The sequence below is a fragment of the Pinus tabuliformis genome, chromosome 7 (assembly GCF_031772625.1).
Source record: "Pinus tabuliformis cultivar Carrire ecotype Pingquan chromosome 7, CPIR1, whole genome shotgun sequence".
In the NCBI taxonomy this organism is placed as follows: domain Eukaryota; kingdom Viridiplantae; phylum Streptophyta; class Pinopsida; order Pinales; family Pinaceae; genus Pinus; species Pinus tabuliformis.
Window position 1 is genome coordinate 1460639778 of NC_142293.1, and position 72089 is coordinate 1460711866.

The window sequence follows — 72089 nt, forward strand, 5'->3', positions numbered from 1 at the left end:
AAACCATAACATGCTAGAGGAAAGAGAAGAAAGACATAGATGAGAGAGAACCTAGTAACCCAGCAGTAAGGAGAATTTAAGTCGAGCCAATGAAGAGGTTAATAGAATAGCTTAAATGAGAAAGAAGGGTGGCCAACCTAAGAGGAAGAATAAGTGAAACTTGACCACTAACATTGAATACAACCCTATGTTATGGACATAAAACTCAGAAGTGATGTAGTAGGCCTCGTTGGTGAACTGGCTTTCCCAATTGAAATGATCACAAATATGGTCAAGAAAAGATGAAAAAGTGCATGATACACATCTCAAAGTATTCAAAATATAATAGAACAAGAACATAGCAAAGCAGACACATATCCAGAAAAATGTCAATATCCCTAAATTAACAAAATTTTAAATGGTAAATATTATTATTAACAGGGGTTCAACCAACCAGTGAAATTAATACCTCCAAAAAATATCAAAAGGTTCAACCACAAGAAGCACATGATGGTGAGAAACAAGACACATAATGCCTTGGGCATTCATAATTTTATTTTTATTTTTTCTTGACATACAAACATGTTCAATGAGGCCAACAACTAACTCTAACTGGTCAATAAAGTTACATAACCTTCAATAAATGTTTTGATGCAAATATAATAAACTGGAGGGTATGAGCACAACTCATGGACCCATTGTAAATACTAGGTATATTCAAGTTCCTATAAAACATCATAAGGAAAAAGCTTGTCTTTTGTGGACCATAATAGCACTTGAACTTAAGCCCCGTATCCAAATAAATATCAAGATAATGGAAAACAAGATATAACAATGAAACTTAAGGAATTCATAAGGTAATGAAGCTTTTCAATTCTTGAAATAATACTTACTTGAAACTTGCTTTGTAAAGGACCACTTTATAGTAAAGGGGAAAATACTAAAAAGGTATCAAGCAAATAGTTGCAGACTTGACAATCAAAACTCAATAAGGTGTAGAAATAAGCATGTAATCAATAACTAAAATTGTCCAAAATTTCAAATTTTTGGTTGCTTGAAGTGAGTTAAATTCTTGTTAGTCCCAAGTTGATGGCAAGAAAAAATTGGGCTAGTTACTATTAAAATCTCAAATCCCAGGTGTTATATTTTTACCTTGTTTTCTCAATAGTTGATTCTCCTTCCTCATAGCACAACTGTAACAACATATCCATGCCTCGATATATGTTTGCGGAATTGATAACAAATGAAGTTAGGCATAGCAATAGTTTGCTTTAGGAGGAGTGTTATTGTTATGTAGATAAGTTTGTAGGGGGCATAAGCATGCATGCATGCATGCACCATCATTAGTTAATTTCCTGTTTTAGATTTAGAGAAGGACAAACTATCTATGAGAAAAGTGCATGTTTCAAGGCATATATCCGAAGGTATTGCATTATTTTGTCTTTAGTTCAGAGGCTCAGTGTATGCATGCAATGACCTAGTCTTCTCTAGTTGAGCACACTATTTCTGGAAGCATTATCCATGCATGTGGGTGCACTCAACACCATCACCTAGGGTTAGGGTTAGGTTTTAACACCATCACCTAGGGTGCATCACTAGATGTCTGTAACAACCCCTAGCCACCCAACTTAGGGACATTACCCTTGAACTCTGCCTCTGATGCCATAAATTTAACATTTCTTTAGCCTCTAAGGAAAAATAGTTCAATGTCTTCTCTAAAGCCATTTTCAACAATATTTTCCTAGGCAATACTTTGCTAGCTTTGGCACAGGAGAACCAATCACCAATATGGAGAATTACCTCTCTTGAAGCATTACCTCATGGTAAAAGGATTGTTGGCTATAATGAGTCCTTCAAAGTTTATAAGATATACATTTTGTTAGAACAACAAGACAATAGTGAGTCGAAACATGAAATTTGATGAGAAGGCTTTGTCCTCTAAGTCTAAGGGCATCTTGGGAAGGTTGAGGAGAGACAATTGTTGTTCCAAATTATTCTCCACAGATTTGAGGGAAATCATATTTAGATAAGAAAAGTTCCAATGCAAACAAAGAGCATGAATAGTGTTATGTTCCTATACCAATAGGTGTCGTTATTTTTGAATGGATGAGGTCAAAACTGTAATATGTACATACCTTTGCTTTCTGAAAATGTTTTCCATATTTGTAAAAAATAAAAAAAAATAAGAAAATGTAAGGAGGGTATGTCCTAAAAGAAAAATCAAAGGACAAAAAGAATGGAAAAAAGGTAAAAAAAGATGAAAAAATGAACCCCAAAGAAAAGGAAAAAGACCATGAAAGTGTGCAAGTCCAAATGCCACTACTATTTTATTTTTTGTACAATAATGATTGTGCGAAACTTGTTATTTATGCTACAATCCATGGTAACCAAACAATTTAACCTTGTTTATTCCATGTTTTCAATTTCATGCTTAGAGATAGAGAATAAAATCTGACCAAACTGTTTAATCTTGGCAGATAAGTAGATAGGTAGAGTAAATAAAAAAAGGAGCTCAATAGTTTAATCTGAGCCCTTGGATGTAATAAGGATAGATTTAGATAGATTTCTATTGTAAAAGAAAAAGAAAAGTTTGATGAGGGTTTGCGAGTTTAAGTCCCCCTAATAAAGAGTATAAAAAATGGTAGGATGTGTAGATGGGTAAGTAGTTGAATGGTTGTGGAATTATGATGAATGGTTAGTTAAAAATCATGTCATTTGATTACATCATCAAACTGATTAAAGCATGGATGATAATGGGACAGTTACAAAGTCAATTGATTAATTTCCCCATTCATTTTACCTTTTCACTAATTTCCCACAAGAAAAAAATCAAAATACCTAGAAATTTAATTTAAAGGGGCTCAGAGCATTTCTCTGACTTCTGGAGGGACCAAACCCTTGACCCAATAACTTATAAGATTTAAGTACTACAACCTCCTTACAAATATTTACTCCCTCCATAAACATTCATCTCTTCTAAAAATCCCTTTTCTTAAGGTGAAATTACCATTTACCTAGGGAAAGTAATAAACCTTACCTAAAACCCCCTTTGTTTACATAAAAACCCACAAAAAGCATTAAGCCTAAGTTATAATGTGTAAATTTAAATGCATGAACAAATGTGTCAAGACATTATACTTAGCGCAATTTGTTCCCATTTCCATTTCATATTAACTTTAACTCTTATTATATTTAACTCCCGAAAAATAAACCCCTTTCCCATATATAATTATAAATAAAACCCCTATATAAATATCCCACCCCAATGGTTGGAATATAAACCATATTAAGTAAATAAATTAGATGGATTAATTAGTCGATTTGTGACTAAGTAAGAGCCATAACCCTCTGCCATTACAAAAAGGGATTAATTGATCAAACTGTGATTAATTAATAACCTTCCACCAATCAGCTCACCCTTGACATCATTAAGCTTCCCTAACCCACAATTAAAATCCCGTCCGGCCCCTTCATTAACTCCCCGACCAAATCACATCATTACCACCATACGATCTGACCCCTTCAGATCTAACGGCTGCCAATCATATTTGGTGGCCTCCGATGATGAACTTTACCTACCCGATATGAGAAGTTTTACTATTCACCCCGCCACTACATGTCTTCCGATGAATTGCACCAGGCGGACCTCTCACAATACCACCAAGTCCCCAAAAGTGATGTGATATGTTCCGCTTACTGCCTCTGCTTACCACCTTCAGTACAAGACAAAGCGTCACCTTCGTTAGTTGGCGCCAACTGTCACTTTTCCATTATACCTGCCAAAAATCATTGACTTTGTAGATAAACAAAAAATACTCATTATTTTTGTTTTTCACCAAAAGAAGAAACCTTCTGTTCTCCATGCAAACATAGAGTACATTCGAATTGTCAACCTATTACAAACTGTCAACCTCCTGAAGCCACTGAACTCTAGATTACCATTGTAGACTCCTGCGCTCCCTACGAACAGTGCACTAGTACCATTAATCCATTCAGACAACTGAAACCAGGTATTTACCCCATTTTTGACTGAGAAACCCTGTTTTGTGCCAAACCTGAGCTAAATTGCTTTAAAAATTAAGTAATTTGGTAAGTTAAGTTGTCTGATAGTCCTGAGATACTCTGTGACAAGCCAATTTCTCCATATTTCCCTAAAATCCTTTGCCCCTACCCTTGAATCCACAAGAACCAAGTATGGACGCCCCAATTGCTTTCAACGTCATGCCAGTTACTACTCCCCACATAGATTTAGACCATCTTCCCCTGGCTGACAAAGATTTTCAAATTAAAGACCTCATCTTTGAAGAATACCCTTTGAAATTTCATTGTAGACACCGTGATAACTACTTAAACCATGTAGATAAGGTAAGCCTTTGCGAATCAAACCTGCCCAAATATCAATTCCCTAGTGTTCATGTCTTCCCAGAGATTATTCACTACTTTCATGCAAACTATGACCTTATCATGAGAGCTGTAATGACCCTATATCAGAACATCCTATTCACTATCACTAAAGAATCCATAAATGAGATGTTACAGTTGCATCCTGGTGAAAACCTACCGCCCCCCCTTACCATTGCTGATTTGCTTGATAGATTCTCCAAGATATCTAGTTCCAGAAGTACTCAAATCCTCCAGACTTTCATTGCTGAAGAAAAATACATGCCAAAAGACCCCCCTCCTTACATGTCGTCCTTCTTTTCTGGTCTAGGAAAAGATATCACATCAATGATATCATGCATTTTAGGTTTTACCACTAGTGAATATGTAGATGACATTATTTTTTCCTACATGTCTATTTTTACCCCTGGCCAACCTCCTGCAGTCAAATTTGATTATGAAAAATTCAGCTCAGATAAGATGCATGATCAATTTTTGAGATTGGAAAATGAGAGAGTATTCAAATATTCATTAGTCCTGTATCATTTATTTCTTTACTATTATATTGATAAGTTTCCCTTCTCTGTCCAAAAGCTTGATACCAAAGGGAATCCTAGATCTGTCATCTTCCAGACCCCTTTGTTCCACAGGTCTAATTTTCCCTACCCATATACAGATTTCATTGATTTATTTGTACATCCAGTAGCTACCATGTTGCTAGGAAGCCCTCCTCCTAGAATCAATGCAAACATCAGGAGGATCCTGCGATTTTCAAAGCAATACAAAGTAGGGGATTGGTACTTGTACCAAAACCATACATAACTTAGAATCTATGGATGTGAGCTACCACGTTACAAAATGCCAAAGTACCTCCCCATGAGATTATTTGCTCTGGAGTACTACAAATAGATAATAAATTCAGATGAGGTGCATTTTGTTAGAACCAAGAAAAAGGCCCAACTAAGAATAAGAGATCATCTTGGCCCTTTTATTTGTAATAGCAGAGAAGCAGGAGAAGAGGCAGATGAAATCCTCCAAAGTCTGAAATTAAAATAGAGTTTCATGTGGATCTATGATCTCCACAACTTTATTTATAATAGGATACAGAAAAATAAGCTATGTCCTTGCACCCACCATAGGATCTTAGAAATTGAAAAGTATGGCAATAAATATGAATGGGTGGAAAACACATTAGTAGATCAAGATAGTACAGAGGTTGTTGTTGACAATGTATTGATGGATTTAGATAGGAGGATTGATGAATATTTATTTGTACAGGTGCCTGGAGAAACTTCATCTCAAAGGCAGTCACAGGCAGAAGAGTTAGAACTACCTGAGATTTTAGAGGAGCTCAATCAAACAGAACAAAATATGACCAATTCCCCCATTTTGCAGACTCCTGTAAATGAGTAGAAAAATCCAAAAAGAAACAGAGAGGAGGCCACTCCTTCCACCATACCTGCTAATCAAACCTATGCTAAGAGGCAAAGGTTAAATCCATTTTCTGAACAGGAATACACAGAGGAAAAACCAGGAAACACAGTGGCAGAAAGAACTGATAGTGTGCATACTATCCCTTCAGGAGGTACGCCATCTACCTCACAGTTCCAGGTATTACAAAGGCAACATAGCACATAGGTATCTTCCTTCAAGACTCCTTATGGTCAGAGCTAGGATATCAAAGAAAAATACAAAGAAATCAAGGAAAGGAACAAAAAAATAAAGGCTCAAACCTATGCTCATTATCTTAGGATGGCTCCAACGAACCAAACAAGGCTGATGTCAGACTTTGACATAAAGGAGGGTAAAATGCAGATGAGATTCCTTAAGCCAATTATGCAACAACCAAAGTCTATGGATGACTATTTGAAAACTAATTTTGAAGTTTTAGCAAAAGATATTCAACCAATTGATCACATAGAGCTACATAAACAAATAGGTGAAATGGTCTACTCTACATCGACCAACAAAGCAATCACACCTCATCAACTACAGAACTCACTAAATAACACATATGCACAGCTTCAATTTAAAAAGGCCTCTTCTCAGGCCAAAGACACCAAAATAAAGACTTTAGAAGACTTGGTCATAGAGCTGGGACATGATCCCAAGGATGTCAAAGCAGCGGAGCAATTAATAACGAAGAAAAATGATGACATAGCTGCACTAAAGAAGCATCTCAAGATTCCTCCTGTTCACCATCCTCAAACTGCTGAAGTTTTAGAAAAACAGAAGGAGGAAGAACTTATGGATCTAGTCCTTAAGTTGAATGATCAATTAAAGGAAACTGACAAAGAATTGGAGAACTTAATACAGTCCAAGCAGAGTGATCTGGCCACCGTTCCTCAGACTGTAATACCTATAGTTTCCAATGCAGTACCCTCCACCCTAATATCTTCCTTGGCACCAACGATTTCAACAGTTACAGCATTGCCAGTAGCAAGTACTACTTCAGCGACAGGTACATCAACCAATATAGGGATAACAACAGAAAAGGTAGATGAATTGGTTAAGGCTATGTAACAAATGAGCATCCAGGCCACAGAACTCAAGAAACTCAGAGAGCAAGTCACAAGCCTAGAAACTAGTTGTTCACTTGCAGAAATACAACACAAATAAGAAACTCAGAAAAACCAAAGGATGGTAGAAAGAAAAAGGACCCTTGAAAATGATTTGACTCTAGAAAGGCCATTGAGAGACATCAAGGATATATTGTGGAACAATATCATTGATTCCATCAATGATATTTGGTCTTCCATTCAAGTTATTTTTGACCAAATTGAATTAGTCAAAATAGCCATGGAAGCCATACAAAAGAAAAAGGAAGAACTGGGAGACAAGCCCAAGGAAGCAAATCAGTTGATAGATTTTTTGAAAAGTAGAAAAAAGCACCAGCTCGATGAACTAGATAATCAGGACAGAACAACAACTGTTATTGAGATAAAGAAGGTTCTTACCAAAAGGAACTTGATGCTGAACTTGGAGAAAAGATGTTAAAGCATTCAAGCAGAAATTGACAGCTTCATGTTAAAATATGAAATTTTGAAAGAAGGACTTCCTAGTCCTCTGGTCATACATGACAAATTAATGACACAAGAAGACTACATTGAAAAATTGAGTAAACAATCCAAGAGCAAAGCTAGTTCTTCAAGAGTAAAAGCATTGCCTACAGGAAAAGTACTTTATGATGGCCTGTAGAATCTATTCTATATAGAACATGAAGTGAAGCATTTGTTTACCAACAAACCCAATTTTTCCAAATATACAGAAGCTGATGAAGTCTACACGAAAATGATCAGAATAAAATTACTAAATAATGATTGGTGGACTAGTTTGACAAATTTACTATAAAGTAACTATATTAAATCTGTGGGGTAAATTATGTCTGTCAGGTAAAAGCAAGTAACACATGATTAATCAGCATAGGTAAAGAGTATAAGTAGGTCAAAGATAAAAGTGAAATCCAGTACATAACTACCAAGGCAACTGCAAGAGCCAAATTCGAATTCCAGCAGCCATCACATTTCACAAATAAAGGGATAGCAAGCAATCAATTTTCCATATGTCTCTATCTTCGTGTGGAAGATAATTTTTGCTTCCTAGAATAAATCTCATATGGTTATGAGATATTTTGTATTAAATTTTGTATAAATACTTCACAAGTTGAAGTAATTAGGGTGGATTAAAAAGCATTTTTGGAGACATTTTGTTTTAAGCTAAGGAGCTATTGTACTCAAGACTGGACTGGTTTACTAGATTATGAAATAAAGCTGAGGACATTTCACTCGATTCTTGTGCACAACTAGAACAAATAAGTATCATTTTCTCATGTTTAAATATTGTTTTCTCTTTATGTCATGAATTATTCATACGTGTTTCCTATAAAATCTTAAAAGCAAACAAGGAATGATATCATCAAAATTAGCTTAAGTGCTCTCTATTTTAGCTATTTGCTTTATTTAAGTTTTATGCTAAATTGCCTTGGTTTGGGGATTCTTAATTGCCCCTTACTTCCGTAGTTCATTTCCCCTTTGGCCCATAGTACATGATTCTTCATTTCCCTTTGCTACTAGCCATCCTTCCTTTCTTCATCCCAATCTCGGTTAAGGATTCTTCATTGCCCTTGGTCCTGGTTAGTACATTCCATTCATTGAAACCTTCAGATTTGTTCTTGCTGTGTTAGCCTGCCCTGTGAACTCTTAACTTAATGATAAATCAAATCTAGTTAAGCCTTTCTTGATTGACTCCATAGCCCAAAATATTTGCTTTGCCCATCTGACTTCTTAATTCCACCACCTCAATTAAAACAAACAACTTTGAACATTAAGATCTAGCCTAAAATGTTATTTAAACAAAGTTAAATCTTAAAGAGAGAGCCCTCTCTGGACTTAGGTTGGCTAGAACCTAGGTCTAAAAGATTGGTTTGTGGTTACCTCAGGCTATTCCTTCTTTGATAACTTCTACGGAAAAAAGCCCGAGTGATAATATAGTGGCAACTATACTGTGGATTCAAAACCCTCAGTTTTAATAAACATTTGAGGAATTCAAATTTTTATTGATAAGTATCTGAAAGGGTTATTAGAAGTTATTTCCAAAAGTTCATAAAAATTTAAAACAATCACAAAAATCTTGAAATATAGCTTCAGGAAGAACTCATTATATCTAGGCCAACCCTAATCCAAATACTCCCCCTGTATTTGAAAATCCCAACCTTATTCTGAGAATAATTAGAAGACAAGAAAGTTTGGTAAGCCGTAGACCTGTGTTTAGATCCAATTCATGCCTTGTTGAGTGGTTATAACTTCAAGACATCCCTTTTGACGAGTATTTTGGTCTCTCTCTGTTTAGAACCACATTTGATAGTGAATTGCTAGACCTAGTCCCAGATCCAGAATTCATCGGAGAACTTGAAATCCAATGAGCCAACTTGTTAATTGATCGAAATCTACTTAACTCCCCTCAGTCATCCCTCACCACTGATAGACTCCCTGAACTTTTTGAAACAACTTCAACATCTTTTAGTTCACTATCATTTCCACGCAACTTTGAAGATCATCCCTCATCTCCATTCATACCTTCACTCCCTCATCAGCCTATCAAGCCCCTCAAACACCTATTACTCCTGTTACACCAACTCCCCTTGTTGTCCCAAATCCCCCAGTTACCCCAACACCTGTATTTAATCCTGTACAACTTAGAGCTATGGCACTTAGCTATGCCCCCTTTGTGATGCCTGCCCCTCAAGGTGCCTTACCAGTAGATTATCAGAGTAAACCTCATTTGATGGCACTAGAACATACACAAAACAACAACACACTAAGAAAATGACAGATTATTTTGAACTGCATGAGATCGACATAGGATATGTCTAAATGAGAATCTTTGTCCAAAGTTTAGCTGAAGAAGTGAGAGCATGGTTTAGATCTTTTCCCCCTCAGAGCATAGATAGTTTAAAAGTACTTTACCAAGAGTTCTTAAATAGGTGGAAGAAAAAGAAGAATCCCCTTCAAATTCTATCTGAATATGAAAACCTTAAAAGGGGACCAAATGAAACTGTTCAGGACTACTATACTAGGTTTAACAATGTGTATAATGCAATCCCACTTGACCTTAGACCTCCACCTAGTTTAGCCTTGATTAAATTTCCAGACGTATTTGACACAGATATGGCTTTTTAGCTTAGACAAAGGAATCCCGCCACACTTGAAGATATGAAAAGTGTAGCTGTTAGCGTAGAAGCTAATTTGCTATCCAAAAGGGCTAGAGTTATAAATGAGAAAAGAACACCTTTGAAAGATGAATCTTTGCCCTTTGATCAGAAAATGGATGCTTTAGCTAAAGGAATGGAAACACTGATGGATAGAATAGAAGTCATTGAAAGGAAACCTCACTGGGATAACCAACAGGCTAATCCACTAAGGAACCCAAACTTTCGGAAAAACCAGAACCAAAACACTGGTAAAAATGGACCTGATAAAAACATTAGGCCACCTTTCCAAGAAAATTATGCTGAGACTTCCCACCAAGAAGACCCTGAGATAGAAACTCAGATCAACCTTATGGGTTTAGATAATGAAGAATCTGTTTTCCTAACTCAGGATGATCAAGAATTATACATGCTTCATTAGTTACAAACTCAAACAAGAGAATCTTTCGACTATAAGCAAGGGTATGACTCTGCTATTTTCGAAGTTCATAAACAGTACAACTTAAGAAGCAAAAAGAACATTGATGTTCCTGATCAGAATAAAAAAGCAGTACCTAACCAGTGTAAGAAAGTAAAAGGTACAAATCAGAATCCTCAAGTTACAAAAACCTTACAAATCCTTTCTAGACCACATCAAAATCCTCCTAGTCCCAGAATTGAATATGTAACAGATAACCAACCTTCTAATGAGCAAATTTCCACTTCAGTCCCCCTCAAAGGAATAGTGGAACAACCCCCAGAAATCATATTAGGAAATATGGATAAGAACACTCCTAACAATGAAGAAGAAAAGACTACTCAGAATTTTGGCTCTAAAATTTCAAATGTTCAAATAGATAAATCCCCTCTGCCTTTCAATTTGGCAATAGAGGTAGCCAAACTCAAAATCTCAATCCCTCTGATAGAATTGGTTAAAAATGAAACTTACAGATCCTAAATTAGCAAATCTTTAAACTTCTATGAGAATGAAGACTCTGTGAATCTATTTGATGATCAACCTGAGTTGATTTTCGAACCAGATGTTAATGGAAAGCCAGTTGAAGGAGGGATACCACCCTTCTACATCAATCTTAACATCCACGTTTTTACATAATGCCATGCTTGACTCTGGGGCCTCACATAATCTCATGCACAAATTTGTAATGGAAAAGCTTAACTTGGATATCACTAGGCCTTATAAGGATCTCTTTTCCTTTGATTCAAGCCAAGTTAAATGCTTAGGTCTTATAAAAGATTTGTGTGTCTACCTAGTTCAATACCCTGCCAAGACCATATTTATGGACATTTTTGTTGCTGAGATACCATCTAAGTATGGCATGTTGTTGTCTTGATCTTGGGGCGGCAAACTCCAGGGATATCTTCAACTGGACATGTTCTATGCTACCATATCAGTCTTTGGACACCCCAAGAAACTATATAGAGAGACTCTGAAGAAGTATGTATTGAGTTCCCATGAGAGACCTCAGAATTTTCCCTTTTATTCAGTACATTCTGATATCGATTCCTTCATACTTTACAATGATGAAAATAATCAAGAAGACACTTCAAGTAGTATAACAGCAGAACCAAAAGAATGAAAAATCACAAGAAAATCAAAATATCCAAATTCATGGAACATCAGATAAAAAATATGATCTAGATACCTTAGTCAATAAATATTCCACTACCCCAGATGAAAATTATGAGCATGAAATTGTGTGGCATCTTGAATTTGATGGGTCAATCAACAAATTAGGTGCAGGAGTAGGTGTATGGATTTATAACTTAGAAAACAATCATGTAGAAGGTCATGCCTACAGATTTAACTTTAAATGTGAAAACAACATGGCCGAATATGAAGCACTTCTGTTAGGTCTCAAACTGGTTAACAGGTTAGGAGCCATTAGAGTCTCTATCATGGAAGATTCTGAGTTGGTAATCAAACAAATTAAAGCTGTTTATTTGACTAAGGATCATAGGCTAGTATTTTATAGAGGAACAATAATAGAAATACTAAATACCTTTTTAGAAAAAAAAACTTGCTATTTTTCCAAGAAAACACAACATGCAAGCTCACAGCTTAGCCATGTTTTCTAGTATTTGTAACTTACCCTTTCAGCCCAACCATGAGTACACTGCTAAGGTTAGGCATAGACCCGCGATTCCTGAAAATTTAAAGAACTGGAAAGTGTTTGATAATGATCATCAAATTAACCATTTTCTAACTTTAGATGAGGAATTTGTAAATAATAACATAGACATAGACATAACAATAGCTTTTGATTGCTATGATAAAGTAGAAATTGACAAACTAGAAGATGATCAGATAGATAGATTGCATCCCACAAAGTTTACAAAATCTGATATTCGAAACCTAAAACAAATGGAAATTGACAAAGTCATTGATGAAGAAATTGATGTCACAAACCTTAAAGATAATTTTCTACCCAAAGGATTAACTCCTTTGGAGGAATTATTTGATTCAAACGATATTCTCAAAAATCCTAAAATGGAACCCTTGAAATAAAACATTGAGAAATGAAATATAGGATCTGAAGAAAATCCCAAATTGATAAAACTGTCAAAATCATTACCTCCCAATGAAAAACTGAAATATATGAAACTGCTAAAAGAATTCCAGGATATTTTTTCCTGGAGTTATGAGGACCTGAAATCCTATGATACTAGGATAATATGACACGATATTCCATTAAAAGAATATCAAAAGCCCTTTAGACAGAAACTTAGAAGAATCAACCCTGTTCTATTGCCTTCTATTGAAAAGGAGATCAAAAGAATGTATGAAGCAGTAATTATTTCAGCTACCAGGTTCTTAGACTGGGTTTCCAATTTAGTACCCACTAGAAAGAAAACTGGCGAAACTAGGTTGTGTATTGACCTTAGGAATTTGAATAAAGTTTCACTTAATGATAACTATCCTCTTCCAAAAATGGATCACATATTATAGAGGGTAGTGGGTTCCTCCAGAATCTCGCTACTAGATGGGTTCTCTGGGTATAACCAAATCCTAGTCCACCCAGATGATTAGGCAAAGACTGCATTCACAACTCCATGGGGCACTTTCATGTATGTGAAAATTCCATTTGGATTAGAAATGCAGGGGCCACCTTTCAAAGAGCAATGGACATAGCCTTTGCCAAATAAATCCATGAATTCCTAATAATTTACCTTGATGACCTCACAATATTCTCCAAATCAGATAAAAAACACATGGATAATCTTAGGCGGGTCTTTATTAAATGCAGAAAATATGGAATTTCTCTGAATCCTAAAAAATATTTGTTCAGGTTGGAAGAATGGAAATTGTTAGGCCACATTATCTCCAAAGATGGTATCAGGATTGACCCAACATGAATTGAAGCTATTTTTCAGATACCACATCCCGGGAACATCAAAGAACTTCAAACATTTTTAGTTAAAATAAACTTTTCAAGGAGATTTATCTCTAATTTAGCTGAATTAATTAGATTACTAAATAACATGTTAAAGAAGGATTCGACTATTAAATGGACTATAGAGGCAAAAAAATCATTTGAAGATATAAAGAGAGCCTAAACACAAACTCCAATCCTCATCAGTCCAATGTTTGATAGGGAATTTATCATATTTTCTTTTGCTTCCGAGTTGAATTAATTAGATTACTGAATAACATGTTAAAGAAGGATTCGACTATTAAATGGACTATAGAGGAAAAAAAATCATTTGAAGATATAAAGAGAGCCTTAACACAAACTAAAGTCCTCATTAGTCCAATGTTTGATAGGGAATTTATCATATTTTCTTTTGCTTCTGAACACACCATTGTTGCAGTCCTTTTGTAGAAAAATAATCAGGGTTTTGAACAGCCAATAGCCTTCTTTAGTACAGCCCTGAGAGATGCACCTTTAAATTATAACATAATGGAGAAGCAGGTTTTTGCTTTAGTTAAAGTAATTAAAATTTTCAAAGTTTATATTTTCTACTCTCATATAGTAGCATATGTTCCCAATGTTGTGGTTAAAGACATTTTAACTCAGAATGGACGTGATGGAAAAAGGGGAAAATGGATAGCTATCATATTAGAGTATGATTTAGAAATAAAACCTACAAAACTGATCAAAGGCCAAGGTTTGGCTAAGCTCATGGCTGAAACAAACTGTTAGGCCCCAGACATAAACTTCATTGCAGAACTGGATAACGAAGAGGAGATGGCGACTCCACAGATCAACCAAGCCTTTACAGACTCATCATGGTATGCTGACATAATATATGTTCTACAAAACCTTCAAGCTCCTCCAGAGCTATCCAGGACTAAGAGTAGGTTCTTAAAAATGAAATCTTTAAAATTTTGCATAATTGATAATGTCAAAACTACCTGAGATTTCAAAGGAGCTCAATCAAACAGAACAAAATATGACAAATTCCCCCATTTCACAGTCTCATGTAAATGAGGAGAAAAATCCAAAAAGAAACAGAGAGGAGGCCACTACTTCCACCATACCTGTTAATCAAACCTATGCTAAGAGGCAAAGGTTAAATCCATTTTTTGAACAGGAATACATTGAGGAAAAACCAGGAAACACAGTGGCAAAAAGAGCTGATAGTGTGCATACTATCCCTTCAGGAGGTACACCATCTACCTCACAGTTCCAAGTATTAACAAGGCAACAGAGCACAGAGGTATCTCCTTTAGGGCTCCTTCTGGTCAGAGCCAGGATATCAAAGAAAAATACAAAGAAATCAAGTCAAGGAACGAAAAATTAAAGGCTCAAACCTATGCTCATTATCCTAGAAAGGCTCCAATGAACCAAACAAGGCTGATGTCAGACATTGACATAAAGGAGGGAAAAACGTAGATGAGATTCCTTTATCCAATTATGCAACAACCAAAGTCTATGGCTGACTATTTGAAAACTAATTTTGAAGTTTTAGCCAAAGATATTCAACCAATTGATCACATAGAGCTACATAAACAAATAGGTGAAATGGTCTACTCTACAATGACCAACAAAGCAATCACAGCTCATCAACTACAAAACTCAGTAAATAACACATTTGCATAGCTTCAATTGGAAAAGCCCTCTTCTCAGGCCAAAGACACCAAAGTAAAGACTTTAGAAGACTTGGTCATAGAGCTGGGACATGATCCCAAGGATTTCAAGCAGAAGAGAAATTAATAACGAAGGAAAATGATGACATAGCTGCACTAAAGAAGAAGCTCAAGATTCCTCCTCTTCACCATCCTCAAACTGCTGAAGTTTTAGAAAAACAAAAGGAGGAAGAACTTATGGACCTAGTCCTTAAGTTGAATGATCAATTAAAGGAAACTGAGAAAGAATTGGAGAATTTAATACAGTCCAAGCAGAGTGAGCTAGCCACCGCTCCTCAGACTGTAATACCTACAATTTCCAGTGCAGTACCCTACACCCTAATAGCTCCCTTGGCACCAATGATTCCAACAGTAACAACATTGCCAGTAGCAGGTACTACTTCAGCCACAGGTACATCAACCAGTACAGGGATAACAACAGAAAAGGTAGATGAATTGGTTAAGGCTATGGAACAAATGAGCATCCAGGCCATAGAACTCAAGAAACTCAGAGAGCAAGTCACAAACCTAGAAACTAGTTGTTCACCTGTAGAAATACAACACAAATAAGAAACTCGGAAAAACCAAAGGATGGTAGAAAGAAAAAGGACCCTTGAAAATGATTTGACTCTAGAAAGGCCATTGAGAGACATCAAGGATATATTATGGAACAATATCATTGATTCCATCAATGATATTTGGTCTTCCATTCAATTTATTTTTGAGAAAATTGAATTAGTCAAAATAGCCATGGAAGCCATGCAAAAGACAAAGGAAAAACTGGGAGACAAGCCTGAGGAAGCAAATCAGTTGATAGATTTTTTGAATAGTAGAAACAAGTACCAGCTAGATGAACTAGATATTTAGGATAGAACAACAACTGTTATTGAGATAAAGAAGGTTCTTACCAAAAGGAACTTGATGCTTAACTTGGAGAAAAGATGTTAAAGCATTCAAGCAGACATTGACAGCTTCATGTTAAAATATGACATTTTGAAAGAAGAAGGACTTCCTAGTCCTCTGGTCATACATGACAAATTAATGACACAAGAAGACTACATTGAAAAATTGAGTAAACAATCCAGGAGCCAAGCTAGTTCTTCAGGAGTAAAAGCATTGCCTACAGGAAAAGTACTTTATGATGGCCTGTAGAATCTATTCTATATAGAACATGAAGTGAAGCATTTGTTTACCAACAAACCCAATTTTTCCAAATATACAGAAGCTGATGAAGTATACACGAAAATGATCAGAATAAATTACTAGATAATGATTGGTGGACTAGTTTGACAGATTTACTATAAAGTTACTATAGTAAATCTGTGGGGTAAAATATGTATGTGAGGTAAAATCAGGTAACACATGATTAATTAGCACAGGTAAAGAGTATAATTAGGTCAAAGATAAAAGTGAAATCCAGTACATAACTACCAAGGCAACTGCAAGAGCCAAATTCGAATTCCAGCAGCCATCACATTTCACAAATAAAGGGACAACAAGCAATCAATTTTCCATCTGTCTCTATCTTCGTGTGGAAGATAATTTTTGTTTCCTAGAATAAATCTCATATGGTTATGAGATATTTTGTATTAAATTTTGTATAAATACTTCACAAGTTGAAGTAATTAGGGTGGATTAAAAATCATTTTTGGAGACATTTTGTTTTAAGCTAAGGAGCTATTGTACTCAAGACTGGACTGGTTTACTAGATTATGAAATAAAGCTGAGGACATTTCACTCGATTCTTGTGCACAACTGGAACAAATAAGTATCATTTTCTCATGTTTAAATATTGTTTTCTCTTTATGTCATGAATTATTCATATGTGTTTCTTATAAAATCTTAAAAGCAAACAAGGAATGATATCATCAGAATTAGCTTAAGTGCTCTCTGTTTTAGCTGTTTGCTTTATTTATGTTTTCTGCTAAATTGTCTTGCTTTGGCGATTCTTAATTGCCCCTTACTTCCGTAGTTCATTTCCCCTTTGGGCCATAGTACATGATTCTTCATTTCCCTTTGCTACTGGCCATCCTTCCTTTCTTCATCCCAATCTCAGTTAAGGATTCTTCACTGCCATTGGTCCTGGTTAGTACTTTCCATTCATTGAAACCTTCAGATTTGTTCTTGTTGTGTTAGCCTGCCCTGTGAACTCTTAACTCAGTGATAAATCAAATCCAGTTAAGCCTTTCTTGATTGACTCCATACCCCAATGGCCTAAATATTTGCTTTGCCCATCTGACTTCTTAATTCCACCACCTCAATTAAAACAAACAACTTTGAACATTAACATGTAGCCTAAAATGTTATTTAAACAAGGTTAAATCTTAAAGAGAGAGCCCTCTCTAGACTTAGGTTGGCTAGAACCTAGGTCTAAAAGATTGGTTTGTTGTTACCTCCGGCTATTCCTTCTTTGATAACTTCTAAGGAAAAAACCTGAGTGATAATCTAGTGGCGACTATACTGGGGATTCAAAACCCTCAACTTTAATAAACGTTTGAGGAATTCAAATTTTTATTTAGAAGCATCTGAAAGGGTTATTAGAATTTATTTCTAGAAGTTCATAAAAATTTAAAACAATCACAAAAAGCTCGAAATCTGGCTTCACGGAGAACTCATTATATCTGGGCCAACCCTGATCCAAATCCTCCCCCTATATTTGAAAATCCCAACCTTATTATGAGAATAATTAGAAGACAAGAAAGTTCGGTAAGTCGTAGACCTGTTTTTAGATCTAATTCATGCCTTGTTGAGTGGTTATTCCTTGAAGACATCCCTTTTGACGAGTATTTTGGTCTCTCTCTATTTAGAACCACATTTGATAGTGAATTGCTAGACCTAGTCCCAGATCCAGAATTCATCAGAGAACTTGAAATCCAACGAGCCAACTTGTTAATTGATTGAAATCTACTGAACTCCCCTCAGTCATCCCTCACCACTGATAGACTCCCTGAACTTTCTGAAATAGCTTCAACATCTTTTAGTTCACTATCATTTCCCCGCACCTCTGAAGATCATCCCTCATCTCCATTCATACCTTCACTCCCTCATCAGCCTATCACAGCCCCTCAAACACCTATTACTCCTATTACACCAAAACTCCTTTGTTGTCCCAAATCCCCCAGTTACCCCAACACCTGTTCTTAATCTTGTACAACTTAGAGCTATGGCACTTAGATATGTCCCCTTTGTGATGCCTACCCCTCAAGGTGCCTTACCAGCAGATTATCAGAGTAAAATCACCTCATTTGATGGCACTTGAACATACGCAGCACAACAACACACTAAGAAAATGACAGATTATTTTGAACTGCATGAGATCGACATAGGAGATGTCCAAATGAGAATCTTTGTCCAAAGTTTAGTTGGGAAGTGAGAACATGGTTGATATCTTTTCCCCCTCAGAGCATAGATAGTTTAAAATTCCTTTACCAAGAGTTCTTAAATAGGTGGAATAAAAAGAAGAATCCCCTTCAAATTCTATCTGAATATGAAAACCTTAAAAGGGGACCAAATGGAACTGTTCAGTACTATTGTACTAGGTTTAACAATGTGTATAAAGCAATCCCACTTGACCTTAGACCTCCACCTAGTTTAGCCTTGATTAAATTTCCAGATGGATTTGACACGGATATGGCTTTTTAGCTTAGACAAAGGAATCCCACCACACTTGAAGATATGCAAAGTGTAGCTGTTAGCATAGAAGCTAATCTGCTATCCAAAAGGGCTAGAGTTAGAAATGAGAAAAGAACACCTTTGAAAGATGAATCTTCGCCCTTTGATCAGAAAATGGATGATTTAGCTAAAGGAATGGAAACACTGATGGATAGAATAGAAGTCATTGAAAGGAAACCTCACTGGGATAACCGACAGGTTAATCCACTAAGGAACCCAAACTTTCGGAAAAACCAGAACCAAAACACTGGTAAAAATGGACCTGATAAAAACATTAGGCCACCTTTCCAAGAAAATTATGCTGAGACTTCCCACCAAGAAGACCCTGAGATAGAAACTCAGATCAACCTTATGGGTTTTGATAATGAAGAAACTGTTTTCCTAACTCAGGATGATCAAGAATTATACATGCTTCATTAGTTACAAACTCAAACAAGAGAATCTTTCGACTATAAGCAAGGGTATGACTCTGCTATTTTCGAAGTTCATAAACAGTACAACTTAAGAAGCAAAAAGAACATTGATGTTCCTGATCAGAATAAAAAAGCAGTACCTAACCAATGTAAGAAAGTAAAAGCTACAAATCAGAATCCTCAAGTTACAAAAACCTTACAAATCCTTTCTAGACCACATCAAAATCCTCCTAGTACCAGCATTGAAGATGTAACAGATAACCAACCTTGTAATGAGCATCTTTCCACTTTAGTCCCCCTCAAAGGAATAGTGGAACAACCCCCAGAAATCATATTAGGAAATCCGAATAAGAACACTCCTAACAATGAAGAAGAAAAGACTACTCAGAATTTTGGCTCTAAAATTTCAAATGTTCAAACAGATAAATTCCCTCTGCCTTTCAATTTGGCAATAGAGGTAGCCAAAGTCAAAATCTCAATCCCTCAAACAGAATTGGTTAAACATGAAACTTACAAATCCCAAATTCGCAAATCTTTAAACTTCTATGAGAATGAAGACGCTGTGAATCTATTTGATGACCAACCTGAGTTGATTTTCGGACCAGATGTTAATGGAAAGCCAGTTGAAGGAGGGATACCACCCTTCTACATCAATCTTAACATCCACATTTTTACATAATGCCATGCTTGACTCTGGGGCCTCACGTAATCTCATGCACAAATTTGTAATGAAAAAGCTTAACTTGGATATCACTAGGCCTTATAAGGATCTCTTTTCCTTTGATTCAAGCCAAGTTAAATTCTTAGGTCTTATAAAAGATTTGTGTGTCTCCCTAGTTCAATACCCTGCCAAGACCATACTTATGGACATTGTTGTTGCTGACATACCATCCAAGTATGGCATGCTGTTGTCTTGATCTTGGGGAGCCAAACTCCAGGGATCTCTTCATGCGAGATTTTGAGTTGAAAATCAACAAATTAAAGTTGTTTATATGACTAAGGATCATAGGCTAGGATTTTATAGAGGAACGATAATAGAAATACTAAATAACTTTTTAGAAACAAAACTTGTTGTTTTTCCAAGAAAACACAACATGCAAGCTCACAGCTTAGCCATGTTTTCTAGTACTTGTAACTTGTCCTTTGAGCCCAACCATGAGGACACTGCTGAGGTTAGGCATAGACCTGCAATTCCTGACAATTTAAAGAACTAGCAATTGTTTGATAATGATCATCAAATTAACCATTTTCTAACTTTAGAGGAGGAATTTGTAAATAGTAACATAGACATAGACATAGCAAAAGATTTTGATTTCTATGATAAAGTAGAAATTAACAAACTAGAAGATGATCAGATAGATAGATTGCATCCCACAAAGCTTACAAAATTTGATATTCGAAACCTAAAACAAATGGAAGTTGACGAAGTCATTGATGAAGAAACTGATGTCACAAACCTTAAAGATAATTTTCTACCCAAAGGATTAACTCCTTTGGAGGACTTATTTGATTCAAATGATATTCCCAAAAATCCTAAAATGGAACCCTTGAAATCAAACATTGAGAAATGAAATATAGGATCTGAAGAAAATCCCAAATTGATAAAACTGTCAAAATCATTACCTCCCAATGAAAAATTGAAATATATGAAACTGCTAAAAGAATTCCATGATAATTTTGCCTGGAGTTATGAGGACCTGAAATCCTATGATACTAGCATAATACGACACAATATTCCATTAAAAGAAGATCAAAATCCCTTTAGACAGAAACTTAGAAGAATCAACCTTGTTATTCTGCCTTCTATTGAAAAGGAGATCAAAAGAATGTATGAAGCTGGAATTATTTCAGCTATCAAGTTCTTAGACTGGGTTTCCAATTTAGTACCCACTAGAAAGAAAACTGGCGAAATTAGGTTGTGTATTGACCTTAGGAATTTGAATAAAGTTTCACTTAAGGATAACTATCCTCTTCCAAAAATGGATCACATATTACAGAGGGTAGTGGGTTCCTCCAAAATCTCACTACTAGATGGGTTCTCTGGGTATAACCAAATCCTAGTCAACCTAGATGATCAGGCAAAGACTGCATTCACAACTCCATGGGGCACTTTCATGTATGTGAAAATTCCATTTGGATTAGAAATGCAGGGGCCACCTTTCAAAGAGCAATGGACATAGCCTTTGCCAAATAAATCCATTTCCTGGTAATCTACCTTAATGACCTCACAGTATTCTCCAAATCTGATAAAAAACACATGGATAATCTTAGGCAGGTCTTTCTTAAATGCAGAAAATATGGAATTTCTCTGAATCCTAAAAAATATTTGTTCGGGTTGGAAGAAGGAAAATTTTTAGGCCACATTATCTCCAAAGATGGCATCAAGATTGTCCCAACAAGAATTGAAGCTATTTTTCAGATAACAGATCCCGGGAACATCAAAGAACTTCAAACATTTTTAGTTAAAATAAACTTTTTGAGGAGATTTATCTCTAATTTAGCTGAATTAATTAGATCATTGAATAACATGTTAAAGAAGGATTCGACTATTAAATGGACTATAGAGGCAAAAAAATCATTTGAAGATATAAAGAGAGCCTTAACACAAACTCCAGTTCTCATCAGTCCAATGTTTGATAGGGAATTTATCATATTTTCTTTTGCTTCTGAGCTAAATTAATTAGATTATTGAATAACATGTTAAAGAAGGATTCGACTATTAAATGGAATATAGAGGCAAAAAAATCATTTGAAGATATAAATAGAGCCTTAACACAAACTCAAGTCCTCATCAGTCCAATGTTTGATAGGCAATTTATCATATTTTCTTTTGCTTCCAACACACCATTGCTGCAGTCTTTTTGTAGAAAAATAATCAGGGTTTTGAACAACCAATAGCCTTCTTTAGTAAAGCCCTGAGAGATGCACCTTTAAATTATAACATAATGGAGAAGAAAGCTTTTGCTTTAGTTAAAGTAATTAAAAATTTCAAAGTTTATATTTTGTACTCTCATATAGTAGCATATGTTCCGAATGTTGTGGTTAAAGACATTTTAACTCAGAATGGACATGATGGAAAAAGGGGAAAATGGATAGCTACCATATTAGAGTATGATTTAAAAATAAAACCTACAAAACTGATCAAAGGCCAAGGTTTGGCTAAGCTCATGGCTGAAACAAACTGTTAGGCCCTAGACATAAACTTCATTGCAGAACTGGACAACGAAGAGGAGATGGCGACTTCATAGATCATCCAAGCCTTTACAGACTCATCATGGTATGCTGACATAATATATGTTCTACAAAACCTTCAAGCTCCTCCAGAGCTATCCAGGACTAAAAGTAGGTTCTTAAAAATGAAATCTTTAAAGTTTTGCATAATTGATAATGTCTTATTTTGGAAAAATCATGAAGGCATATTATTGAATTGTTTATTAAAGGAGGAATTTGATAAAATTTTGCAAGAATTTCATACATGTGATTGTGGGGGACATCTCTATTGGAAAAAAACAACTGACAAGATCTTGAGGGCTGGTCTTTACTGGCCCACTTTGTTCACTGATGTGAAAAAATTTGTAACCTCATGCCACAAATGCCAAATTTTTGAAGGGAAAAGAAAATTACTGCCATTACTTTTGAAACCTATATCAACTGAAACACATTTTCAACAATGAGGTCTTGATTTCATTGGTGAATTTCATCCTCCCTCCTCTGCCCAGCATAGATGGATCTTAACTGCCATAGATTATTTTACAAAGTGGATAGAAGCCCTACCCTCAAGACAAGCCACTGATACTGTCATAATAGGTTTTCTTGAGGCCAACATTTTGTCCAGTTTCGGTTGTCCCACCAAAATCATCACAGACAATGCTGAAGGTTTCAAATAAAAAAGGATGTTTGATTTTTGTAACAAGTATCACATAACCCTTGTCCATTCCACAACCTACTATCCCCAGGGAAATGGACTTGCAGAATCTTCCAATAAAAGCTTAGTAAACATCATCAAAAAACTATTGGAAGACAATAAGAAGACCTGTAATAAAAAACTAGTGAATGCGTTGTGGGCAGATAGATTGACCACAAAGAAATCTATTGGCACCAATCCCTATCAGCTAGTCTATGGAATGGAGGTTGTCTTCCCATCTTCTTTGGCAACTCCAGTGATGAAATTACTCCAAGAAGCACAAGTTGAGCCCAATGATATTTAGAGAAGGATCAACTAGACTATTCATTTGCAGCAAACCAGAGAACAAGTCTACATCAGATCCCAAGTGGTGCAGGAAAAAATTAAGAAAGCATTTGACAAAAGAACCAAGGCAGAATATTTCTATCTACGAGACAAAGTACTGAAATGGGACTAAAGAAGGGAAGATAGAGGGAAACATGGGAAGTTTGACTTCCTATGGAAAGGTCCTTACATTATTTATGCTTTTAGGGGTAATAATGTTTATTTTCTCAAAGAATTTGATGGTGCATAAGTAAAAGGAGGACCAGTTAATGGTCGAATGCTAAAGCACTACATAGATCCCAGTTATTGATTCCACTAATCACTTGTACATATTACATCCTTCATAAAGTTCAGTATGGATTGGAAGGTAAACTTTGGAGTTGAAGCCCAAAGAGAATGCCCTAAGCTTTAAAGTTTTACTTTCAATAAATATCAATAAATCAACAAAGTAAAAAAGGAAAGTTGCATAGTAAAACCTCAAAAATTCAAAAGGCCATTGATCTACTAGTTCTTGACATTTCACCAAGAAATGCCATCCCCAAGTGGAGCCACCATTATGTTCCTATACCAATAGGTGTCATAATTTTTGAATGGATGAGGTCAAAACTGTAATATGTACATACCTTTGCTTTCTGCAAATATTTTCCATATTTGTAAAAAATCAAAAAAATTAAAAAATGTAAAGAGGGTATGTCCTAAAAGAAAAATCAAAGGACAAAAAGAATGAAAAAAGGTCAAAAAGGATGGAAAAATGAACCCCAAAGAAAAGGAAAAAGACCATGAAAGTGTGCAAGTCCAAATGCCACTACTATTTTATTTTTTGTACAATAATTATTGTGAGCAACTTGTTATTTATGCTACAATCCATGGTAACCAAACAGTTTAACCTTGTTTATTCCATGTTTTCAATTTCATGCTTAGAGATAGAGAATAAAATCTCACCAAACTCTTTAATCTTGGTAGATAAGTAGATAGGTAGAGTAAATAAAAAAAGGAGCTCAACAGTTTAATCTGAGCCCTTGGATTTAATAAGGATATACTTAGACAGATTTCTATGGTAAAAAAAGAAAAGTTTGATGAGGGTTTGCCAGTTTAAGTGCACCCTAATAAAGAGTAGAAAAAATGGTAGGATGTGTAGATGGGTAAGTAGTTGAATGGTTGCAGAATTATGATGAATGGTTAGTTGAAAATCATGTCATTTGCTTACATCATCAAATTGCTTAAAGCATGGATGAAAATGGGACAATTACAAAGTCAATTGATTAATTTCCCCATTCGTTTTACCTTTTCAATAATTTCCCACGAGCAAAAATCAAAGTTCCTAAAACTTGAAGTTAAAGGGGCTCAGAGTATTTCTCTGACTTCTGGAGGGACCGGACCCTCGGCCCAATAACTTATAAAGTTTAAGTACTACAACCCTCTTACAAACATTTACTCCCTCCATAAACATTCATCTCAACTAAAAATCCCTTTTCCTAAGGTGAAATTACCATTTACCTAGGGAAAGTAATAAACCTTACCTAAAACCACCTTTGTTTACATAAAAATCCACAAAAAGCATTAAGCCTAAGTTATAATGTGTAAATTTAAATGCATGAACAAATGTGTCAAGACATTATACTTAGCACAATTTGTTCCCATTTCCATTTCATATTAACTTTAACTCTTATTATATTTAACTCCTGAAAAATAAACCCCTTTCCCATATATAATTATAAATAAAACCCCTATATAAATATCCCGCCTCGATGGTTGGAATATAAACCATATTAAGTAAATAAATTAGATGGATTAATTAGTCAATTTGTGACTAATTAAGAGCCATAACCCTCCACCATTACAAAAAGGGATTAATTGATCAAACTGTGATTAATTAATAACCTTCCACCAATCAACTAACCCCCAATGTCATTAATCCGCCCTAAACCGCAATTAAAATCTCGTCGGGCCCCCCCATTAACTCCCCGACCAAATCACATCCCGATCACTATAAGATCTAACCCCTTTAGATCTAACGGTTGTCGCTTATATCGGGCGGCCTTCAATGCCGAACCTTACCTGCCCAATGTGAGAGGTTTTACTATTCACCCTGCCGCTAGGTGTCTCCTGATGAATGGAATCCGGTGGACCTCTCTCAATACCGCCAAGTCCCAAAAAGTAGTGCGATATATTCTGCTTACTGCCTCTGCTTACCACCTTCACTACATGACAAAGCATCACCTTCGTTAGTTGGCGCCAATTGTCGCTTTTCCATGATACCTGCCAAAAATCATTGGCATTGCAGATAAACCAAAAATACTCATTATTTTTGTTTTTTATCAAAAGAAAAAACCTTCTCTTCTCCATTCAAACATAGAGTACGTTCAAACTGTCAACCCGCTACAAACCGTCAACCTCCTAAAGCTGCTGAACTCTAGATTACCATCGCAGACCCGTGCGCTCCCTGTGAACAGTGCACCAGTACCATTAATCCATTCAGAAACCTGAAACCAATTATTTACCCTATTTTCGATTGAGAAAACCTGTTTCGTGCCAAACATGAGCTAAATTGCTTTAAAAATTAAGTAATTTGGTAAGTTAAGCTGTCTGATAGTCCTGAGATACTTTGTGATAAGCCAATTTCTCCATATTTCCCTGAAATCCTTTGCCCCCATCCTTGAATCCACAAGAACCAAGGATGGACACCCCAATTGCTTTGAACGTCATGCCAATTACTACTCCCCACAAATATTTGGACCATCTTCCCCTGACTGACAAAGTTTTTTAAATTAAAGACCTCATCTTTAAAGAATCCCCTTTGAAATTGCATTGCAGACACCATCATAACTACTTAACACATGCAAATAAGGTAGGCCTCTGGGAATCAAACCTGCCCAAATATCAATTCCCCAGTGTTCATGTGTTCCCCGAGATTATTCACTACTGTCATGCAAAATATGACCCAGTCATGAGAGCTATAATGACCCCAGATCAAAAAATACTATTCACTATCACTAAAGAATCCATAAATGAGATGTTACGATTGCATCCTGGTGAAAAACTAACGCCCCTTACCATTTCTAATTTGCTTGACAGATTCTCCAAGCTATCTAGTTCCAGAAGTACTCAAATCCTCCAAACTTTCATTGTTGAAGGAAAATACATGCAAAAAGACCCCCCTCCTTACATGTCGTCCTTCTTTTCTGGTCTAGGCAAAGATATCACATCAATGATATCATGCATTTTAGGTTTTACCACTAGTGAATATGTAGATGATATTATTTTTGCCTACATATCTATTTTTAACCCTGGCTAGCCTCCTACAGTCAAATTTGATTATGCAAAATTCATCTCAGATAAGATGCACGAGCAGTTTTTGAGATTGGAAAATGAGAGAGTATTCAAATATTCATCAGTCCTGTATCATTTATTTCTTTACTATCAGATTGATAAGTTTCCCTTCTCTGTCCAAAAACTTGATACCAAAGGGAATCCTAAATCTGTCATCTTCTGGAACCCTCTGTTCCATAGGTCTAATTCTCCCTACCCATAGATAGATTTCATAGATCTATAATTTGTACATCCAGTAGCTACCATGTTGCTAGGAAGCCCTCCTCCCAAAATCAGTGCAGACATCAGGGGGATCCTACAATTGTCAAAGCAATACAAAGTAGGGGATTGGTACTTGTACCAAAACCATATAGAAATCAGAATCTATGGATGTGAGCTACCACCTTACAAAATGAAAAAGTATGTCCCCATGATATTATTTGCTCTAGAGTACTACAGAGAAATAATAAATTCAGATGAGGTGCATTTTGTTAGAACCAAGAGAAAGGCCCAACTAAGAATAAAAGATCATCTTGGCCCTTTCATTTGTAACAATAGAGAAGCAGGAAAAGGGGAAAATGAAATCCTCCAAAGGGTGAAATTAAAACAGAGTTTCATGTGGAGCTATGATCCCCACAACTTTATTTGTAATAGGAGAAAGAAAAAATAAGCTATCTCCTTACATCCACAATAGGATCCCAGAAATTCAAAAGTATGCCAATAAATCTGAACGGGTGGAAAACACATTACTAGATCAAGATAGTACAGAGGTTGTTGTTGACAATGTATTTATGGATTTAGATAGGAGGCTTGATGAATATTAATTTGTACAAGTGCCTGGAGAAACTTCATCTCAAAGGCATTCATGGGAACACAATGAATAGACTTTAGAGAAAGCAGGACCATCAGGCCAACCAAGATCATCATAGCAGGCAAAGCCATTAGTTCAACCAGGATCATCAGAGAAAGTAGAGCCATCAGGCCAACCGGGATCATCAGAGCAGGCAGAAGAGTTAGAACTACCTGAGATTTCAGAGGAGTTGAATCAAACAGAACAAAATATGAGCAATCCCCCCATTTTGCAGACTCCTGTAAATGAGGAGAAAAATCCAAAAAGAAACAGAGAGGAGGCCACTCCTTCCACCATACCTATTAATCAAACCTATGCTAAGAGGGAAAGGTTAAATCCATTTTCTGAACAAGAATACACTGAGGAAATAGCAGGCAACACAGTGGCAGAAAGAACTGATAGTGTGCATACTATCCCTTCAGGAGGTACACCATCTACCTCACAGTTCTAGGTATTACAAAGGCAACAGAGCACATAGGTATCTTCCTTCAGGGCTCCTTCTGGTCAGAGCCAGGATATCAAAGAAAAATACAAAGAAATCAAGGCAAGGAATGAAAAACTAAAGGCTCAAACCTATGCTCATTATCTCAGAATGGCTCCAACGAAGCAATCAAGGTTGACGTCAACCTTTGACATAAAGGAGGGAAAAATGCAGATGAGCTTCCTTAAGTCAACTGTGCAACAACCAAAGTCTATGGCTGACTATTTGAAAACTGATTTTGAAGTTTTAGCAAAAGATATTCAACCAATTGATCAAATAGAGCTACATAAACAAATAGGTGAAATGGTCTACTCTACATTGACCAACAAAGCAACTATCTTCTGACATTGCTTGATGAACATTTGACAAAGGATGAGAACAATGATGTAATTGAAATTCAAAGATTATGAATAAATAAGGAAGACCTTTATATAAGGGAAATTAACTCAATATGTTCATTTTAAAGATATGCTATCACCAATATTAATATTCATTAGGTTAGGGACAAATAGAAAATTAGCATTAGGTTTCTAACATCCAAATGGTCTCACCATTGTTTGAATTAAGCAATCCTAGTGATAAAAAGAGTGAAAATATGTTAAAAATTGGATTCTGTAAGCTTCTAGAGGGCATTATGTTGTCAAAGATTGCCCGAGGTGAGAATTAATCAAGTGTCGGATACCCAAAAAATCAGCCATTGGATTTAGTAAACTACAAGTAAATCCTGTTCAAGGTGTAAGATCGAATTTACCATAATGAGCATAGACAAACTAACTAGTGGATAGGTAGTCAAACAAACTATGTGCTTCTAAAGGCATTATGTCGTCAAATATTGCAGATGCCCCAAGGTGATAATTAAACAAGTGGATGATACTAGAATTTGAATGTGTAACATCAAAGTTCCAAATGGCTAGTTTATAAAGAGAAAATTAGTAAGAAAGGAGCAGGGTAATCTTATATAATTTCATTGGCTTCACATTTGAACATTATGTTGTTCTGAACCATGATACCCTAAATTCATATATTAATTCAATGGATTTCATTAAACAATGCCCTATCCTTGAAGCAAAGTAATAGAAGAGTACTGCCATTTCTGTGGAAACTGTATATGTTCTAAACCTTCTTTCTTGATAAGTTGATATCGGATATATGATCTGATGGCTATTTGTTTCTGTGAATGCTGTCACAGTTTGCTTCTGATATTTTTTCCAGTTGATAGACAACTTTCAAGACTTTCGCTGACTACAAAACACAATTTCATGACCAACACACAACTAAACAAAGCAAAGAAAACTGTGTGAAAGGCAAATAATGCCGAAGGGAAAAGAATAATCTCTGAAATCAGTGAGAATCTATGCCTATGCAACCTACAAAATTTGTACGTTCTTAATATTGGCATAAATTCTACACCAATTGGGCTTCACACAGACATTTTTCTCAACCCATATTTAGGTAACTCTCACATTTCCGAAATATTCATTGATGACTCTTCCCTGGCCAGTATTCATTAATATCTGACTTGAAAACCTAGAAAAAACAGTGAATTTTGACCCATCAATTGCAACAAAAAACTAAACCATTCAACATTCAGAAATATTCATTGATGACTCTTCCCTGGCCAGTATTCATTAATATCTTACTTGAAAACCTAGAAAAAACAGTGAATTTTGACCCATCAATTGCAACAAAAAACTAAACCATTCAACATTACCCAATTGTAGTTCTATGTGCTAAAAATGAAATTGCAGCATTAAAACAATTCCAATCAGTCATGACCATGGACCCTCTGTCTAAAAAATTATAGCTATATTGGCAACTAACACAGTAATATCCATGATTGCAATTACTTACGTGTTTATCTGTATCACTCAGTGTCAGAAGATCAACATGAACTTGAGTGGCACGCATTCTAAACAATGGACCAACAAGAGTTGCACTGTTTTTGACACGACACACTATATCTTGATCCTTAATCTCTGCAACCTGCAATCAGATCAATTAGCAGATATTTAACACTGGAACTCTATCTATATCAAGATAAGATGTGCAAATGTTCCTCTGCTAGGATATTCACAAAAACAGTGTCAGAAGAGCATAGTTATTTAAGGCTGCGTGTATAAGATTTCAAGAGAAGCTATGCATGGCAGATTCTACCTGCCCTAACATAATTCACCCAAAAGATACAAAATTTATCTGACAAATTGAATTATCTTAGACAATGTGATTGTTATATGAGAAGGCATGCATTGGGCTTAAGATTGTAAAATATCTTATAACCTTTTCCAACTCAGTCTGACCATATCCCTTTACAAGATTAGTCCATGACACCACATCTCTTTCAGGCATTCTATCGAATAATTGTTGTGCTGCAGAATTGTGCACAAAAGTGCACAAATTCTTACGAATTCTAAGAATGATGTTAAAATTGAAACAAGGCAGGGTGCAACCATTTGGTTTCCATCTCTGTTACAAGTATTCCATGTCAGAGCAGCTATCCATTGAATATATGATAGGTCTTGCCTCTGTATAGAGGCCCTTTTGGGCCATGATCCATTTTCCTTTGAAAATATTACATTTTCCTGCATCTTTCTTTGGATCGATCTGAATTGTCTCTAAAACCTTGCATTCATTCCTTTTAATATCTTGAATTTAAGACATTTTCTCTATGCTACTTCTTGTGTTTACACTGTCGTTGTCAAAGAAATAGTGACTGGTATGGGACCATTTTTATTGTACAGGCAAGAACAACATGAAATTGGGTTTAGGAGCTTCAAGGCCATCAAATATTGAACTGAATGATCGTCAGGGATCATATGTACCCACAACTCTTTCAATCAAGGAAGACTGTTAAATTGAGAGAGAAGACATTAGAACAAAAGGGAAGGAAGACAACCAGTGCCATATCAACAACGATTTCTTTATGTGAAAATAACTTTGACTTACAAATCATAAGGCCTAAATTATCCATATCTGCTAAAACAATTTGCAGAGTAATATGGCAGCTTCATTAACTTGGGAAATAAACATGCCACTGAAAAATTAAAAGGAATGGTGGAAAATAAGGAAGAAAGGAGCAGGGTAATCTTATATAATTTCATTGGCTTCACATTTGAACATTATGTTGTTCTGAACCATGATACCCTAAATTCATATATTAATTCAATGGATTTCATTAGGGATATTCTCTGAAACAATGCCCTATCCTTGAAGCAAAGTAATAGAAGAGTACTGCCATTTCTGTGGAAACTGTATATGTTCTGAATCTTATTTCTTGATAAGTTAATGTCGGATATATGATCTGTTCGCTATTTATTTCTGTGAATGCTGTCACAGTTTGCTTCTGATATTTTTTCCAGTTGATAGACAACTTTCAAGACTTTTGCTGACTGCAAAACACAATTTCATGAACAACACACAACCAAACAAAGCAAAGCAAACTATGTGAATGGAAAATAATGCCAAAAGGAAAAGAATAATCTTTGAAATCAGTGAGAATCTATGCCCATGCAACCTACAAGATTTGTACGTGCTTAATATTGGCATAAATTCTACACCAATTGGGCTTCACATAGACCATTTTTCTCAACGCATATTTAGGTAACTCTTACATTTCCGAAATCTTCATTGATGACTCTTCCCTGGCCAGTATTCATTAATATCTGACTTGAAAACCTAGAAAAAACAGTGAATTTTGACCCATCAACTGCAACAAAAAACTACTGGTTCGAACTTCTTGTTCAATATGTATATGTTGTTAAACTTGGCTAATTCTAGCAAACAGGCAGCTATTCTATTTCATTTCATCGGTTTACTATTCATCACCAATTTTCCTTCTGTTACATCACAGATTAGCTCACACGCCTGCGGTAATGCCTCTACTTATGCCAATGGAAGTACTTTTTCGAGCGATTTGAATAGGTTAATGGGTGATCTAATGAAGAACGCACCTCAAACAAGGTTCAACACTTCTTTCTATGGCAAAAGTCCTAACAGAATATATGGCCTCCTCCAGTGTCAAGGTAACATATCTAGCCAAGACTGTTCAATTTGTTCACAAGAAGCAAACGATAGTGTTATACAACTTTGTGGAAAAGACGTCGGCGCTCGAGTATGGTTAGAAAGTTGCTTCCTGCGATACGAGAGCTTTGGCCTTTTTTCAAAGCTAGACAGCAATGGGACTTATCTGGTTATGGTAATTGAAATTAGTACAAGTAATCTATACAATTTCAAGACCACTACTTCAAATTTGCTTTTCAACGTGTCTGATGAGGCCTGCAATTCTGCAAATAAGGGATTCACTCAAGGCTCAGCTACATGTTTTGCCAATGGTACCATTTACAGTTTAGTTCAATGTTGGAGAGATTTATCCAGAAAGGACTGCAGATCTTGCTTTCAACTACCAACGAATAACCTCCACCGATGTCGTTCTCTGAATGGAGGAGCCCAGGCACTATCGGGAAGCTGCAGGGTTCGATATGAAATATACCCTTCTTTTAACACTAGTACTGTTGGGAATAGTGCTAGTCCACTTTCATTCTCTAACTCCTCCCGGCCAAACCCTTCTGCCCATATGACTCAGGTGACTCAGGCGAATGGAGCTTCACACACCACGTCAAGTAATCCCTCATGGCCACATCTAATTTTATGATTTCCTTGCTTTTGGGGATTATAGAAATTGATTGTAACTTAAATGTCTGTAAATAACAGTACAATGCATTACATGATTTGCTCTACAGAAAATTCTCTGGGGATTGTGGCAAGCGTCTTAGTAGAGTTAATGGTCTGTTTGTTTGCCCTGAGGAACAGACTAAAATCTTTCTTTTCACGGAACCCAGTAACATGTCAGCATAATGGAGGTAGAATCAGCGGAATTTATCTCAGATTTTAAGAATAATTGACCTTATTCTTGTTTATCTTATTCTGAACTTATCTTGATGGCAAATTTTAAGAATAATTTTCAAAATATTCTAAATCTACCATCTAGAAATAAAATTGAATCTATAACCAGGCATCTCTTTAACACAACCCATTCATATTGATGTTATCTAATGAAATTAGATTCTTATTTGCCTCTTCTTTTTCTATGTAGAAAAACATGTTATTGATCCAGAATTGACACTAATCGAACATGAGCAAATTATTTTCACCTTAGAAGCACTCACAGAAGCAACGGATAATTTTCATGAAAACATGAAGCTTGGAGAGGGAGGCCTTGGCACTGTATACAAGGTATTTACCTACCCACTATTGTTTGCAAGTTCAACGCTATCACTTTACATCATCTTCCAGATAGAGGAATAGGAATAGGGATTTTTCCATGGTTTGTTGATGGATTGATTCTTCCAGGGAATAACGAGAGACGGAAAAGAAATAGCAGTGAAGAAGTTGTATGTAAGGTCTGGACAGGGAAAATGAGAGTTTATGAATGAAGTGAAACTTGTTACCCATGTTCAACATCGAAATCTGGTAAAGTCGCTTGGTTGTTGTGCCGAGGGTCCCGAAAGGTTGCTTGTTTATGAGTATTTGCGAAACAAGAGTCTTGACACCTTCCTGTTTGGTATGTCATTTTGAATTTTGTTTCCTATATGAGGGAAAGATGATCATTTTTTCATAAATTAATGAGATTGATTATGTAAAAGGTTTTGAAAATTACTATTCTTTGAATACAAATATAGATCCAGAGAAGAAGAGACATCTTGATTGGCAAAAACGCTATAACATCATAATGGGAATAGCTCGTGGTATTCTTTATCTTCATGAGGATTCACAGTTGCGAATAATTCATAGAGACATTAAAGCAAACAACATTTTGCTTGATGAAAGGCTGAATCCTAAAATAGCAGACTTTGGGCTAGCAAGACACTTTCTTGAAGATGAGACTCACATCCAAACAAGAGTTGCAGGGACATAGTGAGAATATTTCACTCTACCCTTCTCTTCTCTATGCAATTTATTTGAAATTAATCAATTTGTTAAACAGCTTAACATTTATGCAATCATGTGCCACAATCACCCCCAACTTATTTGAAGAGTTTTTTATTGGAGTATGTAGCGGTTACATGGCTCCATAGTATGCAATGCAGGGGAAACTATCCCTGAAAGCTGATGTGTATAGCTTTGGAGTGTTAATCCTTGAGATTGTGACGGGAATAAAAAACAGTGATATAAATTTTCCCCCAGAAATGCAAAGCCTATCAGAATGGGTAAGACTTCAATTCATGATTTTTTTTTTGTATGAATAACAATGGATTGCGATAAATCAGAATAATGATGATTTACCTTGGATGGGATGCAGGCATGGAGATTATAGAAGCAAGGGTGTCTTCTGAATATGATTGATTCCACAGTAATGGAAACATGGCAGCAGGAGGAAGTCGTAAGATGCATTGAGGTTGCTCTTCTATGCACGCAAGCTGATTCAGGCCTCCGTCCAACCATGTCTAATGTTATATTAATGATCTCAAGCTCTCCTGTAACATTACTAAATCCAACACAGCCAGCATTTCTTAAAAATAGTGAGAGTAACGTCATTACTGAATTAGAAGCTAGATAGGTCCCTTAAGGGTTGATTGTAAATAAAAATATGTAAGGTACACGGGCGGGTTAGGAGATTGAAATTATTTTGTTAGAGGTTGGTTAATTAATAATTCATGGCGTCCACGGACAAGGGGAATCCTCCTCTCTTCAGAAGAATGCCCAGTGTTTTGTATGTATTCTCATTGGGTGAAGCCTTTAGTTTTAACATTTGATGAAAAACTTCAGCAGCCTCTCTCAATCTTCCATCTGCAATGAACAGGCTAATGACACTATTAAAAGAAAGAACATTAGTAAGAAATCCCGATTCTAACATTTCCTTTGCAATTTCAGTGGCTTCATTAAGCCTTCCATTCTTTTTGTATAAGGACAACATCATGGAAAAAGAAAATTCATTTGCCTGCTACTTTTCCTTCAAGACTTTGAATACTTCTTGTGCTTCAGTCACCATATCAGTGCGAGCATAAAGGTCAAGCATACAGCCTGATAAAAAGGAATCTGGCTCAACACCCAATTTCTGTATGCGTTTGTACGTTTCATGTGTGAAGCAGACAGTACAAATAGTGATATAACAGCACAAGGCTGCGCTGGCTACGCGGCCCTCAGGCAGGAAGAAAGACACGAAACCAAGAAGAAAGACACGTTTTGTCACTGCGAAGACACGTTTCGGTTCAGTCACTGCGAAGAGTCTCATCGCCAGGAGGCCTGGCCTTTCATGGCCCATTGCCATATTGTTATGAAACCAGCTCAAGAAAAGATAGAAAAGATAGATCAACGCCTTAGAATTCAGCCTCTTCGAGGGGGCAACCTCCTTTACATTACATAAATGAACAATTCTCCGATGATACAAATGACAAAACCCCCTTTCTATATATAGGAGTCTAAGGAGTCACAATATAATCCAGCCGACCTAACAATAATAATATAAAGCCACAAAAATAACAATAGAGGGATTCTATGGGGCACAGAAATAACAATATGGGGGTAATAGGGGCACAACAATATAAATAAGGGGTATAACTACAATAGTAATGGGGTAATCACTAGTATTATAGGGACCCAACATGCCCCTCTCCTTCAAAAAAGTGTTGTCCTCAACGCTTTAGCAGTTCTGGATACTTCTGCATAAAATTCTCATCCTCCCATGTGGAATCTTCAGCGGATAAGTTCTTCCACTTGATAAGATACTCTGAAATTGATCGATTTCGTAGCTGTCGAGTTCTTGTTTCTGTGATTGCTTTTGGTTCCAATATAATTTTTCCTTCCTCGTCAAGTTCTGGCAATATTGTTTGAACTGGGAGCTTGTCGCTTATAACCTTCTTTAAACATGAAACATGGAAAACTGGGTGCAATCGAGAAGCTGCAGGAAGCTCCAATTTGTATGCCATAGTACCAATCTTTTCCAACACCTTGTACGGACCATAATACTTTGGTGATAATTTATTATCCTTCTTAGCTTGCTTTAGGGACATTTGCTTATATGGTTGTAGCCGTAGGAATACCCAATCACCTACATCAAAACTTCTTTCACTGCGATGTTGATTTGCCTGTTGTTTCATTCTATTTTGTGCCAACACGAGGTTATCCTTTAAGAGTTGGAGGACTTGTTGTTGATGTTCGATGTGATGTTCCACTGGCTGAACCTTAGAATTTTCTCTTAAATATGATGTGATTGATGGTGGTTGGTACCCATAAAGTGCCATAAATGGGGTCATTTTTGTTGCTGTATGGAAGGAAGTGTTATACCACCATTCAGCCAGAGGCAACCATTTGACCCATTGTGTCTGTTTATCAGATACAAAGCAACGAAGATATCCTTCCAAACATTTGTTTACTATCTCAGTTTTCCCATCAGATTGAGGATGATAAGATGAGCTATGAGCTAACTGAGTACCAAGACAAGAAAATAATTCTGTCCAAAAATTTCCAGTGAAAATGGGATCTCTGTCACTTACAATAATCTTTGGGTTTCCATGTAGCTTTTGAACTGTTTCCATAAATGCAGTAGAAACTGTACTGGCTTTAAATGGATGTGATAATGCACAAAAGTGTGCATACTTGGTAAGTCTGTCAACTACCACCATGATGACACTCTTTCCCTCAGACTTGGGTAAACCTGTGATAAAATCCATTGAAACCTCCTCCCAACGTTGGCTTGGAATGGATAAAGGTTGTAATAGACCCGGTGTCTTAATTGTTTCAACTTTATTTTGTTGGCAAACCAAACATTCCGCCACAAACTTTTGAATATCTGATTTAAGGCCATCCCAAAAAAATTCCTTCTTAACCCTGTGGTAAGTTTTTAAAAATCCTGAGTGCCCTCCTAAGGGAGAAGTGTGCAATTCCATAAGAATCTTTTGTTTTAGCTGGGAATTCTTACAGAGGTATAAGCGATCTTTGTACCATAACGAATCATTTTTCCAGCTAAATGTATCAGAAGTACTGGAATCTTGTTGTAGCTTTCGAATAAGTGCCCACACTTCTTCGTCATTCTTCCATTCCTCCTTTGCTTCGTTTATCCAATCTGGTTGGATAATAGAAATGGCACACAACAATGCTTCCACATCCTCATCCTTTCTTGAGAGTGCATCTGCCACCACATTTTGCTTCCCTTTTTTGTAGATGATTTCAAAGTCATAACCCAACATCTTTGTGACCCACTTTTGTTGCTCTTCAGAGGATAATCTTTGTTCTAAAAAGTATTTAAGGCTATCATGATCCGTTTTTACCTTGAAGTGTCTTCCCATTAGGTAGGGTCGCCATTTCTTAAGTGCATGGAGTATTGCCAACATTTCCTTCTCATAAATAGCTTTGCTTAAAAACTTTCCCTTGATTGGACGACTTTCAAAAGCAATGGGTCTTTCATCTTGCATTAGAACAACACCAATTCCATTTCCTGAAGCATCACATTCCACAATAAAGGTTTTTGTGAAGTCCATTGTAGCTAAGACCGGTGCTTGGCACATTGCCTCTTTAAGATGTTTAAAGGCCTTTGTTGCTTCCGGAGTCCATGAAAATGAATCTTTCTTCAATAATGTTGTTAGAGGTGCTGCTATTCTCCCATAATTCTTAACAAACTTGCGATAATACCCTGTCAACCCAAGAAATCCTCGCAGATGCTTTATGGATGTGGGGATTTTCCATTCCTTAATGGCTTTAATTTTGCTAGGGTCTACCTTAACTCCTTCATGAGATACAATATGACCCAAATATTCCACCTCCTGGACTCCAAAGAAACATTTGGATCTTTTTGCATATAATTGTTTCTCCTCCAATAGTTGTAGCACCTTGTCAACATGTTCAACATGATCCTTCCAAGACTTGCTGTAGATTAGTATATCATCAAAAAATACTAACACAAATTTTCTAAGGAATGGTTTGAAAATTGAATTCATCAAACCTTGAAATGTTGAAGGTGCATTGGTAAGGCCAAAAGGCATGACCAAAAATTCATAATGACCCTCATGAGTTCTAAATGTCGTTTTCGGAATGTCTTCAATCTTCATTCTGATTTGATGATATCCCGAACGAAGATCCAACTTGGTGAAGTAAATTGATCCATGCAATTCATCCAGTAATTCATCAATGACAGGAATGGGGAACTTATCTTTAATAGTGAGCTTGTTGAGCTCCCTATAATCTGGACACATGCGCCATGATCCATCCTTCTTGTGCACCAATACTACTGGAGCTGAGAAAGAACTTTGACTTGGTTGAATTATACCAGCCTCTAGCATTTCTGCAACCATACGTTCAATTTCACTTTTTTGGACATATGGATATCTGTACGGCCTGATGTTTGGAGGAACACTTCCTGGAATCAGATGAATAGCATGATCATGATCACGCATAGGTGGGAGACCTTTGGGAGTCTCAAATACCTTGGAATGATTGTCCAGGACTTTTTGGAGATCTGGAGAAATAGATGATTCCAATGTGGAAACATCTAGCGAACATAATTGTGCAATTACACCTCTTTGCTCCTTTTTTAGAAGCTTTGTCATGCCATTAGAGCTGATTATCTTTCCTGGTTTCCCTGCAATACCCCTTAATTCAACTTCCTTTCCTTCCACAGAAAATTTCATGAAAAGTTCTTGAAAATTAAAAGCTATTGTACCCAAGGATTGTAGCCATTGGACTCCTAGTACAACATCAGCACCTCCCATTGGAATGGAAAGCATTGGGCTAGTCAATACATATTCTCCCATGGATAGCTTGATATTATGGCACTTTCCAGAACAATTTATTGTTCCTCCATTTGCAATCATCACTTGACACTCTGGTGCTGGATATAGGAAGCAATTCAATTCTTTTGCTACCCTACAATGAATAAAATTGTGGGTGCTTCCTGAATCAATCAACACTATTACCTTTTTCTTCTTGATTTGTCCTTCTATCTTGATGGTTTGAGGAGTGGTAATTCCCGCCAATGCATTACAAGATATGGTCGGATTTATTTGTTCTTCATCTAGGCTTTGTTCCTGGAATATATCCTCTTCTTTTGACCTTTCTTGCTCCTTTTCTTCTTCCTCTTCACAATCTATGTAGAATAATTTCTTCTCAGCACACTTATGACCTTTTGTGTATTTGCTATCACAATTGTAACAAAGCCCTTTTGCTCTTTTTTCTTCCAATTGTTGTGGTGTCAACCTTGTAGGTTGTGGAAGACTATGGGCAACAACACTTCCGTCTTTATAGTTGTGAATGGTATGCTTCCTAGTTGCCATAATTTTGCTTTCCATTTTTCTTGCTAACCTGAATGCCTTCTCTAATGAATCAGGTTCCCAAAGGCACACATCATGTTGGATATTATCCTTTAAAACCCTATGAACACATCAATCCTATGCTCCTCTGGAATATCTTTTACCCTTATGTTCAATTTTTGGAACTCCTCAATGTGCTCCATTATTGAACCCTTTTGTTTGAGACTTATCAATTGGCTAAAAAAAGTGTTGCTTTTTGTATCCTCATAATGTGCTATCAATTCTTCCGTAAAATTGCCCAAGTGATAAATTGTTTACGAGAACAAAGCCATTGATACCATACAAACTGATTTGGTTCCAAATATAAAGTTGCCATACGTACCTTTTGTGTGTTTTGCACATTATTGAGATCGAAGAATTGCTCCATCTGTAATATCCATGTGGCAGGATCCTTGCCATCAAACTTCCTCATATCGATTTTTGGAATATGGTGATTCTTCGATCCAACATTAGCGTCTATGAAATCATGATTAACATTTCTTTTGTTCTCATCATGAGTTTCCTTTACTACCTTTTCACCATTAGTGACCCTTTCTTGTAGCAACTTCTTCAATTCTTCCATCGAATCCTCCATCTTAGCTTCCATGCCTTTTATCTTAGATTCCATGCCATTTATCTTAGATTCCACGCCACTTATCTTAGCTTCTGTTAGCTTTTGTGAGTGCGACATTTGTTGCACTTGTTCTTGTAATTTTGATATATCATGTAGCATTTCTTCCTCTTCTTCATGAGTCATGCTAGAGCTTTCAGGTTCCTTACTAGGTGTTTGCATTTTCTTTCCTCGGGGCATCAGTTACCGATAATAATTCTTTACTATGCCCTTTGAATTTCGTTAAACCAAGCTTACACAAAAATTTAAAAAAAAAACTACACACCTTTTTTTGCTTTATAGAAGCCTGATATTGAATCTGATGTATCTCTGTAATTTTGGATCATCCAGTTCTGAAATTGCTACCTGTAGTAGCCTTCTGCGTCCTCTTTCCAATGCCACAATTCTGAGCCAATTAGGATTCTCCAAGGAAGAGTTATGTGAAATCTCCCACAGTGACTTGCTTTTAGACTGGTTCAGTAGAGCGAACTTGTACGACGTCCCACGAGTCACTGTTTCAACCTTTGAATCTGAAACACACGCAAAAGAAACTACAGTCCGTCCTCTTTCTGTACCTTCTTACGAAATTTCAATCCGATCCTTAGAGAGAAAGTTATGACGATTTTCCCCAGGTCACTTGTTTTGAATGTAATTCAGGAGTCTGCAAAAAGACCAACTTCCTCAGATCATATCTCCGTAAATATCATGCAAAAAGCTCTGAAATTCAGACCCAAGGTTTAGCGCGATTTATTCTCAAATGGGTTTTTTTTGTGACTTCTGAAACGTCACAGAAAAATAGTTATAGCGAAAATGCCACGATGACCTGTTTGGAGCAGCGAAACCCTAGAATCCAAAGCTCTGATACCAAATGTTATGAAACCAGCTCAAGAAAAGATAGAGAAGATAGATCAACGCCTTAGAATTCAGCCTCTTCGAGGGGGAAACCTCCTTTACATTACATAAATGAACAATTCTTGGATGATACAAATGACAAAACCTCCTTTCTATATATAGGAGTCTAAGGAGTCACAATATAATCCAGCCGACCTAACAATAATAATATAAAGCCACAAAAATAACAATAGAGGGATTTTATGGGGCACAGAAATAACAATATGGGGGTAATAGGGGCACAACAATATAAATAAGGGGTATAACTATAATAGTAATGGGGTAATCACTAGTATTATAGGGACCCAACACATATCCTCCCTCTCTGTCTTCCAGCTAGTGGAAAAAATAATATTTTTCTATGAAAAAAAATAGATTAAATCAATGGTAGAAAACACCCCAATCGTCTAACACACAGAATCAATGGCTCAGGATTGCACACGTCACATTTTAGGGATGTCTTTCTAATAGGGAATGCCTTACGACGTAGAAATGATTATTATAATAAAATTAAATCAAGAGGGAAATAAAAGAAATTAAAAAAAAAAATCTATAAAAAAGTCACAATGTTATTAGTTGTATGTCATAGTGATATGGAATTCAATCACTCCTCTTCTTTCTTCCTAATTGTAACATATGCACTATATTTGATCTTGGCATAACACTGAAGAGAGAAAGGTGGTGCAATGCATAAACCATCTATTGATTTCACTCTTGATATGACTGTGAAGGTTAGGCCTTACTGCTCTTTATTCCCAATATCAACTAATGTCATTATAAAGAGAATCCTTGTGACTTGTAGAATGTAAGTGCCCATGCCATCTTCAAAGGAATTTGTTTTTGATTTCCTCTTATCATTGGTGTGATAGGCACAATGTTTTGGTTGCTTGCATCAAATGGAACACCAACATACTTATTAAAAACAATAGTTGTGAACATTGGAAGCTGAGGTGGCTTAGAGGTAGGCATATAAAATATATCCTTAACATAACCAACTTCACCATTCACCAATCCAACTTTGACCGAAAAATTACATGTCAACATAACACCCTGACCACGACACAACAAAACTTCATGGTCCAATTGATCATCATCAACACCAATGATTTCTAAACGCCTTGAATGCTCAACAATACATCATGAAATTGGGGAATTTAATGATTTTAACATATGCCTGTTATGGAAGGAGACCAAATTATTTGTTGGAAACATGTGGCAATTCTTTTTCTCTGGACAATGCTTCTCGTAATCGAGCATATATTTTCATAAACAACCTTGATCCTAGAAAGCTCATTTCACCAATCAATATATATCTAATATGTCTCATTTCTTCTTGGAATACTGCTAGTGAGTGTCCCCATAGTGGTTGCATATCTTTAATCAGAATGTTTAGAGCCGAGTGTATTGTTTTTGTATGTATATTAAAAGAAACTATTCCTGCTGGGGCAAGAAGAAGCAAAGGGATTCTTCCATTACTTAACAAATTAGAAAGAGCTTCAAAAATATAATGGATAAGGAAATACTTCCCAGTGCTTTTGGTGCCCTAAATAATCATAAGAATATCTTGATGAGTCTCATATTCAACAAAGTGGCTTAAAACAATTTCGAAGGAAAGTCATTATTTTTCTGACATGGGTCTTGAGATACAAATGTTCTATTTGAAAGGTCAACAATATCACCCCTTGATTTTACATTCCTTATAAAATTAATAGTTTCTTCTGCAACATCATCAGAAATAGTTATACTTTCCTAGTCAAAGGATATATTAAAGTCCCTTCGATCAAGGTTGTGAAGATCAAAAACATTCACATCATTTGGTGGAGCCAAGTGAGAGAAAATTTTCCATTCTTTAAAATCATCCTCAAGATTCATTTCCTGGTTAGAAAAACCACTATCTTCTTCATCTTCAATATTGTCAACAATTGATGGATTTTGATCAACATGCCATGCTCGATATCGAAAAATCCTCCAATTTTAAATAATAATTTCAGTTGAAAGGCCAATTTATGTAGGAATGTCACGAAATGGTTTGTACAAGAGAAATTATTTCCAGCAAAAGGTTTCAAATTCATCTGAAGCCTCACCAAGAATAGAATAAAATTGTGGCCAAACCTGAATAATAGCATGAACATTTCTAGGCTTCCATGGATCTTGTTTATGCTTCTATCAAATGTCCAAGATATTGGTGTTTCTATCAAAGAAAGATGTTGAAGGAAAAAACGTCTCTTCTGATAATGTTGAACAAAAATATTCTCAGATGAACATTGCAAGCCATCCCTTGAGATTTTCCTTAAAACCTTTCTTCCAACATTAAGGAAACAAATTTTTTACTAGAAACAACAAGAGGTAGCTTAAGCAATATATGACAAGTTTCTTGTGCTCTAATGTCACAGTCAACAATCGTTTCTACAAGAAACCTTTTGTATGCACACAAATCAAGATCCTCGGAGCCAATAGAATTTGAAATTCTAGTTAGCATATGATGATACCTTTTAGACCCTTTTTATGCTTTTGATGCATACTTAGCAATATATTTCAATACAGCATAATGAGAAAGCACTGGTTGGAAATCAACATTTGCACGCCACATTGTTAGAAGGTCAATGATATGTACATTGAGTTTGCCACCATTTGTTATTGGCTCATATTTTTTTCTTCGTTGATCATCTATGAATAATCTTGATTCATCACAAAGATCCCAGGGAGCATTTTACCGACATGTAAGAATAGTGCCCTTTTTGTGCAAACAAGAATCTACACTACAATTTGTGTGCCTTTGGACACAGTTTAACAATTCTTCATAATCATAATGAGGATTGCAAGAGAAAATATGAGCAATATTCAATAGTAAAGAGTCATCATTGAGGCTCCTTGGAACCATTATGCTGTGACGATGCATGTCACGTGGATTCCATGCAGTTACATACTTGTCAAAGAATCTCTTTGCAAGTTGTACATTAGAACCATTTGACCAATCCAGTCTTTCCATGTTAGGAGCGCCTTGCAACATTAGGAAACCATGGATATGTGCTGAACCTCTATGCTGCCACTCATATCTTAAGAAAATGAAGATATAGTTACTAGGAACAATATAAATAGAATCATAATAAACAATTGACAAAGTATAAAAAATAAATTTAACAACACAAACATGTACCAAAAGTCTTTAGCTTTAAGATATTTTTGTATTACTTCCTCTCGAAAAGTATTAAATCTATGGTGTGTAAATGTTGAAACAATATGAGGGTACTGGATAACATTCTCAATTTACATACGATTCTCATTTAAAGAATGAGAATATGAATGTATGGGGATGAGGTTATGCAACTTTGGTCACTTTGTGTCAGCCACACTCAAAGTGAAAAATAAATATGGAAATTCCAACTGAGTAATTATGTCAGTTAATTTAAACCAACACTTAATCCAATATTCCCTTGTACCTCTCAGAGAAGGACCAAACGGCATAAGATGCTCAACCAACTTATTATCTGGTAAATCAAAAAGTTGGTGACAGAACTCGTCAGTTGTTGTAGGTGAGTTATCATGTAAAGGTTTCTTTACAAAAGCTGCAGGAGTTTCTTGGCTCTGATGCCGCATTATCATGTTCAATAGGTAATATCAAAAGCAAGGATGGATTCCAAATATCTAATCATAGTACCTAAGAAGATGCAATGCATACTCATGAAGTTTAACACTACAAATACATGGTTGCAGCCAACCGTCATCACCAGTGAGGAACAATGTTGGGAATTCCATATCTAATAACCCCTCTATACTATATTCATTCACCGGAGGGGTTCCAATATTGGGCCAATCCATGTCTTGAACATGTGAAGAATCAACATTATCAAGAAATGCTCTAATTTCATCCACTTATCTTCGTTCATTTGATAGGAAAGCAACAAAAGAAGAAGGATGAGAGGGAAAACGATCAACATACAACCCTTCATTATTAGTTGCATTGATATTAGATTCTTCAATATCACAATAAAAAAATTTAATCTTGGATGAGAAATCTGTTGATATTTCAGGTAGAGCATTCGTTGAATCATATTCTCTTACAACATCTCAATAATATTGATCACGTTGGATTTTGAAAAACAATGCAGCCATCACTTGAGATATTTTGACATGACATCCATAATATTTAGACTGAGCGACATGTCTCCTCACAATTAGAAAGTCAATATCTTCAACATGTTAGGGCATACTTTGTACAATTGTACAAATATCTTGAGGAAAGCTAATTGTATGACCGTTATATTTATATTTCCCACCTCGGGCATGTGTCACTTGTAAAATAAGATTCACATGTGCTATTAGCATTTCCTCAACTTGAGTAAGAACTCTTAAAATATGAAGTTGCTCACTAGGATCCATTTTATTATATTGACAAAAATGATGGGAACCTCTTTCACTTTTACATCATTAGCAAATAGTTCCTTTAGAATCTCTCAAAACCTGGATTTCAGGATCATATGATTCTTGGAAAATGTGGCACATTTGGACAACTGAGAAGTTGTCTATATTTTCTTGAAATATTTTATGCACTTCAATCACATTTTCATCAAAATGAATATGAGCTCTATTGGTCGGACCATGTTGAGAACCATTTCGAAGAGTAAAATTTCTTCCAAAATGTACTTCATCGTCAGGAACATGAGATTCCCTTCCCAATTTTGAAGCATGTGGAATGGATCAAACCTGAGAGGATGTATAGGTGTCTTTGTCATAAAATATTTTAAAATTTAATTTCTATCTAATTATAAATGAAAAAAATGAAAAAAGAATCAAATACATTTAAAATTTACATTTGTTTCTTGATGTGGATGAGGGTTAAGACATGGTTTCTCTTCGCTTCTAACATCAATGGATGGAACATTTGGGGAGTTAGTTTCTATGCCTCTATTCAAATGAGTTGTTTCTTGTTTCAACAAAATAAAATACATTATAAAGCTAAATGTCCAACAAATAAAGGTTCAAAAATGGAAAACAAATCAAATACATTGAACATTTACATTAGTTTTACAATTTGATGTTTTGGATTCCAATTCTCCATCCTGATCAAATGAAATAATGTTTTTTCCATAAAAGGTTATAAAATACATTGTCAGACTAACTCTAAATGAAAAAATGATAAAAATATCACATGCACTCAACATTTAAATTTATTTGGTGATGTGGATGAACGCTATGAGATGGTTCCTCTTCACTTCTAACATCAGTAGATGGAACATCTACGGTATTGATTTGTATGCCTCTATTGAAATGAGTTGTGTCTTGTTTGAAGAAAATACAATATGCCATAAAATTCAATGTCCAACCAACTAGAAATTCAAAAAATGAAAAGAAAATCAAATACATTGAACATTTACATTAGTTTGGAAATTAGATCGTCAAGGAGAATTCATAGGAAGGTTATGACATGCTTCATCTTCACTTCTCAGATTAGTAGATGGAGCACTTTCGGAATTAATTTCTAGACCTCTATTAAAACGAGTTGTATCCTATTCCAAGAGAAGAAAATAACTTGTAAGTTTAGTAAAAAAAAAAATTGTAAACAGAGGAATGTAATAAAACAACCACTATTGTAGTAAAAAACAAAATATTATTGTGTTACCTCCATTGTTCCACGCGAAATGCTATCACGGATGATAGATTCTCTTGGTGGGACCACATTACTTTGAGAAGGGGGATTGGAAGATCCATTTTTTTGAGCAACTAAATCGAAATTATCAAAAAAATGGCCAATTAAATTGTCATCCAAATCATCGCATGCAATGTCATCATTACCTCCACCATGGGTGTTTTGCAACCTTTTGCCTTGGTTGAAACATGCAGTAGCAGACACAGAAGGGTTAGGGTGGACATTTGCATCCATGTTATCGATATGATGTTCTTCCTGATTGCAATATATTTCCCCAATATTATAAAAAAAATTAGGAGAGAGTTGAACAAAAAAGCTATGTAGACGAGGAGCATATTTTGATAGTGAACTATCAATAGGAAATGTTCTTTCCATTATATCATCCATAGTATGATATTTACAAGGAAGTATAAAATCATTTTGAAGAGTGGATTCACTCGTTCTTCTATGATATGTATCTCTCTTACGCTCATTTATTGCATCCTTATTTTGTTGATAACGTAAACGATGACTTTCATTAGACCTGTCACGTGATGCTACTGATAGATTTCATTTTCTTGTACGCTTGCTTGTGCCTTTAGATGACATGTCTATAATGAATAATAACATATTCATTATGGAACTATAAACATGGAACATCGCATATATCTAATATAAACAAACACAAAAGAATGAAAAAGGTACAGGTTTTTTTTTGGCAATCATAGAAGAACATAAAAAGTGTATATTTTATTTTTTCCAACCATATAAACTTACCAAAGTGTATAAGGCTTTTCCAAATGCCTAAAAACAAAAAAATATTTTTTCCAAATAGCTTAAAAAAAAAAGTCTAAATTTTCATGTATCATATTAGAATCAAAACAAAACCCATACAATTGGGACACAATACTATTAGAATTATATGACTTGAAAGTATATCTAAGAATTTAGAACTATATACTATCAAAATATAAATGCAAATATTAAAATGTACATAAAGATATAGCATTGTTTATGAATGAATGAGAAAAACCAATACAAGTGCCATGTATAACATAACCCATAGAAATTATAATTATACAAACAAAGAAATGTTGAATAACATCCAAACACATTTACATGTAATTAAGAAAACTTAAGGGGAAACAATATGAAATATTTTCCAGCAAATTGCAATGGGATTAAATATCCAACATCTGATACATACACATATTCTTGAAATTTTAGTGGGAGCCATATAAATATTGATACAAGCAAAATTTTAAAGTATTAGGATAAAGACCCAAAGTATGTATAGAGCCAACAATGGAAATATTTTCTACAACCATAGAGAGTATGTAAAATGAAAATATTTGTAAGTCCTCCTAACACAAATAATAGCCTAAGAATCCATATCCATTTCCAATGGTGGAATCTCATCAACAGAGTCCATACAGGAGCAATTGCAAAAACATTTCAATACTCAATCAAATCATTGCAATCCTCCAATGTCGTATACCAAAACCTAGACATCTGTTGATTAGTTGAATTATCAATATATGTTGGAAAACAAATGTGAATAATCATGTCATATAATAGGAAAGGAACTTCATTACATTTTCACATAACAACCACACAGGGATTGTTCAAAATGGAAGATAACTAGGACATTTTCTATAATGTAGAAATTTCTTCCAACAACTTCCATTGGAAGCCCCAATCATCTTCAAAGTAGTCAATTCTTCGTTCAACTCACGATTGACCAAATTGGAAATAATCTAATTCTTCAATTGACCTGACAGAAGTGGAGCCATCATTGACAAGGCATGTCAACTCATTCATGTATATTTCTATGTCAGTGATTGGAACAAATGAAAAACCCCATTCATTTTTTATTACATCAAACCAGTAGATTGTATACCCATACCGAGGATAATATTCATACTCCTTGTCTATATAGATCCAAAACAATTTACTTTTATAAAACACTCCATTCTTAGGGGGTGAAGTGCCACCAAATGGAAGATCAACCCTTCACCAAACCCTATCAAGACTACTACAAACATAAAATTTAGACTGCATTCTATCATACATATGTTTTAGAACAACCCAGTCATATTTTTTGCTACTTACATTTTCCAACAATGAAAAGAATCCCCAGTCTCCAATTCATATTGGCCCTATGTTTTTAAAGGCCTTTGTAAATGGATTCATTACAAAATAGTTGTGTGTATGGGAGCATTCTATTGGTAAGGATAAAACCACCATTGGTCCAATAGTAGACTCTACTCTATATCTTGAATATATGAATCACAAATGAAAATGAGATATGTGCCCATTCTAATTAAGGTGTTCAACAACCAAATATTTGTCTTCATTATTGAGGAAAGGAACCATAAATCCAAATTTGTTTGTAGGGACATGCTTGTAACGCAATAAGAAAGAAGGGTTTTTAAAAACATTCTTCCATTGCTTACAAACAATGCTAAACATTATCACAACCGATAAAGGGAGCGGGAGGAAGACAATTTCAAGAATTTCAAAAGGAAGACAACTCCAAATAGCTGGATCCATGATCAAACAATAAAATCACCTAACATTAAAAAAAAAAAAACCCCATTTGATATCAACAAAACAATTTAATGTTGAATAAAATTAAAATTAACATACATACATAATTTACCATCTACACATACAAAAAAAAATCACATATACACATTGTATAAAATCAAATGAGCGATTAGAACATTATTACAATAGTGAAAAAATTTCCACAATTTCATAAACTCATCTCTATAATCCAATACTATTAATGTTAATAAACCTATTATTATGTTTATATTAATGTCTATGTTTAATATTGTTGTTATAATGTTTTTATTAATATATTTTTAATATCAATATCAAATTTTTATTTTCAATATAACTATTAACATTAAACCAATATTTTTAATGTTAAAAAACATAAACTTCAAAACCCCTTGTTATAAAATAACCTAATGTTACATGATATATATATAACCATCCCATGCTTTTAAAACCATAAAATATATATTTTAAACATAATCTATTCAAGTTTATTATTCAAATTCAAGTTAATTATTCATTATTCAATCTGAACATGTGTTTTTTCTGCATATATATTTTCAACGGTTATTAAGTAAGTTCAATACATTTTATTCAATCTATTCAAGTTAGACATATGCATATGCACATTGAATAGATTAGATTAAAAGAATGATCTAGGCTTCATTTGGTCATTAGATTTTTAAGTAAAAATGAAGATATTAAATGGAGTCCATTTATTTTCCCCTGGATAAACTGTAATCTTTCATTATTTTTGAAAAATTACATGTAGTAGATGCTTTTCAACATATGCATCATTAGGCCCTTGGCCATCTCTATGAGTGTCAGTAAAAGATGGAGCTCTGTTTTACCAAAAATGGTGCATATCTATCTTGCTTTCACCACGCAGGGTGTTCATAAAAATTCTAATAAGTTATATCATATCTGATATCTACAATGAAATCATTCACCACACAGGGCAATGTTCATGCTATAAAGTCTGAAGGAGAGAATAATAACATACTGAAAATATATACATATGTATAGTCTGTGCATATTCATAAAAAAACAAAATTAAGGACTCTCTGCCCTATGATACGCCTGATCAGTATATGGCCTGTGATAATATCGGTACTCATTTATACCCCTTTGTTCCTGTATCAACCACTGTCCTCTAGGAAGTAGCATGGCCTCCTTGGAAAGCCCATCAGCACTGCAGTTATGTTCCCTGTAAAGATGTTGACAAGAGATAGAATTAAACTGTGCTTTGAACATGTTCACTTCATCCAAAATATTACTGAGAGTGTGTGCATGAAAAATAGTAATATTATTGAACCTATTTACAATAATTTTTGAGTCTCCATAAATATGTAGATTGATGAAATCATGACCAAGTGAAAAATGCAGTAAATGGCGAAGTGTGATAAGTTCTACATAATTATTTGTCCAATCCCCAAGCCCCATCTTAACCTTAAAAAAGTGTTGTTCAGTAAGGTACAGTATAAAACCTCCCCCACATCCATGTTTCTGTGTAGCTCCATCAAAATAGGCCTAGGGTGTATTTTTGTCTATGGGGGGGGGGGAGCATGTGGTCTCCTAGGCTGAGGTCTGATGGGGTCAGGCAGTTCGTGAAAAGCAGATATGATCTGGGCCAAGATATGCGGCCATCTAGCTGCAATGTCTTCAAATATAATTCGATTTCGAGTCAGCCAGATATGCCAGCATATGAGGAGAGGGAGGCATAACTGCTTTGTTCCATGATGTGAATTACACAAACTTTCCCAGGATCAGCAAATGTTTTCACCCTCCCATCTACTAGACAATTGAATCGAGGAGGAGACGGTCTGCGAAAGGTTGTTTAGTAATTCATAGTGAAGAAAGAGATGCTCTATCGATTTTGATGAATTTTACATAAGATGCACCAGTGTGGTCCTTGGAAAGCACCATGTGATAGGGATTCCCCCGTGGGAACCTTGTTGCTGAGCACACACCAAAAAAATAGTTTAGTTCTTGGGGGGGAGCCAAGCTTCCAGATGCTCTTCCACCATTCATGAGCCTGCTCAGGTTGTCTATGAGATATGAGTCCAAGATAGCCTGCCTTTGGTGTATATACACCATTCTCAGCTAGACACTAGACAAGTTCATTAGGTCCCTCCTTAATCTTGATGTGGGGTTCACTCAGAGTAGTTGTATAGTCTTGCCATGCTTGGTGTCATTGAGGAGGTATGTTGAGTTGTTGGACAGATTTCCAACCCTACGCAAAAATGGTAGTGTTCGTCTTATCTACTATGTGAGCTATGACCCTTATATCTTGCAGATTGAGGTGTTGAATTAGCTCTCTCGATAGATGGAATCTTCCTCCCCCCAGTCCAAGGATCCAGTCCTATGTGGGCTTTTGTTCCATCAATGATTCTCCAGGCCAAATTTTTGCGAATGATAGGTAGGGAGTGTAGGAGAGCCTTCTAGACAGATGATATACCGGTCCTTAGCCAGCTCAGCAATCAAACCCAATCCATGATTGGGAGAGGCGAAATATACTTATAATAAGTAACTGAGGTCTAGAGATTTTGCCCAGAAAGCAAAGTCTAGCTCATTTTTGCAGCCATAGATTGAGAAATTAAAGCTAGGTCTTTTAATCCCCATCCTCCCCATTTTTTTGGCAGGGCGATCTTAGACCAGCTGACCCAAGCAAATATCTTCTTATCTCGTTGTCCATTCCAAAGTTATCTGCTACAAATCTATTGAAGACGGGAAAGGATATTCCTGGGGATCCATGCCCATGCCATCGAGAAAACAGGTGTGGCCTCCAAAACAGATTTGATAAGAACAAGTTTGCTTGCTTTGGATAAGAATCTATGGCACCAATTTGTGAGCTGTTTTTCTAGCTTGATAACCAACCATATTCAATTCGCTATTTTTTGACTGAGGGGTTTGATCCAAAATCCCAAATATTTAAAACCACAATCAAGTGGAAGGATACAATATGGAAAGTGTTGCTAAGCAAATGAGACTCATGGATGGAAGTGAGGGCTAAAGTGATAGTGTATTTCCCATGATTAGCCTGCATGCCAATAGCCTTAGAGAAAAGGGAAAGTACATTTGAGAAAGAGACTAAGTCTCTAATACTGCCATCAAGGAAAATGAGGACATCATCCACAAAAAGGAGGTGAGTGAGGTAAAAAAAATCTTTTATTTTGAGACCACAAAGTCTGCCATAATATTTTTGCCTGAGCTAGGAGTCTACTGAGTCCTTCCATGACTATTAGAAAGAGTAAGGTAGAGAGGGGGCAACCCTGTCTGAGTCCTCTTTCAACATGAAAAAAATGTGAGGCTGATCCATTGATGAGAACAATGAATGTTGGGGTGGTGATGCATGACATGATCCAGGTGATGAAAGCGTGGGGGAAGCCAAGGTGTATGACTAGCATCTTGGTATAGAGCCAACTAACTCGATCAAAAGCTTTCACTATGTCGATCTTTAGGATGATTCCTTTTAACTTTTTAGATCGGATCATGTGTATGGCCTCCTGGGCTGTACCTATGGCTTCATGAATTTGTCGATGCTCAAGGAAGGCAAATTATTTAGGTGAGATATGATGAGAGAGAATATGTTTCATACGGTTTGCAATAATCTTTGTTATGATCTTGTAAAGATAGTTGCAGAGGGAGATGGGCCGAAAATCGTTGAAGGATGAAGGGGAGTCGGACTTTGGAATGAGATTCATGAAGATAGAATTGACGGCATTGTATAGCTTACCATAGGTTCTGTAGTCTTCCACCACATTTAATAGATCTTCCCCCAAGAGTTCATAAAAATCGAGATAAAATTTGATTGACCATCCATTCGGTCCAAGACGTTTGTCCTTTTTAAACCATTTCAGATTCCCTTCAAGCTTTCCAGATTTTACAAGAGAGTTTAGCTCTTCTACCTCATCTTCATTCATAAAGCGAGGGAAATGACCAACTACATTGATGATGTATGGTAGATTAGTCCCTTGAGGGGATTTGTGAGATGCTGAAAGGAGAAGTATCTAGGTGAGAGAGTTTGTTAAAAGTATCTACCACTCCCCCATCAGGGAGGGGTAGATTACAAATAGTATTAGATACTTTTCTTCCTTTGGCATAACTCTGGAAAAATTTTGTATTATCATCTCCAACTTGTAACCAGATGGTCCTGCTCTTGAGTAGCCAAGTTGCCTCTCTCTCCTTCAATATCCTTTCCTTTTGTTTCTCTAGCTCTATCAGGTGAGATTTTTCACTAGAAAATGAAAATCCTAGGTTGCAATCATCTGATAAGGCACTCAATTCAATCTCGATATGAGATAATGTGAAGTCATCCCACTGATTTTTCTCCTTGGCCCATGTGATGGAGAGGTGCTTAAGCCAGGTCAGATTGTGACAAAATCCCTCAGCAAGGGAACTGTGCCTCGAGATAGGATTAGCCTTCTATAATTCAGAGACCAGATTGATGTATCTAGGATCCTGAAGCCAAACATGATTAGACTTGAAGGGAGGTTCGAAGGTGGGCGATGGCAGTGAGATCGCAGTGTGGAGATGTAAAGTACCTAGGGATAGCAGAGGGCAGTCAAGTATAGGTGAATCAATAGATAAGGAACTGAAGACAAGCGATGAAGCACTATGCCCAGGGAAGGTGACCATCAAGACAGAATAAGACAACGCTGAAACAAAAGGATGTGGTGAACCTAAAACCGGGTGAGTAGGGTTAGGGTTTCCAAATATGACTTGGTGAGGAAAAGCGTCCTGGGAGTAATAGAGCTCCTCAATATCCATAACCTCGCCCATTCTGGAAATAGGTAACCGCCCGCAGATGGAGACAACTGCAAAGAACGTAACAGTCAGTCGTTTGGGTGCCTACGGTAGAAACGGTCGGTGCTGCAGTAAATTTGAGGGCTTTACCCTAACCCTCTGTTAGGCCATCTAAACGAGTGCTCTGCCATGCTTTCTGAAAACATCATTTCTAAATGCAGTCCATTATATATATACATATAAATGTTAAATAGAGTATATTGTAAAAATGATATCATTATAATATTTAAATATATAATTTACATTTTTTAATAAGCTATAGTTTATCTATAGGAGGATTTGAGGAATATTTTTCCATAGAATTTCTTGGAACTAGAAAAGTTTGAATCTATAATCTCAATCCCCTATTAACATTTGGCAAAAAAAAAAGTATTAAACTTTAATGAGAATCAAACAATAAAATTATAATTTCAAGCAATATGGTGAATTTTTTAATTTAAAATACATTTTTGAATGCACAAATGGATTGGGCACCCTAAAATATGGCATTCAAATTTTATAGATTTTAAAAATATTTGGAAAATTTTGATTAAAATTAGAGTACAAGATTATTAAATATGGAATGGACATTTATATAAAGTGTACTCCATTATAGTGTATGAATATCTATATAAGGAGAAATTATATGCACATTAAAAAGGGTTTGTTTTAAATATATTTTTAACCAATTTAGGCTTTGAGGAATATTTTTCCATAGGATTTCTTGGAACCATAAAAGATTTGAATCCATAATCTCAATCCCCTATTAACATTTGGCTAAAAAAAAATAATATTAAACTTTAATGGGAATCAAAAAATAAAATTTCAATTTGAAGCAATATTGTGAGTTTTTTAATTTAAAATACATTTTTTAATACACAAATGGATTGATTACCCAAAAAAATTGGCATTCAAATTTTATAGATTTTAAAAATATTTGGAAAATTTTGATTAAAATTAGACTACAAGATTATTAAATATGGAATGGACATTTATATAAAGTGTACTCCATTAAAGTGTATGAATATCCATATAAGGAGAAATGATATGCACATTAAAAAGGGTTTGTTTTAAATATTCTTTTAACCAATTTAAAATTATCAGATCACTCAATAATTAAATAAATACTTTGAATATAAATAAATAAACTGAACATGTGTTTTTTCTGCATATATTTTTGAAGGGTTATTAAATAAGTTCAATACATCTTATTCAATCTATTCAAGTTAGAATTACTGGTTAATGGCTATGGGAACTCAAGCCTCAGAACGAGTAGAGACCAATTTTGTCCTGGGCTCTAGCCCGTTAGCCTGGAGTGTTTTCACCTGGAATGCCATTGGGGTGAGGGGGTTTGATAACAATGTAATGCATCTCTGGGTAGATGGGGCTCGAGGGAATGTGGCCTGCTGGGACGCCATTAGGGTCTCTACAATGGAGATAGTAAGAAACTTGTCGCACCGGTATGGTGGAGTCTGTGGCATGCGAGGGAAGAAGTTATTTTCATGGGTGGGGGGACTGTAACTGTCATAGACCATGCAGCAAGGTTGCATTTTGTCTAACTCGATTCAAGCCCAGACCTAGCTAAAATCTGAGGGTCCAAATGTAAAATCAGGGGTAGCAACTCGGATAGGGAAACAACAAGGAGAAAATCTTGTTCCTACCCCTCTAATGAGATCTAGAATAGGGACGCGACCCAGAATAGGGACGCTTGCATAACTGTTAATTATGAAATGCATTATCCCGTCCGTTGTGATGGGGATAAGCAAGGGGTGAGGAAATTGCAGTAGGAAAGGGAAGTAGAGAGACCCCATGGGAATTAGGAAACTGGGTTCTACAAAACTATACAAAGAATCATTGTCACGAAGAGAAGGGTAGAAGCCTCTTCTTCTCTGAGGAGGGAGGGGGAAATTTTGGGGTTAAAGGGGGTAACCACAATTCTCCAAGCCAGGAGCATCTGGATAAACTCGGGCCGAAGAATCCTAAGTTTTCTCTGTTCAAAATAATTCTGACTTATAAAAACATTTCATTGGTTTATGTTCTAGGTAATATAACTAGCAGAGTGCAGCTACGCCCGGTGTTTCGAAACCCATATCGTGCTCCAGCCCAGGAACAAGCGAGCAACCTGGAACATGTGAGCCGCCTGGGAAAAGATATATTAAGCTGGAAGGAGAATGTGATGGAAAAGGAAGGAAAAGTAGTGGATAAGAGAGGAGATAGAGGAATGGGTAAGGGAGGAAAAGAGACAAAAGGGTTGGAAGAAAGCTCCAGCAGGGTCCAAGTAAAAGAGGTAGGAATATCGGGAAAGAAAATATGCAGACCCTGATAAATGCGTACATGGTTGGCACACTATTGGAGGTGAATGCTCAATTATTCGAGTGGGAGAGGGAGCTCAACAATAGTATTGCTAATCAAGAAATTGAGGCGAAAGAATGGGAAACCATGGTTAAATATATGAGGAACACCAGAGGCCATCACATGCTATTCCAACAAACAATTCAACAGTACTGGGTCATGAAGAATATCCTGGCCCAAGTAATGACATTATATAAGGAGCAAGAGGAACCAGAGGAGGCTAGACCAACAGAGCCTAGCATGAAGGATTTTCACAAAGAAATTGTTGCTGTCCAAATGCAATTGTACCGAAACAATCTCATGGTAAAAAGGATTGAGCAAAGTATACAGGACATGAAAAGGAGCGGAATCCTGGGGTCCAATGCGAAAGCCCTAGCCCCAGTGGACTCATTAGATGAGTGAAGCACATCTTTAAATAGAATTTTGTTTATGTCGGCTAGCTTTTACTGTTTTAATTTGAAGTTTATGGTAGATAAAACTGCCAATGTAGCCTCGATGGTCATGAAAACTCTCTTTAAATTTTGGACAACATTCGATGTAGACAAGTGGCCAACAGACCTGGTTTCCTGCGAGCATGGCCAACAGACCTGGTTTCCTGCGAGCATGTTGAGGCCACATGCAATTTTTGTTAAAGACAAATTTATGTTCAGAAAATATTAATAGAAAAAGGATCTACCAAGCTTACACAAAAAAAATCTATTCAAGTTAGACATATGCATATGCACATTAAATAGATTACATTAAAAGAATGGTCTAGGCTTCAGTTGGTGATTAGATTTTAAGTAAAACGAATATATTAAATGCAGTCCATTATATATATACATATAAACGTTAAATAGAGTATATTGTAAAAATGATATTATTATACTATTTAAATATATAATTTACATTTTTTAATTTAAATCCATAATCCCAATCCCCTATTAACATTTGGCCGAAAATAATTAGTATTAAACTTTAATGGGAATCAAATAATAAAATTTCAATTGCAAGCAATATTGTGAGTGTTTTAACTTAAAATGCATTTTTGAATACACAAATGGATTCAGCTCCCTAAAAAAAGGCATTCAAATTTTATATATTTAAAAAATATTTTATTAAAATTAGACTACAAGATTATTAAATATGGAATGGACATTTATATAAAGTGTACTCCATTATAGTGTACCAAATATCCATACAAGGATAAATAATATGCACATTAAGAAGGGTTTGTTAAAATATACTTTTAACCAATTTAAGGTTTGAGTAAAATTTTTCCATAGGATTTGTTGGAACTAGAAAAGTTTGAATCCATCATCTCAATCCCCTATTAACATTTGGCCATTTTTTTTTAATTAAACTTTAATGGAAATCAAACAATAAAATTTCAATTTCAAGCAATATTGTGAGTTTTTTAATTTAAAATACATTTTTGAATACACAAATGCATTGAACACCCTAAAAAATGACATTTAAATTTTATAGATTTTAAAAATATTTGGAAAATTTTAATTAAAATTAGACTACAATATTATTAAATATGAAATAGACATTTATATAAAATACAATTCATTATAGTGTATGAATATTTATATAAAAATAAATAATATACACATTAAAAAGAAATATTTTAAATATTTTTTTAACCAATTTAAAATTATCAAATAAAACAATAATTAAAAAATTATTTAGAGCATACATAAATTGATTGTTTTCACACTTTTTCTACTTTAAAATGTTTTCCATTTTAAAATTGAAATTACAGAACATAAATTAAAATATTTACCATCCATGTTAAAAGAACCATTCTGACTCTGGTTCTTTACAAAGACTCTCATTCCCTAATTAATAATAATCTGGTCAGTTTCTCTACATCAAATATCTTTATCCTAATTATTCAAATTTGTAAAAATTCCGGTGGGACCCGTTAAAAATTCAAGCATCTTTATCCCAGAAATTGAGATATTACTATCCGGGTTAAAGGAGCCATTGTGACTCTCTACTTCGTTACCAATCAGTGTTAAGGGGATCCATGAAGTTCGTCAAAATTGTCGTTGGATCATTTGTCTACATCGAAGCATATTGATCCTAATCCTTGCAGTTTTATATGATTATACAGACGGAATTCTAGGCATAACATCTTTCATTGAAATCTAAGTAATAATTATTATTTTTTCATTTTTATTTTATATAAATTGATTTAATAAATATAATATTATATCATATTGATTAACGTAATTATTTTAATAAATAAATTTGGCTGACATAAGTATATAAATATACATCAGTCACATTAATAATAGACTTAAAGTATATGGTAGCAATTTAATATTAATATTAATTAATTTATAATTACAATTTTGTAAAACTTATAATAATAATAATTATATTTATTTTTTTGTAATTTAGTAAGGATTATATTTTCATTATGTCCAATATATCACTCAGGGTAATTGAAAGAGTGACTTCACATCCCATCATAGTGTATCCAAAACTGCGTGGACATAATAACAATGATTACCTTATTATTATATAATAATAATATTAATACTTATTATCTATTTAATAATAAATGTATTTTATTTTTTTCATTATATTTTATGCTTATTAAATTTAAATATTAATAGTGTTCTTAATTTTATTTTTAAATTGTATTTTAATTTTAATTTAAAAAAATATATGTATAAATTTTGTTTTGATACATGATTAATATAATTAAGATCTCTAAATTTTAAAATATTTCCACAATTTAGTATGGTAAAAAAGTGATGGTATTGTTATTTTTTAATTATATATAGATATAAATTAAAAAAATAATTATATTTTGATAAAATTAAAACAAAATTTCATTTAATTAGTGAACAACAAATGCCACTCGCAAAAAATCACCACAAATACCATTTACAAGACATTACCAGCAAAAAAAGGAAAAAATTTAATTAACTACTTATTTTACTTAAATTCTTTACGAATTTAAAATTAATTTTACAAATTATTTAATTATATTTTATTAATTTATGAAAGATTTTATAAATCTTCTAACTGTCTCTTATTTATACAAATATTAATGCAACTATATATTCCTTTTTTTAGTAGGAAAAAAAGCTAAATAGTATTATATATAAAAGTTCCTGTTACAAATATATGTAATAGAGAAAAAACCTATAAGTGTTTCCCGCAATAAAACAATATATGCAAGACCGCAAAATATGGGAGCTATTTAGAGATACCAGAAGGTAATATATACCCACAATCGGCTATAAATAAAAAAAACAGAGATACTTGAGCAAAATACAAATGATTGTTAATCAGGTTCATGAGACATACGAGGACATTTGATATTTCCTATATACCCAGCATTGAGAATTGCTGAATTTAGTGCGTGATGGTCCCCACTGTGATGTTGAGATTCCATATTCCGCACTGAGAGAGCAGTCATTTCTTTGATAGTTCATCTGTGATCATATTCTGGGATCGGTTGACATGGGCGATGGAGAAATCCTTTGCAGATTCCTAGATAGAGGGGATTCTATTCATCCATCCTGCTAGATTGATATTTTTTATGGAGTGTTTACCGATAACATGATCTATAATTATTTTAGTCTCCATAGTCCAAAGGGCTTCAATATTCAGGAAAGAACAGAATAAAAGAAGTCCATATAGAGCCATGGCTTCTGCTTTATTGTTTGTCCCTGCACCCCCATTCCAATATATTGCATAGTGCTGGTCCTCCAGAATATTAATGGAAACTCGACACGCACATATTCCATCTTTTGCTGCCCCATCAAAATGTGCCCTTGAATATAACACTTGAGAAGGTAAATTATCTTTTGATTTTACATTCACTTGCTAAGGAATGGAGGGTAGGAGAGTGAGATATAAAGAGATGATATGATCAAAAACATTTTTGAAACTCTCCTTACAATCTTGAAAAATAACCTTATTCCTCCATTTCCAAATAGACCAAAGCACAATAAGAAGGACTGGCCTCCATATTACTTTCTGTATACTCCACCATGCAAATGCATCTTTAATGGAAGAGTGAACGGTGTATTTGAAACCGATATATGAACCCAGTTTCTTCCAAAGAAACCAAGGAGTGATAGCAATTTAAAAAGATGTGCAGATTGAATTCTGCCTAAGATAGGCATATAGAGCAGATGGCAGGACCGTGCTAATGCCTATTTTGCAGGTTGTCCCAGGTGAGATTTTTGTTGTGATACACAAGCCATAAGAATAAAATAATCTTGTATGGGCATCCAGACTTCCAGAATGAATATGGAAATATGTTATCTGCAAGTGTATATTGATCCTCTATTATGGAAAGATATATATCTTTTACAAAAACATTTATCTTAACACCCTTACTCCTCCAGACAATTCCATCCTCTTCTTCAGATGTGAATATACCTCTGCTCTTCATTTCCCAGATGATCTTATTCCATTGTGATGCTAATAAACCATTAAGGCCCAAAGCGTTAGCAGATTTGCAGCTGGGAATAACACCCTGCCACTCGTCAATAGCCTGTGCCCAGTAGAAAATGCATTTTTGATGGAGAATATGTAAAAGTTGAGGAAGAATAGGAGAAACTTCTTCTCCTTCCATAATAGGATCAAGACCAATTAAAATGCTATTCCTAGACTGGAAATTCCACACAAGATTTTTGAAAAAGAACTGTTGAATCTTGTGAAAACTCCTCCATATAGCAGATCCTCGAGCAGGCCCAAATGATCTATACCTGAACCAAAAAGATATATCTCTGTTCCCCATGTATTTTATTCTGATGGCATTACTCCATATACTATTCTCTATTACAACTTTCCATAATGATTTACACAGCAAGGCCAAACCAAATTTACGAAGGTCCATGATACCCCAACCTCCCATATTTTTTGGGATGGTAAGGTTTGAAAGCTTGGACAGGTGAAATTTCATTTTTTCCTTACTTCCCCCACAATATGAAAAATGTCGTTAATTTATTCAGCTTATGAATGATACTGGCCAGAATATAAAATAGGTGGGCTCAATAAACTATGAGCTCGGCCAGTACAGATTGCGTTAGAATCATCCTTCCTTCTATTGAGAGGCATTTATACTCCCAGCTAGCAATTCTTTTATAGAACCTGTTAAGGATCCATGTCCAATTTGATATAGAATCACCTATTGGTTTCAAATGATAACCTAAATATTTCATACCCTCTTTAATAGATTTAGCTTGAATGTTGAAGAGAAAGGACACGTATTCAATTCCTTCCATATTGACATCCCCATGATGAAAAGATGATTTAGCTTCATTAGTAAAAAGACCAATGACCCTTTGAAAGTGTATCAATATTTCATGCAGATTTATCTAGGTCTGTCTATAGAGCATGGCAAAAATCAATATATCGTCCACAAAAAAATTATGGGAAAAATTGTTTCCCTTGTTTATAGTAAGTGGACGGCATTTACCCTCATTAATAATGCTTTTTATATGAAGGCTAAGAGAGTCCATAACAAGGATGAACAAGAGAAGAGAAAGGGAACATCCCTGATGAAGGCCTCTAGCAGTAGAGAAGAAAGAAGTTGGAATACCATTTATGAGAATGGCATAATTGACATTTTCCACACAAGCCATAATCCAGTTAGTACATTGATTATTAAGCCCAATTTTTATAAGGAGACACCGCAAAAAGCCCTAGTCAAGACAATCATAAGCCTTTTTTAGGTCTATTTTCAGGATGACTGCTTCAATTTTTTTGGTGTGCATAGAATGGAGACATTCTTGAGTAATAGCCACAACTTCCAAGATATTCCTGCCTATTAAGAAACCGTGTTGCTCTTGGGAAAGATAGCTTGACAAGATGCCCCGAATCCTTCCTGACATGATTTTCGAAATTATTTTATATATGGTGTTGCATAGAGATATGGGTCTATAGTTTGAAAATGTAAGGGCAACCTTTTGTCTGGGTTTAAGGCTATGTAAGTAGAAGAGATGACATGATTTATGTTGCTCTTTAATCTGGACTCCTCAATCATACCTAAGATATCATTTTTCATCAGATCGAAGAAATGAATGAAAATGTCTATAGTCCAACCATCTGGACCAGAACATTTATCTTTCTTAAATGATTTCATAACAGACAATAGCTCTTTCTTCGTGACAACAACAAATAAACGATCATTTTGTTCAACGTCGAAAATGGTTGGGAACGGCTCAATACCCCATATGATATCATCCATCTCAATGTCTTGGTCCCTTCTGTATGAATTCTGAAAAAAAAAATACAGCTTCTTTAGAAATCTCTTCATGAGAATGCAACATATAGCCCTCATCTTTTTTAATTTCCCATATGGAATTAGTTTTTCGTCTCTTATTTGTGAATCGGTGGAAGAATTTAGTGTTCTTGTCACCCTGCTTTAACCAAATGGCCCAACTTTTTAGTCTCCAGGTCGCTTCTTCAATGGCCAGGAGACTGTGTTTCTTTTTTTCCAACTCCCATATCCGAGCACGCACATCCCACGAAATTTTGTGATCAGACATACACCTGGCGATTCTGTCAAGTTCCTTGTTAATATCAAGCAGTTCTAATATGTTAGAACGTTTCTTATAGCCTTGCCATTCCTTTACCTTTTTCCTGAGATGTGCCATGCGACATAACAAGGATTCAGTCTGAGAAGATGAATCTTGTGGAGCATATGATAGCCAAGATTCCTGAACAATATTGTTGAACACAACATCCTCTAACCATATCCTGTTAAACTTGAAAGGATAATCCTTCCTGTGATTCAGGGCCATCCATTGCAGGGAGATAGGCCTATGATTAGAAATAAAACATGGTAAAATACTAGAAGAGGGAAACCCAAGACGCTCCACCAGCCTGTCATGAATAATGAATCGGTCTAGTCTTTTAGCAATGTATGCATTCCCTGTCCTCCCATTATCCCATGTAGGAGCTAATATTGAAGGGCTAATATCTACAAAATTATATTGGAGGAGAGCCTCCCTGATGGAACCTCCCACAGGATCAATTTTCCTGCCTCTGCCCCACACTTCGTCAGAGCTCAAAGAACAATTTAAATCCCCTGCAATTAATAAGGAGTCAATCTCCATGATCTCCGAGGACAAGAACCGATTCCAGTATGATATGTGATCCTTATATGGGGCATATACATTCAGGATATGAATAGGGGTAGCCATACCCTGGAATTTTTCAAGAATCAGTATACCATCCAAACATCTGAATGTCCTCGCTGAAATCCAAATTAGGTCCCATAGAACAGCCAAACCCCCATTAATACCGAAGGCCCCCATTGCCGAAATATGCCACGATGGGAACATGCGCCTAAAATAGGCAATATTTTTCAGGCAGCCATGCATATTTTCTTGAATCAGTGTAATTTTTGAGGAGGAAGTGAGAAATAAATTTTTAAGTGCCAAAAATTTCGGGTCCGCACCAAGACCCCTTATGTTCATAGAGAGAATTTTAATCATGAGGTCCCTTCCCCAGGCATACTTGCTCTAAGAGGCCCACTTGCTGCAAGATCAATAATAGGAATATCAATAAGGGAAGTTTCCTGGAGATCATTTTTTGACTTATCCCTCCTTCCATGGAAATGCCTACTACCTCCATTTTGTTTCCTTCTAACCATGATATTCCCCGCCGAAGTAGGACTGATGACAGGAGAGGAAGATTTCCTCGGTTTATGGATGATAAGAGGATGAAGATGAAGAGATTCTCTTCGCAATAGCAAATCAAGATCACTGCCTATTGAATTCATAGGGGATGATATAGGCGAGTTAGGGGGAGTGACAGAAATCACCAGAGCCTTACCTTTTAAAATAGTCTTGTCACGTTGAGTGGTGACATGTCGATTAATCGAAGAGGGGGATTTATTTATAGAAACAGATCCGACTTTGTCAGGTGATTGAGAAGAGGATGGAATGAAAGTAATAACGGGGGACAAATTGAGGATACAATTCGGATGAGGCATAGGAAGAGAAGACTTTATGGCCAACTCCGGTGAAGGTTCCGAGGGTAGGGATGAGAGAAAAATAATTCCTCAGCACCCGAAAGCGGGTGAGATGCCAATGTCATATGAAAAGAGGGATCTATATTATCCGCGGACCGAGATCTCCAAAAGAATTGGGGAGAAACCTTTGCATATCTAGGAGATATGGATAGCCGACGAGATGTGTCATATGACGGGGCTCACAGCCTCGAATAACTATTAGACAGAACTAGAGATGATTTATCAGCAAAAGAAGATGTACCTTTTGAATTATTCCTTTCCCCACCTGCATCATAGAACACCTTGTCTATAAAGGAAGATTGAGATTTCATATGGAAATTCTTCCTTTTTGCCTTAGCGCAAGGATGACAAGGACGGTGCCATTTCAAGTGACTAGTTTTGTGACAAAGAGAGGATCGGAATGGAACACCCCAGTAATCAAGTCTTTGATGAATAAATAATTCTCCCCAAAATAAGTCAATGTGATTAGGAAAACCACCTCTATATTCTTTCTCGATCAGGATCCATGCCACCTGCTTATCCTCGGCACCTAAACACTTGAAATCCACAACTACAAATTTTTCAATGGCGCTCCCTATATGAGAAAGCGATTCCTTTGTTCATAGTTCAATAGGGAGGGTAGGCAGCTTGACCCATATAAGATTGTTTTGTGGAGTGTTCCGCAATGGGTTGAAGCCTATATACCATTTGTGAAGGGCCAGAAAACTTTTCCCATGAACCCAAGGGAGAGCCCATATAGTGTCCAGATCGTTTACATTCAAGAAGTGAAAACTGTATCAGTCCTTCATAATTATAACAATAGTAAGAATATATCTTAGCAAAGAATGCCATTTGGATCCAAGCCAAGTCCTCATCTAGGTGTCTTTCATATCAGGAAAATGTCATTTGCCTATCAAAACACGGGATTGAAGGCTAGCAATTCTGTCCGCCAGAGAGACACTGTCCAGGTTAATAGCCGACGGGGGAGGAACGATCTTAGCAGGATGGTGATTGTGTTTATGCCACGGACGAACATGTCCACCATCCTCATGGACCGGTAGATGAGGCTGAGGGATCAGATGTTCAGCCAACGAGGACCTCCAACAAGATGGTTTGATAGTGCCATAATGGAGAGCCTCTGCCTCCATGGTAGCTCACACCATGGCTGACGTGTCAGAGTCAACTGGGAAAATCTCCATGTCATCCGGATGAACGAAGAACACACCACATGAAAGGACGACAAGACAATAGGATGGGAAAAAGATATTCAAATCTATCGACAGCTAGTGAAAGCACCCCGTGATTACTAAATCCTGACAATATTTAAAGGTAAATCTAACAAATGGTCATCCCCAAAATCAAGATCTGACAACAAGATAAAACCAAAATATAAGACCTGAAAGAGGTCAAATCCTATGATGGGCCTAGGGAAAACCGTCTATCAAAAGGATGTATGACTTTCTGACAAAACATTCATACCCAAAAATAAAAGCACTGACAGGGAGAATGGGAAAGATTATTCCCCATCTATCTGCACGAAAAAGAACATCTTGGAATGTTCAACGACTGACTATTCACTAGGCTGACAAACATACAAATATGAGGAATAATCTTGAAAGGCAGTGGCGACGAAAAGTAGGTGGTCAAATAAATTCTCAAGTATCCTTTGGCTACCCGAACCCCCGGTATCCAAACAATAGTTTTGGTAGGGAAAATCTAACCTAGAAATATTATGAGGAAACATAGACGCAAATAACTACTGAGAAGTAATGCCGTTTGACCCGAGACGCCATGATCCGAAACCTCCAAAGAGCCAAAAAATACTAGGAACGAATGGTAAAAAGGGGTCATATAGTAGCAAGAGACCTCGACCCTGCGTAGAAGCATGTAGGGAAGAAAGAAAAAGGAGAAAACCTTCCCAACGCAAACACAATGCCACCTTATATTCAGCGTAGACAAAGGTATGCCAACACATAGATAAGCTAGGTGTCACCCAGAGGACGCTGGTAGAGAAATAAAAATTTGGTCAAAACAGCGAAAACATGACCATGGAACATGCGCCCCTTCCGCGAAAAATGATTGGTCTCCGCAAAGGCCCAACCAGGGCTCACCAAATCAGGAAAAAGTGAGAAAGAGGGATAGAAAAACACTATATGAAAAGGTCATAATGAGACTACATCGGAAAGAAGTGAGAACGTGTCCATTGCAGATGCCCCTACATGATATCAGAGGGATTGGCTCTTAATGCGGTCCACGCACTCTGCATGAACAAGAAATCGAGGCACTGGAGTGGAGGTCTCGGAAACTCAGCATCTCGGCAACTCGGCTTCTTGGAGGCTCAGTGCAACCTAAAAATCTGATTGCTTTCATGGACATCGAAGAGACGTAAGCTTCGCAATTGCGACATCATATTGAAGGAATATTCCCTTTTTTTAATTATAAATATCATCCGGGTCAAAAATATTAATATTAAAAAGTAATTTTTTGTACGAGTATAATTAACATTATTTGTTCTATTACCTTTTATATACAAATTTAAAGATCATGAAACAATTTAAAATTGTAAAGTTAATATTAAAAACTTATTTTTTCTAATTTTTTTAGATAGTAAGCATATTTGGAAAGATGAGTGACACAATCCAATAAGATTTATTTAATTTTTATACGAGTATAATTAACATTATTGGTTTTACAAATCTAAAGATTATAAGACAATTTAAAATTGTAAAGTTAAGACGAATAATTCTTTAATTTAAGTAATAAAAATGAAATTAAAAAGTAATACGAAGTTGCTCGAGCTCTTGGATCATATCAGGTCTACTTGCAGCTATAAACCAAGTATAATCAATTGCTTTAATAAATGTTTTGGACGAGGAGAACGTGGATATCGTAGTTCTCTTTAATATTAAAATCATAAAAGCATATATTAAAATCAAAGAGAAGTTTGAAGTATTCCAACTAGCTTGTTATTCTAATTATTGAATTCTAATAAAATCTATTTAATGGAATCCAAAAGAACTATGGAATATTAGTAAAGATTGTTAATCCCATTAGCTTGATATTCGGACTGCTGACCCAAAGGGAAGTTTGAAGTATTCCAACTAGCTTGTTATTCTAATAAAATCTATGTAATGGAATCCATAAGGACTATGGAATATTAGTAAAGATTGTTAATCCCATTAGCTTGATATTCTAACCGCTGACCCAAACGGAAGTTTGAAGTATTCTAACTAGCGTGTTATTCTAATTATTGAATTCTAATAAAATCTATGTAATGGAATCCAAAAGAACTATGGTGAGCTCAATCGTTTTCTTGCTTGGCTATATGCGGTGGTGTTGGAATAATCTCAAATCAAAGGCTAGCCGTCCGTCTTTTACCAAGATCTTGAATCATGCCCTTAGCCATAAATAATTTGGCTTTATGCTTAAAAAATAAAATAATAACATTAAAAAAGATAATATTATAAATAAAGTAGCACTACCTACATCTTAAATCATGCTCTTAGAAATACCCAGAAATAATGGCTTGTGCAAAAGATAAGATTATAAATTAACTAATACAACCATATTAATAAATTATTATTATTATTATTATTATTATATTTGTAATAGTTATTATTATATTATATTATTGGTTTTTTGGTAATAATTATATAAATATTTTTTCATTATAAGAATTTTTTGGAAATAATCACATCAAGTAGAATTATGCTCACTTGTTTCGTGGTCATTGTCACCACAAGATGAACCAATATGAAACTTTTTTTCTTATAATGCAATATGGATCACAGAAGCCTAAACTAGTTAATTATTATATTTGTAATAATTATTATTATATTATTGATTTTTTTTTTGCCAATAATCATATAAATATCTTCTCAATATTAAAAAAAATGGGCCATGCCTAAATTTATACATTATATTATAATATTTCATTATAAGAAAAAAATTCAGAAATAATCACATCAAGTAAAATAATGCTTACCCGTTTCAAACCAACCAGTATTATAATAATATAATAATAATAATATTATTATTATGAATATAATATTATTGATATTATGAATAATATAATAAATATTGAGAAAACTCAAGGATTGAATATTAAAAACTCAAAGGATTAATACTGAGAACCCAAGAGATTTATATTATGCCCTAGGATTAATATTATAATTCAAGGTATATAAACCCTAAGATAAATATTATAACCCTTAAAATAAACTTGGTTGACCATGATTGATCATCGTTGATTTTCATATTGAGACAATCTATGTCACAATGCGACGTTGGACCATGGTTGACCATGATTAAGCACAAGGATTAAGAACCTTAGATGAATAAACCCAAGGGATTGATATTATAAACCCAAGGGATTAACTCTAAAACCCGAAGGGATTATAAATCCAAGGGATTAATATTATAAACCCAAGGTATATAAACCCCATGATAAATATTATAAACCCTAAAATAAGCATGGTTAACTATGGTTGATTTTTACATTGAGTCAATCTTTGCCACAATGTGACGTTGAACCATGGTTGACCATCATTGATTTTCATATAGAGACAATCTTTGTCATAATGTGACATTGGACCATGGTTGATTTTCATATTGAGAAAATATTTGTCACAATTTGATGTTGGACCATGGTTGATCATGGTTATAAACCCAAGGGATTAATATTATAAACACAAGGAATATAAACCCTAGGACAAATATTATAAACCCTAAAATAAACATGGTTTACAATTGTTAGCCATGGTTGATTTTCATATTGAGACAATCTTTGTCACAATGTGACGTTGGAACATGGTTGACCATGACTGATTTTCATATTGAAACAATCTTTATCACAATGCGTCATTGGAACATGGTTGATTTTAATATTAAAGCATATATCGTAGAAGATAGACACATGTATAGTAAATTTTTATAAAATTGTAATTAATATTAAAAAGTTATTTTTTCTGATTCTTTTAGATCGTAAGCATATTTTTAAAGATGAGTGACACAATCCAACAAGATTTATTTAATTTTTGTACGAGTATAATTAACATTATTGTTTTCTTATCTTTTATTTACAAATTTAAATATTATAAGACAATTTAAAATTGTAAAGTTAAGACGAATAATTCTTTAATTTAAGTAATAAAAATGAAATTGAGAAGTAACACGAAGTTGCTCGAGCTGTTTGGATTATATGAGGTCTACTTGCAACTATAAACCAAGTATAATCAATTGGTTTAATAAATGTTTTGGACGAGGAGAGTGTGGATATCGTAGTTCTCTTTAATATTGAAGAGATAAATTGTAGAAGGTATATACATGTATAGTAGAATATTTTTAATATAAGATATCTTAAACGAGTATATTAAATTTAATATTATGGAGTCAAAGGTATAAGACTTTTGGTTATATCTCTATACTTTACCAGAGTAACTTTATAGTGAGAGCTATGTCATAAATGAACAGAAGTTTCAAATAATGGAAGTTTAAATATCTTCTTGGATAAGTAAACGTGGGCTATCCAAGTATCGTGTGAACTAATAAAAGACTCATGCTTGTGAGAATAGTAAAAGGATGGACGGATCATATTGGGAACAAACAATTTTTTTAGGTTTAACCATTAATTTGTTGGTATTTTTCATTTTATTATTAGAATTATATAATATAACATTAAGAAGATTAATTTTAGTGTTGTAATTAGGTGGTGGTTATGAAATTTGTATAAAGATTTTCTTAAAAAAAATATTTCTTAGGAAATTGTAGTAATTATAATAAGAAAATAAGAAACATATAAATATTGTGGAGTGAGTTTTGAATATTATGTTAGGTTAGAGTTGAGTAGTTTATTTCGTCAAAATAATCCAGTAAAAATAAATCAAAGAAGATTGTTAAGGTATATATGACTAAGAAAAATATATAAGTACATTAATGCTACGCTGATTTAAGAAACCAATTTTGAGATAATTTAAAATAAAGAATTGCGAAGGACTATTGTAATATAGAAGGAAATTAAACATGCAAGACATATATTGCGTGATAGATATAGATATAGATAAGATAAGTACAATTTCCGAAAAATCTTCTCAATATAAGTACAATTCGTCAAACTATGAGTCCAGTTTAAGTGAAACCTAAAAGTAAGTATGATAGTAACTTAAAATGAAACCAAAATTGGAAAGTGATAAATTGGAAAGATTTCTCTGCTAAAACATTTCACATTCAAGTTTCAAGCTTTATATATATATTGGAAATCGATAGAGTTATACAAATTCATATTACATTTATATAAAGTGTACTCCATTATAGTACATGAATATCTATATAAGAAGAAATGATATGCACATTAAAAAGAGTTTGTTTAAATATTTTTTTAAGCAATTTACGATTTGAGGAATATTTTGTAGAAATTTCACCATAGATCACCTAATAATGCAATATACTAAAGCAAAATACTTGATCTACTTCTAATATCAAACTTTGCGGAAGCTTAAACAATTTGAGCAAGATCAATCGGAACACATATAACAGAGAAGAAGAAATCATACACATGAGACACAGAAAAATACTCACGGGAAAGCCTCAGCAAAAAACCTCGCTATCTGTATTATCATACAAGTGGAAATATCTCAAGATTACACAAAGCTTTAGCTCACAAGCTATCTAGCTCTCAGTACAATTCCTCACTACTGCTCAAAACAGAATAGACAACACATATGCCTTCCTTCACTCCTCTAAGCCTCCTATTTCCTTGCGCAGTTTCTCCTAGGTCCTCTAATTGTATCCTGTGTGATTCTCACCTCACACATTACTCTGACCTCTGAAATAACTGCACAATCCTAAAGGAGATAATTCATTCTACATGGATGAGTTTGCCTTATAGGAAAATTCCTCCAACTCATAGTACACTGCCCCTTCCTTTAATCTCAACTAAGTCTTTCTCTCAACTGACATGCATGAGTTATTTATGAGAGAATATTTAGTTATCTAGAGAACACTAATTGCATGCATGCATGCATTAACTGACTGAACTCGCAATTAGTTCCAAGAACTGTTTGGAACTAATTTAACTGGACTTAACTTAGTTAACTGAGCTAATTGATTACAACTCAAATACAACTCATCATCATCTCCTTAATTAAGGGATAACTTCCTCAATCAAAGGGATAACTGTTGCATGACTTCACAAAGACTTTATCTTTGATTTTCTCCAACTAATTAACTCAAGATGAATTAATTAATTATTTTTCAAATGACTGCTAAGACTAAATTCGAATTTTAATTTTCAATTTTAATTCAGTGACTAATTAAAATTGGAATATATCCTGAAATGCCATTTATAGCAATGCTATTTTTAGCATTCCTTGTTGCTATTTTCCACACTGGTACCTAAAATGCTATCTATAGCAATGCTATTTATAACATTTCTTGTTGCTATTTTCAACACTCCCTCTCAACAAGAAAGACATTCAACTCGAACTCGATCCCGAACCTTTGGAATGTTCTGCATGCATCAAGTGTTGCTGCTCCAGCAACTCTAGAAACAAAAAATATCTAACCTGAATTAGAATGATGCCTCTATCATCAAAGTCTCTAACTGTTATTGCCTCTGTCAATTGAAAACTCCACACCTCTGTACCCTTCAATATTTGACTGGTCTAGCCTCTGTCACTTTGATCTCTAATTGCATCAATCACACTGATTCCTCCCACTGGATCCGTGCTGCTACTGGTCCTTTCTCCTAGCACTGCATTCGCACTGCACCTCCTCTCATCATGTTGCATCGTGCTCCCCACTGCTGCACTACGGCTCAGTTACTAAGAAGTAAATATCTAATCTCCCATCTGACCTCTCTGTTGGGCTAGAAACACCCTCTGATGCTGAAGCTCCTTCTGCCACTGACAAGTGCTCCCTCTTTG

At 35.2% G+C, this 72089-nt stretch overlaps 1 protein-coding gene and 1 pseudogene across 1 annotated transcript; one reads left to right on the forward strand and one right to left on the reverse strand.

Annotated features, from left to right (window-relative positions):
- The first annotated feature begins 31829 nt into the window (after nt 1–31829).
- LOC149253294 (cysteine-rich receptor-like protein kinase 15) lies at nt 31830–33998 on the forward strand (annotated as a pseudogene).
- A 28400-nt stretch (nt 33999–62398) lies between these two features.
- LOC149253295 (uncharacterized) lies at nt 62399–63469 on the reverse strand. The gene has a single exon (XM_089454424.1). It carries the CDS (start codon nt 63467–63469, stop codon nt 62399–62401), a length of 1071 nt encoding a protein of 356 aa, XP_089310550.1.
- Between the last annotated feature and the right edge of the window lie 8620 nt (nt 63470–72089).

Bases quoted from the DNA above. Each gene is read 5' to 3' on its own strand.
- LOC149253295 (XM_089454424.1), bottom strand. From the start codon at position 63,469: ATGGGGGCCTTCGGTATTAATGGGGGTTTGGCTGTTCTATGGGACCTA.